Source organism: Solanum lycopersicum, chromosome 3 (genome assembly GCF_036512215.1).
Source record: "Solanum lycopersicum chromosome 3, SLM_r2.1".
In the NCBI taxonomy this organism is placed as follows: Eukaryota; Viridiplantae; Streptophyta; class Magnoliopsida; order Solanales; family Solanaceae; genus Solanum; species Solanum lycopersicum.
In genome coordinates, this window is record NC_090802.1 from 20934815 (window position 1) to 21006903 (window position 72089).

General features: G+C 35.4%; 1 protein-coding gene and 2 long non-coding RNA genes across 4 annotated transcripts; all 3 read right to left on the minus strand.

Annotated features, from left to right (window-relative positions):
- Positions 1 to 25539: 25539 nt before the first annotated feature.
- LOC138347198 (uncharacterized) lies at positions 25540 to 27761 on the minus strand. Its single transcript, XR_011219910.1, has 2 exons — positions 27271 to 27761; positions 25540 to 25891 (listed from the first exon to the last, which is right to left on the minus strand). It is a non-coding gene; the product is annotated as an uncharacterized lncRNA (long non-coding RNA).
- Positions 27762 to 29072: 1311 nt separating this feature from the next.
- On the minus strand, positions 29073 to 32674 carry LOC101266310 (uncharacterized). The gene is made up of 3 exons (XR_182534.5): positions 32498 to 32674; positions 30573 to 31598; positions 29073 to 29558 (listed from the first exon to the last, which is right to left on the minus strand). It is a non-coding gene; the product is annotated as an uncharacterized lncRNA (long non-coding RNA).
- An 8730-nt stretch (positions 32675 to 41404) lies between these two features.
- Positions 41405 to 44779, minus strand: LOC101266002 (rhodanese-like domain-containing protein 9, chloroplastic). 2 transcript variants are annotated; one of them, XM_004234713.5, is made up of 6 exons: positions 44620 to 44779; positions 44306 to 44547; positions 44080 to 44230; positions 42069 to 42154; positions 41883 to 41987; positions 41405 to 41644 (listed from the first exon to the last, which is right to left on the minus strand). In XM_004234713.5, the coding sequence occupies exons 1-6, from the start codon at positions 44655 to 44657 to the stop codon at positions 41571 to 41573; spliced, it is 696 nt and encodes a 231-aa protein (XP_004234761.1). In that variant the 5' UTR covers positions 44658 to 44779; the 3' UTR covers positions 41405 to 41570. The 2 variants fall into 2 exon arrangements, with proteins under 2 accessions (XP_004234761.1, XP_010317865.1); XM_010319563.4 differs by having other exon boundaries at positions 41405 to 41687.
- Positions 44780 to 72089: the final 27310 nt, after the last annotated feature.

Here is a 72089-nt window from a genome sequence, read left to right on the forward strand (position 1 = left end):
GGCACCCTGACGAGTGTAGTTAGCTTCTTGATAATCAACGATCGTTAATTGTCTCAGCCCAAGTAGTCCTCTTGGGTTACCCTTTCCACTTTAAATACAACTCACTCTTAGTTAAACTAAGATAGAGCAAAACCCAATCCCGAAAATAGAGCATTGGCCTAAGATGACCCGACACTCAAAGAGTGTTGGGCCCATTAGAAAGACCATCCAAAGAGCCCACGACTCGATATGATGATCATATTTGTGTGATAAATATGAAAAATGTATTGCGTGTTTAATTATTTGTTGTGTCGTGGGGAATGGAAATTAACTTGTTGTATGTTTTGTAGATGTCGAGTCAGTTCCTTCATTTCAACATGGTTACCAAGACGCCAGACATCCTCCGCGTATGGTGGGACAACCTCAAAGATTGTCAAGGTTCACCTGGGTCACTTACCTTCAATAGTGGAGTTCAAGGTATGACCCACGTTTATCGAGGTTATCACTTGGTTTAGGGACGATAAAAAGATGGTTTTTTGATTCAGAGATGTCGAAATAACGCCCACGCTAGATGAAATTAAGGATTTTCTAGACTCTATCGGGACATGTGGCAAAAGGAAAAAATGTCTCAATCATCACATCCTCCTTCCAGATAGGCCAAATAGTGAAGAATTGAAGAACATATTGTTACTTGTAAATGCAAACTGGTTGGAAACATACGATATACCACTAATGAGATTTTTCGAGAGATGGGGGCACGACATCTATTTTAGACTATTTCCGAATGAATTCCACAATTATATTTCGGGAGGCAGACCTAGACTATCGCTTTCTCTGCATGTGTTTTAGGAACTATGGTGTTCCCTCAAGATGAAGGAAAGGAAATCGACAGCCGGGTCGTGATGATAGTGGACTCCATGTTCAGAGGAATTGGTAGAAAACAAGAAGAAAAGAAGTACTGTAGTTTGTCCCCAGTCATTTTGGCTGACATTTATTGATCTTTAAGTCTGTGTAAAATGGGTTCTTGTTTTTCCAAGGTTGCAATGTTCTACTTCAATTGTGGTTGATTGAGTATCTTTGTAAAAGGGATGATGCCCAGCCACAGGAGTTGGCCACACCGAGCCAGACAAGTCCTCTTGATAACTATGAATTCTATCTAAGTGTCCACAGATTCCCAGTTCATACCACCAGGGATGCGTGGGAGAGGGTATTTTATGATCTGAGGGAAAGAGATATATAGTGGATATTACCGAATTTCAAGTCTGAGAGGATAGCAGCACAAGGGGACAAACTTCCATTTTTAGTCCTTCCTGGCATCAGAGGATTGCGGCCCTAGGGGACAAACTTCCATTTTTAGTCCTTCCTGGCATCAGAGGATTACGGCCCTACAACCCAGCAAGAGTGATGCGACAATTTGGTAGAACACAAATCATGCCCGTCCAAGAGGATGCTAGCTCTTTTGTTGTCGATTATGACAGGAACGACAAAATATCTTTCGGTAAGATCATCCTCTAGGAATGGGCCGAACCTGTCAATATGAAATGGGATATCACCGAGAACAGATATGAAGCTGGATATAATGATGAATACAAGACGTGGTTGCAGAATGATCTGCATGGTGTAGTGAATCTGATACCACGCACAGGTCGAGAAATTGAATATGTACAGACAAGGCTTCAGATCCATGCCTACCATTTTCAGCAAGAATGGGACCGAAGGGAGCAAGAATTTCAAAAGAGAGAGCAAGAATTTCAACAAAGGGTGCGAGAGTACCAATTCCGAGAGCTAGAAAGTCAGATGATTTTAGTTGTGACGTCACAAGAGCTAGCCGATACAAGGGCTTGTCTGATGTGTCTGGACACAACCCTGGACGAGCAGATAAAGACTTTACGAGTCGTACTAACATCTTTGAAAGTTGTGTTCATCGAGCCATACGTGTTCACCCATAAGTGCATCATCCGCAAAGAAGTAGAGAAGGCCAAAAGAGGAGCCGACCCATCAACCTTGTGACTCCCCTGCGTGGGATTGTTTTCTATCTGTATTTTGCATCACATCTCCCTCCCTAAATGTACCGTGTTTGATTAAAATAATTTAATGAACGCTATAAATTTTAGTGAAATTTATTTTGGGGATACAACAATTTGTTTAAAAGACGCAATACATCCTTCATATCGCTAGGCCTACCCTTGGCACAAAGGGTCACATGCATGATTAGGACGCGATATATGTGTGTTTAACTACTTATGTGTTATGTTTCTATGAATGAGGATATCGGAAATCCACTCCATTCCAGAAACTCCCAAATATACGAACAAGCCACTATTGCAAAATGTCCGACCAATATTTCTAAGTCTCAAGTTTCTCACTCAAAAGACCACCTCCTACACCACAAATCCTTAAACATTACTCTACCGTCTCAGGGAAGGAAAAATCACTGCTATGGACAAAGGTAAGAACATGCAGATGGAACTCACTAAAGAATAACTACAGAGAAAGATCAAACAAATCACTCGGGAAATTCAAGAAACCAAGGAGGAAGGGCTTAGAGTCGACGTGACCACCGAATTCTACTAAGTTGCAACTGTGACACTGGATGAGGATCTAGCATCACAGATGAAGAGAAAGAAAGATATTGAGATGGAGACAGAGGACTTGCGAGAGAAGTTGGACATGCTTCGGTTGAAAGTGCAAGAAAGAGAAGCGAGAGAGGTGAGGATAGAATCAGAGACAGCCACCCTGTTAGCTAAAAGCATGTCACTTGATAAGGAGCTGACAGTGGAAGTGGAAGAATTCGCCTCCATGAGAGAAAGGATGGTTGCACTGAGGAAGAAGAATAAATCTTCCATAGCAACATGATTGATAAACTTCACAAAATGGGCAAAAAATACCACGTCTACGAGCAAGGAGCCAATAGTAGTCCCGACAACGCTCACCTTGAAGTGAATGAGGAAGACGACAATGAGGAAATCGTCTACAAGCCTCCATTCCTAGGTCGTCTTAAAGGAGAAGGCTTATGCTGCAATAAGAAAGGAAATGACTAACGTATCGTCATCATCTCATCTTTTAAAAGTTATATTGTTTCCCTTCAATTCCCTTGTAATCATAATGAACAAATGAATGAAAATGTTTTATCTTGTACTCGAACTACGTTGAGCCTGAATTCTCCTTGTGAGATACGTATGCAGCCTTCCCAGGCCCGGCCCCTATCTTTAAAAAATTTCATTCCCCCTCCGTGTTACGAGAAGATACGAATACTGGATCAACAGACGTCAAAGAGCTGCTGCAAGAAGACCGTAGTTCAACATGATTTAGCCTTCCTGAGATAGCGTGAAAACTAAAACAAGCAAACTCCTGCTTGTTAAAAATTTGTTTCCGTCCTCACTCGTGGGTTGGAGATATCCTCAAACAAAGCAACTTGTGTGTTTATTTTCTCTCTTTGTGATATTATGCATTTTTTACTCTGAATCTGCACTAACAAATCTGCCTTTGAGTTGTTTTCCTTCTAAGGTACTTTGAAACTGATTTGTGTCGATCAAAAGCTGGCAGATCACCCTTATTTTACCAGATTAAAAGGTCCCACAGATTCCTTCACTAGACAAAGCTCAGATAGAGGAAAGGCAGTTATGGGGGATAATAATGAAGAAGTGAGTCTTACTCATGTTGTGGTGTCTCAACCCACCGTAGCACAACAGAATGAATTGTTTATGCAGCTGATGCAACAAATTGCAGGTGAGGGTGGAAATGCAATAGATACAGAATCTGCCTCCACCTAGATTTGCTTCTAACACTACTGATGGAATGCCTCCAATCTACTTCCCTTGCTCAAATATGGATCCAACTGAGAACCAGTCATCTACACCTGTTCAGAATCCGTCGGTTATATATCTGACTACCCAAAATCCCCAATATGCTTCTGCATCCTACCAAACTCCACCTCCTCTTCAAAACAACCATCCTCAAATGCCACCCCATCCTCAAAATACTCACCATCAGACCGCTCCACCGCCACAAAACCAAAACCAAAATCAAAACCAAAATGCTTTCAATCTCCAAACACCCCACCACCATTTAAATCAGAATACCAATCCTCAGAGCTACCCACAGAATTATCAAACCGCCCAAAATTCTCAAAGTCCCTATGTAGCTCCAACCCTACCAAAGAGATCCATTTTCCAAGTTCTTGTCCATATCGAGCACGATGTGCACGGTTCTGAGCTTCACAATTACGAGGAACAAGAAAAGGAATGGAGGGCAAAGGAAAATGTAAAGGTCGATAGAAGAGAAGAGATCAAAAGGTCCATGAAGGAGCTCCAATGCATCCCCGACGTCGCTAGGCTTAGTTATGAGGACTTGTGCATCCACCCAAATTTGGATCTTCCAAAAGGGTTCAAGATTCTGAAATTTGACACCTTTAGAAGACTAGGAAACCGTATGGCTCATTTGAGAGCCTACTATGACCAGCTCGTGGGAGTTGGAAGGGATGAAGCTTTATTGATGCGGATTTTCAGTCGAAGCCTGTGTGGAGAAGCTCTTGAATGGCTTACCTCGCATGAAACCATACAATGGCCCAGCTGGAATGCATTGGCCAAAGATTTTATCGATCAATTTGCTTACAACGTAGAAATCATTCCCGATCGATACTCTTAGGAGAAGATGAAGCAATAGTCAACCGAAAGCCATAGGGAGTTCATCTATAGGTGGAGAAAAGAAGCGGCAAGGCTGAGGCCACCCATGACTGAGAAATAAATCGTTAAATTGTTCGTGCGCGTGCAAGAGCCACAATATTATGATAGAATCATGTTGCTCGTTGGAGCAAAGTTTAACGAGATAGTCAAGATTGGTGAGTCTATAGAAGACGGTTTAAAATTAGGAAAGGTAGCCCGTGTAGCCGCATCACCTGGATTTTCGGGGTTGCTAAAAAAGAAAAGAGAAGAAGTCGTTGTTGTTTCATACGGGGAAGGAAAACTCCCAGAAGCTCATCATATTCCCAAGGTCGTTCCTGGCCTTCCCCAAAGTCCTACCAATCTTGCTACACGCAATCTAGTCATCCCAATAACCAGAATACTACCACCATTTATCCAAACGTCCAAGATCCACTTTACCAAAGTCCGCCCTTCAATTACCCAAGTACATCTCCTATTTACCCAAATTATCATCCACCTAACCAAATTCCTTCTCCTTATTACCAGGGTGTTGTTCCCAATTGTGCTAACGTACAGTCGAGCAACCGAGCACCCCCTCCTATTTACAAGTCCAAGCTCCACTATACCAAAATTTCCCTCCAAATTACCAAGCTCCATCACCAAACTACCAAACAAATCCATATCTTAGAAGCCAATCTCCCCATCCAAATACCAGGAATTATCAACAGGTGTCTCCTCCTCAACAAGGCAGTTATGACCCTCCCCGACCTAGATTTAAGAAGAGGCCTTCAAGGAACTTTACTGCGCTCGCTGAAAGCCAGACAAAACTGTATGAGAGACTGGTTGCGGTTGGATACTTCCACCCTGTGGGGCCCAAACCCGTGGATGTCAATTCAAAGTTCTACAAACCCAATCAGAGATGTGCTTATCATTCAAACAGTGTTGGGCATGATACTGAATATTGTATCAACCCCAAGCACAAAATTCAGAATCTGATTGATCAAGAGGTAGTCTCTCTCCAAACGGAGGCACCAAATGTCAACATCAACCCGTTGCCAAATCATGGAGGCAGCAATGTCAATATGATCAAGACAAATGAAGACTGGTGTGGAACGAAGATGATTACTTCCATCGTTCACGATGATTTGGAAAGGGATGTCGCTTCTTTAAGCGTCAAACAGAAGAGAGAGTTTGTTATTTTGACACCTACAAAGGATGTTGCCTTGGTGCTGTCAGAAACTCTCGTCAAGCCTAAGTTTGTTATTAAAACTGCTGCTGCTCAAGGCATGACCAGGTCTGGAAGGTGTTACACTCCTGACGAGCTTGCTCTCGGAGGACAGAAGAAGGATCAAGCTAAGAGGCCGATAAGCGAAGGAGAAGCGGAGGAATTCTGGAGGAGAATGCAACCAAAGAATTATTCCATCATCAAGCATCTGGAGAAGACCCCAGTTTAGATATCCCTATGGGCCCTGCTGATGAGCTCTCAATCCCACAGGCAAGCCTTAATGAAATCTCTCGATGATATGTACGTAGCCGCGGGCACAAGCAGTAATAACATGGCCACCATGATTCATCAAGTTATTCGAGGGCATCAAATCAGCTTTTGTGACGATGAGCTACCTGTTGAAGAGAGGTCACATAACAAGGAGTTGCACATCAATGTGATATGCGTGAAAAGGTTGTCAACCGTGTCTTAGTGGATGATGGATTTGTTCTGAATATCTGCCCGTTATCGACGTTGAGGCATCTAAGGTTTGACCTAGGGAAACTGGAGCAAAACCAGGTCAACATGAAAGCCTTTGATGGGGTTCAAAGAGACACTTTGGGAGCAGTGAATTTGACAATTCAAATGGGCCCAGTAGAATTCAGCGCGCAATTTCAAGTATTGGATATCGATACCAGTTACAACCTTCTTCTGGGAAGGTCGTTCATCCATATGGATGGACCCGTCCCCTCTACTCTCCATCAAATGATGAAGCTTGTGTGGAAGAACGAAGAGCTGGTTATTCATGGCGAGGGGAGTCACTCTGGAAGACAGGCGCCGATCATTGTTGAGATATTGCAAGGTACAGATTTCTACACGGTGGAGCTGGTGAATGCCACCAATGACGACTTAGCCCCGCAGACCCCCATGCGTGCCGTATACAAGATGATAGCCACTGTGATGCTGCAGAATGGTTTTGAGCCAGGATTCGGATCGGGAAGAGATTCCCAAGGAATTATTGATCCTGTTCTGGTCCTCGTTAAGGGATCCCGATATGGTTTGGGGTACATCCCCACAGATGATGACTTGAAGATGAAGAAGAAAAATGAAGAAACTTTGACTAGGCCGATCCCACATCTGTATCAATCCTTTACTAACCGACGCAATTTCATACATTTGTTTTACTTTGCTTAAACAACTGTATCTGTTTTTCCGCATTTGCTAGTCTCCCTTAGTGTGCTAATAGAAGTTTATTAAATTTCATTAAATAAAGTCATAAGTCCAAAATATGTGGTGCTCTTATTTATTAATTAGGCAACATGCATTTATTTGTTCTCTGAACATTTGGATTTTCTTATTAGCAAGTGATGTGCATCCGTGTATATAACATGTTCATAGGAATACATATGCATTTATATGCGTGTCATCAGCAAATATCCTTAGTTGCTCGTTAATTTTGTCACTAATTTGGTTCAGTTGGTCTTCCTCTAGAGTCAAACATTTTGGCTCAATTCAAATTCCATAATTGGCCTTTCTAGATTTAATTTCATTTTGATCAAATTATATATTGTCTATATTTTCGTATATTAATTTTTTTTACCATCATTTTGTTGCATGTGAAACCTACCCGAGCTCGTCATGAACTCCTCCTCCTTTGCATCATGAGAGAGTCATTAAGACTCAATTTATTTTCATCGAATTTCCACCCCAAAATTGGAGAACATATTCGAAGTTTCAAGAATTGAAGATAGTCGGAGAAGATCGATTAGAAGATCATTTTATTTTTGCATTTCGCATTATATTTTTTTTGGGCATAGCCCTTGTCGTTTTTTTACTTTATTTTAATTTGTGTAATTACTTGTTAAGTCTAGGACAGGTACGAAAGAAAAGAAAAACGGGTCAAAAAACCCTAAACATGTGGGTCCAAAAACCGGTCAAGGCGAACAGAACCCGGATTTGGACCCAAATCTCTTTCCCTTTTTCTTATTTCTTGATTCATTTGCTTGATTTATTTGGTTAGTTAGTTTTAAGTTAAGAGACCCCTCAAATCCCCGCAAACGCCATTTTATTTTAACAACTTAAAAGCAAATCAAGTTCAAATATGTTTTCAAAATAATTTCGTCAAGTTAGGTATCTCACTTAGGTGGAAGTTAGACATTATTTTTCGAAACAACTCTGCAAAATACTTTTTATCAAAATTTTAAGTATTAGACAAATAAAGTTAGTTGTCGGATAGCCGTAGGTTAGCAGAACGTCTTAGGTTCCTTCAAACCTTCCTAAAACGTTAATAAGAATCCCCAAACCCTCTTTAATATTTTCAAGTGATTTTTGTCTGTTTAAGTCTTTTGGAAACAATAGTTTTCTTGATTTTTCTTCAAAAATTAAGTGGCGATTCTAAAAAGTCAAAAACTCTTTAAATTAGTATTTTCCCAATTTCGAATAAAATAGTAAAAATAAAGCTTCATCTGTTGATTTAAAATATCATACCGCATACAAAAGTAATTGTATGCATCAAACCAATAAATTATGATTAGATTTTCTTTCAATCAATTGATGGTCAAGGACCAAATATTTTTCATCCGATTATTTTGGTACGTAGTATATAATCAATGAATATACAAGATGCACAAAGATAGATTCTACAAATGATTGAGATATATGTTAGTTTGTATAACACAAGGGGAAGACTGGAAGCAACAGAAGAGTTGTAAATACTCCTATTGAATGTCCCTTAAGGATAAAAAATATATGACATGCATGAAGCATGATAGACTAATCAATTCTAAATAAAATAATCCTTGAAAAAGGGGGAGGATCAAAGAATCAAAATGATCATAATAAGGATACAATGTGCTCTTGGAGATCTTACGACATAACAGTTTATAAAACCTCATGAGAGGGGTAGCTACCTAAAATTAATGAAGTGATGAGATCTCAATAAATTACGTCGTATTGTGAATCAATGCAAAATGATATGTCTTTGATGGTATTTTTGATACAATATCATGCAATATTGTAAAAGATTATTATGATATAAATTCTATGACTATTAAAGCATGTTGTTGTAGAAATAATTATCAAGTGAAAAGTAAAATGGTGCATCTTGATAAGCGTAAAACTTATTTGACTTGCAATCTAGGCACTAGAAGATGTCATACATCTAATATTGAATGTTGTCACTAAACAAAATTGAGATGAAAATATCAGATGAGTTCAAAATATAAAGCATATACAAGTTTTTGAAAAACTTATTTATCGTCCTCATAAGGATTAAATTTATTCAAATGCATAGAGCATATACAAGTATTACTATGCAAGTTGACCACTAGAATTAAAACTCTTGAAGAGTTTTCAAAAGGCAATAAATTATTTGCTTAAAGAAGTAGAAGTAAGGAACTTGCAGAAATCTTTGATCCTGAAGGAAAGATTCATAAAAGTAGATAGAAGAAAGCATATTTCATCAAGGTTTTTCTACACTCGTGAGCTCTCAAGAATGATGATATCAACATGCAACATGTTTGTTCAAGTAATACTAAAATTGATTTATCCACCAAGTCTCTACCAACTACATCTTTCAAGAAGTTGATGCTCAAGATTGGAAAACGAAGATCCAAGTCTCTTGACGTTTTCATGAGGGGGAGTTAATACGTGGTGTACTCTTTTTTCCTCACAAGGTTTTGTCCCATTGGGTTTTCCTTGTAAGGTTTTTAATGAGGCATCCATAATGCGTATTATTAGATATGTGTACTCTTTTTCCTTAACTAGATTTTTTTCCACTGTATTTTATCTAGTAAAGTTTTAACGAGGCACATAATCTAACGACATTCAAGGGGGAGTGTTATAAATAATTTGTATTATAGTGAATGTCTAATTATGTGAAATCCTTTTATGATATGATTAGGAATCCTACTTGGGGACTAAGTTAAGTTTTCCCTATAAATAAAGGGTTTTCCTTCATTGTAAAGAAGATCTATGAATCATGAATATACTTTAAGAGAAACAAAAAGTCTTTTCTCTTCTCCGTACTTTATTCTTCTGCTAAATTTATATAGTTTCATAACAAATACTACTTTTATCCCTTTATTAACGTGTATTGAATAATCACATATTTTTTCATAAAAATATTATTTTGTTCGTGTTTCTATCTCTTACTAGATAATTTTACCCGTGCACGGACGGGCTCAATACTTACTTTATTATTAAGTATTTCATTTGTAAAATAGTCCCCTATTTTATGTTAATCTAGCTTATTGTTAATATATATTTTCACACACTCCGTGACTAAATTATGCTAATTGGTATTGTAAATTTTTTTATATTAGAATGTTGAATTGATAAAAGTGTGTTGAATGATGGTGATGTGTGTGTGTGTATATATATATATATATATATATATATATATATATATATAAACGATCACTTCAATATTTGTAATATATATATATATATATATATATATATATATATATATATAAACGATCACTTCAATATTTGTAATTTTGGATAACGGATATCTTTTGGAGCTATAATTACAATTTCATTAACTTTTTTCACTTTATTTCGATAATTAAAGCTCACGGATAAAAACATATGAAAATGGGTTAATTTATATGCTAAAATTGTGCATATACTTCAAATTATTCACAAGAGGTCAAAAACAACTCCAATTTTTCAAATATTATTTTTCACTTTAAAATGAAAAATTAATTTCTTTAAATTTCACAATGAAAATAGTCAAATGCCTAGTAACATTCTAGACACTGTTGATTTTACCAACTCCTCTAACGTGAGGATCCTGAATTAACAACTAATAAGGACTTATAGCCTTCTATTCTTTATTTGGAAAATTCACTGTTTCCTTTTTGCCATATAAACTCCAGCAGATAATGTCATTCTAAAAACTTCAACATGTAAACTCTTGTATTTGTTGTTTGTACTAGTCCAATTCATCACCAAATTTCATTCTTGAGCTTGTTTATGAAACATGTGGCCTTTAGGAGCTTATTTTCGGCCTAAAACTTCTTCTTTTCAACAGATTTCAAAATCGATCACCACAATCAAGACTAATCCATTCATGCAAATCAATTAAACGAAAGATAAAATTAATCTCTTCAAATTAAAGAGGTATGGAGTGAATAAAAGAAAAATTACGCATGCAACTATAAGTAAATTAAAGACAACTATCCACCACTATTATATTAGCATCAGAAACAATAAAATTCACGAAAAAAACAAAATTAAATAATAGCTTGTAACAATCATACCCAAGCACTGACCTTCTCTATTGAAATTGGAACTCAAAAATTACAGCCAAAAGGAGGTCACAGAAGCTTTAGAATTGAATGCAAACAATGAATGTGTTGATGCTTTAGATTCAAGACACGTTTTACTATAATATGTTGAAAAGTAAAAAATGTCAAATTGAAATTTTAAAGACCATGGCTGCCAATCCACGTGGATCAAAATGAAGATAGGCAAGTAACTTGAATGATAGAATTACTCTCGGTTGTTCAATTTATTACTGTTAAACACACATGTTGATACTATTCTTCACTCACTCTTCTTAACTAGTAGAAATAATACAACACAAAATTGACATCACTTTGTTAATTTCATTGGAATGTAAAAGAAAATGGGTAGATAATAATATGAAACATAGTCATATGTATACACTGGTAATTTGAAATTGTACAATTCTAATATGTATACATCATTAAATTATATTTGTACAATTTTTATATGCATACATCATTAAATTATATTGGTATAACATTCTGATATGTATACATATTTAAGTTGTATATGATGTATACATATTTAAGCTTTATTTGATGTATACATATTTACATTGTATTTGATGTATACATATTTACATTGTATTTGATGTATATTTAAGTTGCATTTTGGTAGTTCTATTATATATGCATCATCACTTTGTATTTTATACAGTTATTAAATGTGTATATATATATATATATATATATATAATAATTCATTGATATGGGGTACATAGTTTCTTCGCCTTTCTTCTTCATGGTATAACTTTTTATTTGAAGTTTGAAATACATTGAGAAAGAGGAAAATAAGAAATAAAAGAGAAAATTTAAGAGTGAAGAAAAGGAAAATTTTCGCAAGAAAGAATTTTAGAAAGAAAAAAAAAGAGAACTTTGCTTTAAAATAGTTGACAAATAATAATAAGAAGAGAGAAAATAGGAACAATAAAATAATTAATGTTTTTTTGTTTTCAAAATATATATGATGAATTATGTATAGACAAAATAAATAAAAAATAATTTAGCATATCATTATACACAGGTAGAATGTAGATGGGAAGGAGAAAATTTTGGTAAAAAAGAGTATATGCATGTCTGAAAAAATCATTAAGAAATGAACAAAAAAGTAAAAAAGAAAAAAAAAAGTTGGAAGAGTTGTTATTACCAAAGAACTTGTTTAAAATAAGAACAGAGATGAATAAAAGATAAAAAAACAATTTTACTTTTTCAATAAATAAAGAAATGAAAAGAAAAAACGCTTCTTGAAAAAGGATTTTTAAAAAATAATTGAATAAAATAATTTTCAAAGAAAACAAAACAACGAGTAAAAGAGGATATGGCTAACAAAATGACAAATTGATTTAAGAAAATCCTTTTTTGCTGAGAAAACTACGCTACCACAAGCCATGATTCTCTTTAAATTTATTTCATTTCTAAAACTGGCCTTTTTTTCATGAAAAATTGTGATTTTTTAATGAAAAATTATGACTTATAAAAAGTTCTGACCTTTATGAAAAGTTGTGATTTTATTAATGGTTGCGCCTATTATGAAATGTTATGACCTTTTCGAAGGATTAACTTTTCTAAAGAGTTGTAACCTTTTCGATACAATACAATAATCATATTTTTACACTAACTTTTAATGTCTATAAGGACTACATTGTGCTTCAGTGGACTTGATTTTTTTCATTCTGTTTCATTCTATTGTTGCACATCCTAATATGTTTTATACAATAATTAGCTTATGCTTATATTATTATAATTACTTTTTCAAGTATATGCTTTCAACTTTGTAGTTTATGTGTATGCAAAGTAATTTTTATAAGTATTTATTATTACTAATTAAATAACAAAATTAAATATTCAAAAAAGTTTTCTCAACTCAAATTTTGAAAGTAAAAAGAAAAATCCTTACAAATCTGAAATTTCTTCAACAACAATGTTATTCCTTCAACAACAAGAATGTGATTTTGTGTTCTTCAGATAATCCTCTGAGAGTTAGTAACTTTGCATGCCCATATTTTTTTGTTTTTATGTTATCTATTTTTACTAAATTTTATTAGTGGATATTATGAGTATTTGAAGGATTGAAAGTTGATTGAAGTATTAGTCAATTTCTTGAGGTTTCTTATTAAAAACATAGGAAATTTTCTGGTTAGAATGATTTGTTATCATCATTGGACATCTCATAGTTTACTCCCTCTAATGTATTTTTTTCTCGCTCTTTTGTTGTCTCCTTACAATTGTATTGATTATTTTTTGTTTGGTATGTATATTATCTCATTATGACAATGATCTTCGTTCTTTTAATGCGTTTTTTTTTTCTCATCACGCTCTTCTAAAAAAAGTTGGCGTAAGTTATGACTATTTTAGTCGAGCTTTATTTGAAGAATACGAAACAAAATCTACTGTAGATAAAAGTAATATTTTATGCTACAAAAGATATGCCTATTAACATAGATTTGTTGTCCTTCATATCCCAAATTATTGTTGAGCGTTTGAATTATCTAGGCTAAACTCATTTTTAACTTGAGACATGAAGGACAACAGATCATTTAACTCATTTCTCTTTGAAAAAAAATTATTTTCATTAAATATATATAAATTTCTTGTCACGTCTAACGGATAATAACTTTTTTCTAATTTATAATGAATTTTAACATATTATAGTCATAAGCAACAGTTATGTTTCATTTTACCCTTCTTCAATAAAATTAGGATTTCTATACTTTTTTGGTAAATTTTAGTTTGAATCGTTCAGGTTAAACCTTTTTCATAAGTGTAATTTAAAGAAAAAGTAGCAAGAAAAAAAGATAAACAATTGAAAAATGAATTTAGATTTTAATTCATGGAGGCATGAATTCCATTAGTATAAATCTAAGTTAAGACATGAACCTGATAAGATTTTTATATTTGAAGAACTAAAACAGGTAAATGTATATAAGTTGAGAAATCAAACCTGATAAAATTTAAAATAATTTAAGAAGTAAATCCGACAAGTGTATATTTATGGAAATATTTTAGACCCCAATAAAGATGACACAAAGAATAGGAATGCATGAAAAAAACGCCACTATAGTATTAGATGACATATATAGTGGTGCTCATACTCCTCTCAGAGGTGTCAATGTAGTCCCTACATTAAATATTGAAGACCTATTAAATTGTGTGACTAATCACTAATGTATATGCCCAATATTTCAAATATGGGTCTACAAAAAACAATCAAATTGCAAATCAAGTCAAACCAAGAAAACAAATCGATTAGTGGTTAGTTTGACTTGGTTTTATATTGAAAAAAATTCGATTATATTTGGATTGATTTGGTTTTAACTAAAAAAAATGATCAAATCAATCCGAAATTGAACATATAATTTAAAATTTTTATCTTATATATAAATATATTTACTTTGATATAATATTTAAATATTTGTTATACTTTTTCATAGTTTTTTATCTTTTAATATAGAGATAATTCACAAGTACCCCCTCAACCTATGCCCGAAATCTCAGAGACACACTTATACTGTACTAAGGTCCTATTACCTCTCTGAACTTATTTTGTTAATAATTTTCTATCCCTTTTGGACCTACGTGACACTATCTTGTGGGCCCAACGCTGGTTAACTTTTTTTTCAAGCTAGTGCCACGTAGGTCGAACAGGGGTTGAAAATTACTTATAAAATAAATTCAGGGGGGTAATAGGACCTTAGTATAATATAAGTGTGTCTTTGTGATTTCGGACATAAGTTGAGGGAGTACTTGTGCATTTCCCTTTAATATATTATTTCAAGTTTGAAACTTAGAATTTTGAATGGTTCCATAAAAATTATAGTCCATAAATGTCGATAATTACAATAAAATATAAATCAAAATCAAATTAATAATAATGCAAAAATAAAATCAATTTACCACTAAGAATGACAATAACATTGAATATTTGTTCTTTAATTATTGATTTATAATTACAATAAAATATAAATCAAAATCAAATTAATACTAATGCAAAAAGAAAATCAATTTACCACTAAGAATGACAATAACATTGAATATTTGTTCTTTAATTTTACATTGGTATAGACAATTATAATATATAATCTAATTTTAATTTCCTCGAGTAACTAATACTTATTAAATTATTGTACCATGATTCTCCTCCTCCTCCCTCCCTCCTCCACCTCCTCCTTATATTATTATAAAACACCTTAGATAGTTGTATTTTGGTAGGACTGAAGAAATATTTGAAGTATATTTAATTTATATGTTTGTATGAATACTTTAGCGAAAAAATTCGAAAACCCCAAAAAATTCAAAAAAAAAACTAGGGTTGAAAAGCCCACGTTTTATTATTTTGGTTTATAGATTTAAAAATTTGATATAAATGATTTGGTTTGATATTTGAAAAAACCCGAATCAACCCGACCATGTACACCCTCCGTTTCAAACTGAATAATAAGATAGCTGGAAATGTTTTAAAGATTTAAAAGTCAACTTGGCTAAAATGGCAAACTAAGTCTTTAACATAAGAAGTATAATGCAGAGACCAGTGAACTACTAATTGTCAATGAATCTTCTAAAATGACTGAGATGAATGATGGGACAAACCCCACAACATCCTAATGAACTAACTAGAAATCAATAAAAGATGTCCTCCGAAATGCAAGGACGCTCACCAATTGACTCTGGATTGCTCAACTATATCAACGGTTCGCTGGATGCCGATCATCGTTACATGCGTCTCCATCATGATACAATGCAGAAAAACTGGCATCAGTACATTGAATGTATGAGTATGCGAGTTGGAATGCTGAAACAACTTAAGCTTGAAAAGTGTAAGAATAAACACTTACCTTAGCTCTGCTCAACTCATGAATAATATAACTCAATATAACTGACTAATTTCAATATAAAACAATTTAAAAGCAAGTGCAATATAAAGAATAGTTATTTGAATACATCCTGTAAACTCTGAACGTATACAAGGATACAATTAAATCTGAGATGTACATAAAAATACAAATAAATTGATGTGTATATATAAATACATTTAACTTCTGTTGGAGATTCTCTAACTTACAACCATTACTTAAGAGCTATAGTGATGTACAATGATCTACCACACGCTGCCAGCGCATCTATACTCTGTCAAATGTATAAGACCATAGATCCACATCCTATACTCTGCCAAATGTGTAAGACCTGAACTGCCTAATGGATCCACTAGTCTACTGTGAAAAGGATTCATGTAAAAAGTATGACCCTTGTCTACCCATGGTGACTACATGGTTTTATGGAGATGTGAGTTATTTGAACTCATGCGAGTCCCCAATTTGGTGCTCAATCCTACTCCCAAAATATACTGGCTCTTATGTTATTAAAACATACTGCTTCTGTGATTAGAGATTAGTGCTAAAAAGCTTAGCTCAAAGTCTATCTTGGAAATCTCAGTTTTTCTGCTTGCTTCATTTAGAAAGCTATTACTCTTTTCTGAAAACTAGTCCGAAGTCTCTTTGAAAATCTTGGTTTCCCTTCTTTTTAAATGTGAAAATATATGTTTTTACTTTTTAGGAATACTTAGTCCTCATATACTGCTTTGAAGAAAAAACTTCTCCTTACTCTGAACTGAATTCAAACTTAAGTTTTAAAACAACATTAAAGTGTTTTTGAAAGACTTATGCAACTTGAAATGAACATCTTCTTCTTATCTTTACTCCTTACTCAACCTCAACCTGATCTTTAAGTCTTAAAACAAACTTTAAAAAAAATATTTGTAAAAGACTTCTTGAAAGAACTCTAAAACTTTCTAGACTTGGCTCTAAACATCCCTTGAATTTGAAGTTATGAATTCAAGGTTGTAATTCATGTTTCTTGATGATTTCTATATGATTAGAATTCATTTAGAGTAGTTGGAATCATTAAGAAAAGTTAAAAGACTTTAGAAAGGCTTAACCGGACTGAATTATGAAATTGAGTGAAAAATATCGATTCGGGCGCGTCCTGGGCGCGCCTCGCTATCCCCATTAGTTTGAGGATCCATTTGGGCGCACTACAGGAGCGCCGCCCCAGGACCTCTAGCGCAGATGGGGCGTGCCGCGCCTGGCCCTGTCCAGGTGACGCCTCACGAAAAGTCATTTCTCCCATATCGGTAAAAGAAATGGAAATTGTTGTCTTTATAGAAGGAAACACTTCCATTACTTCTTAAAGAGCTAAGAAGAGGATGCCCCCTCGCGCCGTCGTCGCTAGCTCGGCTTTGGCTTTGGCTTTGGATTTGACAAATGATGTGATTGATTGATAAATTTTTGGACAAGATTTATTTAATCTGTTTTTGTTAAATCAAATAAATCGTGTTAATATTATCTCTTATAAATTTGCAGGTAACGGTAACATTTCGAAAAGTCGTTACTTTCCAAAAAGGTAGTTATTTTCCTAACAGACACATTTTTTCAAAAAGTTGTTATTTTTTCCAAAAGACACAACTTTCTGGAATAAACGGGTCTGAACAGATTTCTCTGAACAGACTCGTTTCTTGCTGAAAATGGCTATAAAAGGAAGTCAATTTTCAATTTTTCAAAGACTGAAAATTTTTCTTTCAATGCATTTATTTTTCTCTCAAATAAAATCAAAGTGTCGATCGACTGAGTCTGTGTGACTTGTTGCTGTTCTTTAGTTCGTTGAAATTAAAGAAGTTTGAGGTACCGCTATTTCCTTAACAGGTTTAATCCGTTTTATCTTGGGAGAAATTAATTCATAACCTTGGGTACAGTGAGGGGATTAAATTTCTTTAGGACACACAGTAGTTTCTGTGGACTCGGATTAGTTCTTGTATTTTATATTTTTTCTGCTTCATCTTATTTCTGTTTCTGTTTATTAACCTTATAAATACAGGTTATTGTAAGAACAACAAGAACTCCTAAACCTCAACTTATAATAAAAAAGCAAAGCAATTCAAGAACCACATTCAAGAACATTCAGATTCCAAATCTTTTTGGGATCAAAACACGCTAAATCAAACATGTTGGCACGTGTGTGAATGAACTCAACGTTAAGATACACCCACAGACCTTTTTAGGGATCATTCCCGACGAAATTCATAAGTTAATTCAACGATTTTGACGAATCTTGGACGTACTTCTTCTTTCTCCTCTTTCTTCTCTTTTTTTCTCTTCTCTTGAAACCCTGACTCTTTTGGTAGAAGTGTAAACTGATTTAATTCAACTTAGACCCCTAACTTAATTATCAAAAATGAAATAAATCAATAGGATAAGGAAAAGACCAAACTACCCCTTAACAATCCGAATTCTAGAAATTTCCTTATTCTGACAGACCAACTTCCAAAGGGTATAACTTATTTGTACGAAGTAATTGCACAAACTTGGCGGCCATTGAAAAGATCGTTTCAAAAGATTTTCAACCATATCTGAAACTACACCTAATTCGTCCGGAGCTAGGAGTAATGATCGTTTGAAGTTGACCAAAAACTCACTTTTCAACTTACTTAAATTTCCAGATTTTTCTAATACTTTCCAAAAATAAGTATTTCCAAATTTTAACTCCTTTCTAGTTTTTTCTAATTGTGAGGTGCTACAAAATTGCTTAAAATCACAATAATTAACAACTTAAAATATTTTTAAAATAGATATAACAAAATTGGTTTAACTTTCGAACATAGGAAGTGACATATGTAATTTAAAAAAATAATTAAAAAGTAATATAAACTATAATAATTATAACTTAAAGTATCTACAAGACAAAAAAGGCTAATTTTTGTACTGCATGTGTCACATAATTTATTTTCGTTATACAATATAAAATAGCTGAAAATTAAAATGATATAGTTTTTAAAAATAACAGACTAAACCATTGTATTGACAACCCTAATGTTACTTCTAGTCTATTTATTTTGACTTAAATTTAGAAAGGTATGTTTTATTTCTACCCTTAACCTCATCGCTACATTTATTTGCTATTTGAAATTGAAATTAAAAAGACAAATGACAAATAAGTTTCTATATTAGCTTGCTTATGATCAAATTATATTATAACAATATTTATTATTCTTTTAAAGTACATAATATATAACAATAATATAACTTAATCCATGTTGGGCCCGAGACTCCTTTACTAGTATCATTGTACTTGAAGGATGATCCAAAGATTATAATGTCAAAATAATGACAAATTGAAGCTACCATACTTTGCTTTCTCATTTTTCTGTTCAAAGATGACTTAACAATAATTGCATTCCAATTTAGTCTCATAAGATAAATTTGAGAAGAATAATATTGTAACGACCCGTTTAGTCGTTTTGAGCAACAGACTTTAATTCTGGAAAAACTGGCAGAAGCGACGGACCCCACGACGGAACGTCATGGGCACGACGGACCGTCGCAGGGTCTCGTTTCAAAACACTTAGAAAATCTGAAATTGGGTACTGAAAATCGACTCTCTGAACTTTGTGACGGAATGGCAGGACGGACCGTCACAGGTGTGACGGAATGGCAGGACGGACCGTCACAGGTGTGACGGACCGTCACAGACCCTTGGTGGAAATATTGGGTCTCTGAACCTTGCGACGACCTGCAGGACGGACCGTCGCAGGCACGACGGCCCGTCACAGGTTGCGCAAATCCCAGGCAGAATCAGATTTCCTTACACGTTTTAAGGGACATTTTGGGACTATTCTTTCCTTAATTATAGATTTCGTGGGTTTATATTAATAACTCAAATTCTTGGGGGTTAAAAGAGGTAACCCTAAGTTAATTAGTGGGGTATTATTGCCATCTTTTATTCTTAATTATATACTAATTAGGGTAAAAGAAAGAGGGTTTGAATAAGAAAAATAAAAAGAACGAAGAGAGACAGAAAAAGAAAGAGAACGAGTAGAGAGAGAGAGAGAAACGAAGAGGATAGCAAGGATTTTGAGAAGATAGCTTGTTGATCGCAATTCTTCGGTGGAGGTAGGTTATGGTTATTTCATGCTATTCGTAGTAAACTCTTAATAGCGAATGATATGGGTTAGTAGTATTGTAAACCTTCTATATGCTTAATTGTATGCTTGCATGAATGATGTGATTATGTAATTGTGAATAAATAAGCATGATGAAGCTATTGAATCCCAAATCTTGAAAAGAAACCCTAATCTACTTGTTAATGATGATGCCTTGGTATAAAAGAAGGATTGATGAACGAAAGTGGTAAGATTAGGGGATCGGGTGCCACGTTCCGGTACCAGGATAGAATATGGATCGGGTGTCACGTTCCGACACCAGGATAGAATATGGATCGGGTGCCACGTTCTGGTACCAGGATAGAATATGGATCGGGTGTCACGTTCCGACACCAGGATAGAATATGGATCGGGTGCCACATTCCGGTACCAGGATAGAATATGGATCGGGTGTCACGTTCCGACACCAGGATAGAATATGGATCGGGTGTCACGTTCCGACACCAGGATAGAATATGGATCGGGTGTCACGTTCCGGTATCAGGATAGTATATGAGGATCGGAGTGTCACGTTCCGACACCAGGATAGAATATGGATCGGGTGCCACGTTCCGGTACCAGGATAGAATATGGATCGGAGTGTCACGTTCCGACACCAGGATAGTATATTGAGGAGCGGAGTGTCACGTACCGACACGAGGGGAATAAAGATAATGAATCTTGAAATATGATAATATATCCAATCTAATGAACTAAATTCCCAAATGAGTATGATGAGGAGGTGTGAGTCCTCATTGATGTGCTTGGTGTTGTAACCAAGGGTTATGGTAACTATAAATGCTGCATGCTAAGGATATTAGTTGATTTTATGATATTGCCTAATACATACTGTTTTCTATTTTGAGTTGGCCGATGATATCTACTCAGTACCCGTGTTTTGTACTGACCCCTACTTTTATGTTTTCTTCTTGTTATTTGTGGAGTGCAGCAAACGTGCCGTCACCTTCGACTCAACAGTAACTCAAGCCAGTCTTCGTCACACCGGATCTTCAGGGTGAGCTAACGCTTCTAGCTTGGACTGGATCTTCTCCTTCATGTCTTGATGCCTTGAACCTCCGGCATGGACTAGCTTCTTATGTATTTTTAGCTTTTAGAAACTCTTAGAATTAGTAGTTTAAAGTAGATGTTCTTGTGATGATGACTTCCAGGTTTTGGGAATAATAGATGTTGAATATTGATAGTTATTGAATTGGTTTTTATTAATGAGTTTAAGTCTTCCGCATTATTTTCTGTTGTTATTACATTGAAATGTTAAGGTTTAGATTGGTTGGTTCACTCACATAGGAGGGTAAGTGTGGGTGCCAGTCGCGGTCCGGATTTGGGTCGTGACAAATATGTAGGCAAATTTACTCTATATCTTATGAAGGTAGAGAAATTATTCATACTAAATTTCAATTCAAATAAAATATTTTCAAATAATTATGAAAGAAATATAGTATATAAAAAATCATAATGTCAGCAAATGGTGCAATTGAATAACTGAATATAATTATGCTAGATCTGATATTTAAAATTTTTAAAAAAATCATATTTATTAGTAACTAACTTAAATTTTGAGTCATCCTAACATCAAGGACTTATTCAAACAAGGGAGATTGACATATTAAATTCAATCTTTCTAGCATGTGATGCTATTAAATTGAGAATCGATTCAGACTAATGTCGAATAATCGATTACAAAAGTATTATATTTTGTCTACAGTTAAATAGAGAAATATTAGTAGAGAAAGAGGGATGTTCATATGATATTCATCTTAGTAGAGAAACAAGGACATTCATATGATAATCATCGACTTTGAAAAGGCTTACATCAAAGTCTCAACATTAGCTCTCTGAGATGCATGGAGGCTAGAGGTGTAGATATCACTTACATTACGGAGATAAATGATATGCATGATGGAGTCAAACCTCGATTAGAATTATGAGAGGAAACTCAAACCACTTAATAGTTGAGATAAGGTTGCACAATTGGAATCAATTCTTAGCCCATTTTTGTTTGTCATGGTGATGGATGATTGACGTTGCATATATAAGATAAGACGATTTAATGTATGTTGTTTGCGGATAACATAATACTAATTGATGAGACTTACAAATGAATCAGTGGTAGGCTGGAGGTACTTAGAAAAAATTTGGCGTCTTAAAAAGTTAGGTTGAGTAGGATCAAATCACTTAGAAGTGAAAATTTAGTAATGGAGTGAATGAAAAACGCATGGATGTGACACTTAGACACAACTTATTCCTAAGAAATGTATTTCATGTAATTAATGTATGTAATTCAGGAAAGTGGAGACATCGATGATGATATCGCTATGATGTCCATATGAAGAACAGTAAGCAAATATCACCTCAACAATCGTTGATATTTGAAGAAGTTAACTACTTTGAAGATTGTGATGTATCCAATGGTTGACACCGAATGATCTCTCTCTAGTAGCTTTGTTGGTTAAGCACTTGGATGTTCTTCAGTTTTATAAACACATTGACACCTATAAACACATTGACAGCTAAGCTTACAAGCCTCAATATTCATAGGGTGTCGACTTGCTTGTTGTGTTAAGAAAGGGGTACAAACACATAGGAATTTTCGCTGAAAAGTAGAAAATAGTTAGAATGATCTATTCAAGGGAAATCAAATATCACAAGGTCAATCCAGATCTCGAGAACACATCATGATTATGAAGTCCATTTATTTGATTTTTTTTGGACGTACATATTAATTTTATGAAGGTTGCAAAGCATTTTACATGAATAATATAGGGCTGAGGTAGTTATCTAAGATAACATTCTTGTGTTGCACTGGTCAGCACTTCAATAAACCTAAGGACGTAAACATGTAATGATCTTCATTTCATCCCTCTTGATGGACATCAGTGACTATCAAGGATGAAAGGTCATTATTACTTATAGTTGTGACTCGTGCATTTCGAGGAAAATAAAACCAAAGTATAATTTTATTTTTTTCTACGAGTAGTGGATAAGATAAATCCAAGTATAATGTCTTCATGTGTAAATTAAATTCAAATTCTCGTCCAAAGATTTGTCAAACAAATGCAGGGTGACATTAGTTTGATACGATTTGGATCTCTTATTATTGACTTATAGCTATAGAATTCTTTTCACAAGTAAATAAGAGTTTAATTTAAGTGAAAATATGATGCTAAGCAAGTGCCGGCAGAATAAGACTTGAACGATGTAACTATGAGAAGTGTTAGAGATATTTGTGTCCCCGTCATTGTAATAATTTGCATGCACAAGCAACTGCCAATCAACAAAGGCAACAATTTTCTAGCATTCCAACAACATTCCACCCAAAAGTACAGTAAAAAAAGGCCTTTTTTGTATCCAAAAGAGGCCAAGCTTATTGTCATTGACAAACAATACGAGAACTTCAAAAAAAATTAAGGATAGAAGAGAATCTTCACCATTGAGGAACGACTCTCTCGTGTTAGAATGAGAGGCTAAAGAGTGCAAAATAGAACCTGAATAACGGAGGCATTTATACTATGGAAACAACATATATTTTTAAATAATACTTGTCATGCTACAAGAAAGAGATAGAACTTAAACTACTTCGCAACAAACACATTCCAGTTTGTTGCATTCACCATCTATCTTTCTTGATACATTTAGCATAACCCAAATATATCCAATTTTCTATACCTATTTTGACTAATTCATTACTTTAAGATCACCAACAAGAATGAATAATAGAAGCACTATGAAAAAGTCCACAACGAAACGAAGTTAATATACTTGTAGAAGGGAAAATGCATTACAAACTCTATTGGATAGTACAGAAGTCAGGCTTGGTGACGGCAAAACAGGGTGTATAACTATCTCCCCCAAACGTGAAAATTAACGATGGCAAACTTATAGAAAAAACCAGGAACTTCCACACTATAAGATTAAGAAATAAGAAAAAAATGGTTGAACAGAAAACGTGTACAATAGAAGTTCAATAAATACGAATGAAATAGTTGAGAGAATATAAGTCCAGAATCTCAACTCTCATCATGGTAGAAAAAGTTACTTTAATGAACCAATATTGGTTCTGAAAAAGCATACAACTACAAACATATACAATAAAGTAGCTTATGCTTACCATCTAAGTTGGGCTAAGACACAAAAACAGTTTAATTGAGATTAGATTTAAATTACAGAAAAAATTCTCCTCCTAGAGGTGACATTTTCCTTTTTTGGGTTGATGTTTCATCGAAGTGGGGTTTTGGCTCCATCTACATCAAAACAAATATGCAAAAGCGAATCGGAATTCTATTTTGAGATTTTCCTATATTTTTGTTTCCAAGAATTACCCCAAGTCATTTTATTCCAAACAATGATAAAGTAATCCAACATAAACAATGAAATTTCCCCCTCTTATGAAGGAGGTCCAAACATTGAATAGTAATTTTTTTAAAAAAATAAACGATGATTTATAAAGATTCTATTTTTAATAATATTATGATATAATTTGGGTAAATGGGTCTCTAAACCTTATTCTAAAAGGAAAAAAAACTAAAATTAAAGAAAATCTAATTCCACAAAGCAAAAAGGTATTAAAATATAAGTAAATACTATTTCACAAGGAAAAGGTTATAAAATTTATAGGATTTTTTTAAACCTAAAACCTATTCCAAAAGGAAAATGTATTAAAATATAAGGAAATCTTCTTCCACAAGGAAAATGTATTAAAATTTAAAAAAATAATTCAATTTTAATTGAAACAAAATTTTTTATTGGAGGTGAGATTCAAACTTGGGTCACTCAAGACAAAATGACAGTAGCTACTAAACATTTATTTTAAACTTACGCATGTTTATTTACTTACAAACTTCAAGAAGGCAAAATAGTAAGAGAAAAATGGAAATGCTCATGCGAAAAATCGAACTAGGGCAGCAAGTGGGCTTGTGACAGCTCTAGTCATCTCCATTGCGAGTTACTTTGTTATTTGAAGGTGTCCAAAATACCATATATATCAATATAAGTCAAAATGTTATGTGTATATATCGTATAATTTTTCGACACCGTAGGGACAAGGTGGCTCCGCCCCTGCTCTTTAATCATCCTAAGAGTCTACAAGAGGTGAAGGAGTGAAAGCTAGGACTTCTACGAGATATTTTCAATTTCAAGCATTTGGAATTTTCAATAACCCCAATCGAGAAATCATGAAGATGTTTTCTTGATAGCTTTTCGATAAAAGGTCATTTAAATGTTCCATTTTATTCTTGAACTTTTAATGGTGTACAGTAGATAACCAGTGTGGTAGTACTTTAGTTTCATGTGCATATGAGAGATGAGATAAATTCTAGAATTGCAATGAAACACTACTCAAAATATATGTGAAAGTGCAGCGATAGTACCAAATGAGTGTCATAACAAGGGGGTCAAATCGGGGAACAATTCATTCTTTCTGAAAAAGGAAAACAAAGGTAATAAACATATTTAGGTAAATCTTAATTTTATTTAGCAGAACAACAAAATAATACTCAATCCAAAATGTCAAAGTTAGAAAAATAAGTCTGAAAAGCTTTAGAAGAGCGTTTTCACGAATATTAGGGTCATAGAGAACAAACACAAATTGTTCAACATATCACATTTTGCGATCCTTATTCAGGGGTGCTCCGGCACTGCAAGACTGACGACATACCACCTTCTCCTCCGAAGCTGCCAACACCGACGGAGAAAGATCGAGGTAAGTTTATCATTCTAAAGCCTCAATTGAATGTTATTATCTTTTTTGTCCTTTCACTTACTCAACTTTAGTTTCTCTCCTTTTTTTTCCCTGAACGGAAAAAGACAAAATTCATCACTGAATTATTTTGATAAATGTAATTCACCATTTTATTCAAAATTGTGGCACCACCAATAAACAAAACATGTGTTAATGCCAACTAGGAACATTTCATAGTTATTCTCAAGATTGATTTGGACTTTAGATTTTTCGAAATAAAACCTAATTAAAATAAATAACAGTTTTCATATTATTTTTCTATTAATTGTGATTTGATTTGATCTTTGATCTATTATAAAGAAACTACACTTTTTAATAATGGAATTTGTTAATAATCAACGAAGAGGATCATTAATGAAAATTTTAAGTTATTTTCTAATGTAATTGAAGACAAAAAGGGAAGATTTGCGAGATTGTGTTGAATCATGAATGATATATTCTTTTTTTTTAATTTCTTTGGCATAAAATCTAATTAAAATGATAGTTTTCCTATTGTTTTCTATCAACCAGATTAGATTTGACATAATCAATGAGGGCAATCATAATAAAATTTACTAGTCATTTTCTAATGTAATTTGTACATATCATCATATCAACAGTAGCCCTACCCATGCTTAGACTCATGCACTTAAAACAAATATGCTCGAAAATGCTCTAGCGTATCTAACATGTTTCTTAATGTTCTTTTCAATATAAAAGTCGAAAACATTATTCTTGCTTTAGACCAATGCACTTATGAACACGAAATGTTGATACATAAAGTCTCTTCAAATTAATACTCGATTATTAATAAACTATGTAAGATAATATTTTTCTCCGGTCCCGACTTCGGTCAGTGAAAAATATCAGCAATTCCAATAAGCTAATATATTTTTAGAAGATTCACGTATAAATATATGGTCCACTAATATTATAAATTACTAATTCTTTAAATATCTAAGACAATTTAGTGAAATATATTCTAGTGTTTATTTTGTTTTTTTTTTTAAATTTAAATCCAGTGAAGCTCATCTCTAACTATTCTTACAACATCCAAAAGTTCTAGTGTTTTCTTCTCAAACTGCACCAAAAATTGTGAAAAGTTCTAGACATAATGAGTGTGTCCTTATGTGTAACTGGTTCCAAAAGGTATTGTGCTTCCTTACATGCACCTGGTTTTATTTCGAGAAAAACTAAAGAACAAATCAATCTTGAAAAATACTATGAAATGCTCCTATATAGCATTAACACGTGATTGGCATGCTTTAGTCATTGATGGTGCCGCGGTTTTAAATAAAACGGTAAATTTTATTTATCAAAATAATCCAAGGTGGATTTTTGTCTTTGTACAGTTAGGTAACAAAAGAAAAATGAGAGAAAATCAAGTAGGATAAGCGAAAGGACAAACAAGATAAAAACATTCAATTGAGGCTTTAGAATGAAAGACTTACCTCAATCTTTCTCCATCGGTGTCAGCAGCTTCAAAAGAGGAGGTGGTATGTCATCATTTTCTTTCAGCGCCGGAGCACCACCCAATAAGGATCACAAAATTCAATATCCTGAACAACTTGAGTTTGTTCTCTGCAATCCTAATCATCGTGAAAACGCTCTTCTATAGATTTTCAAGGTTTTTATTCTTCTCACTTATGATGTTTACTTAAACATTTTGGATTGAGTATCATCTTGTTATTCTGTTAAATAGAATAAGATTTACCTAGAATATACTTACGACCTTTGTTTTCCCCTTCTCTAGAAGAAGGAACTTCACCCGAATTTGACCGCCTTGTTGTGGCACTCATTTGGTACTATCGTTGAACTCCTACAGGTACTTTGAGTAGTGTTCCATTATAATCTAGAGTTTACCTCATCTCTCAGATGCACGTGAAGCTAAAGGACCACTCCACACATTTCTCCAGTAATAATGAATGACCTATGCTTCACACTGCACCATTAAAAGATTGGAATAAAAGAAAGAATTTGAGTGACCTTTTACAACAAAGTTTCAATTGGTGTTACGGAGGAACTCAGTTGGCTAAAATTCAAAAATATTTTCATAAGTCCTAGTTTTTTTTCATATTTTTTAGAGTCTTAGGATGATAAAAGAGGTTTGTGAAACTTTAGGCTGGGAAGGGTGTGGGAGCTATTCCTACACTGTCCCATAGGTTGAAGGCCACGTCCCTCGTTGTAAATTTATACTCAGCTCATTGCAAAGTTTTTTAATCAATAATTGAAACTAATCAATTTATGTCGTTTCATTGTATATGTTTGGTTGCTTTATCTAAGATGGAAAAAAGGAAATAAAATGATTTGGATAAAAGTTGGAATCAAATATACAAGGAATCTCCAAAATAGAACCTCGATGTGCTATTTTGTAGTTGGTGTATGTAAATGAAGCAGATGGAGCCTACTTTTCGAGGAGATATTAACCCCGATAGAAAATTATTGCCACTAAGAGGAGAAATATTACGTCATTTAAATGTAACCTCAACTTAGTTGTTTTTGTGACTTAACCCAACATAAAAATTACTATTAATAGGTGCTTGTATGTTTTATCAGAACCAATATGATTGTTTAAGTTAAAATAGCTCTCTACGATGATGCGATTCTGGACTTCTATCATTCTTCCCTTCCCAATTTTATTTTTAATGAGACGACCCAAATATGAGATTATTCTTCATGTAAAACAAATTCAAATTTCAAACAGTGACCTCTCACTCACACACGTGCATTACTTTTTTCTACAAGGTAAAATATTATATGTGGAAGCACTAATCTGAAGTGTCAAACTTAAAATTGTGCAAATTTCTAACCATGTCCAACATGGACTCTATTACATAGATAAGATTGTGCCAGAAAAGCTAGCAAAAAATTACATGTGCTTAAAAGTGACATTCTTAGGACAAGCACAAAATTTAATTTCAAGAGAAGTTTCAATAAATTACCAAAAAAATCACAGTGAAAATTTTGTTTTAGGAATACCTTTTAATCATTTCATTCAACAATTAGAGAATATCATGTTAAAAACATTACCAGAGGAAAAAAGTTTTGCCTCTACAAATGAACAAGCATACATAATTACTACTCAGACATCACTTAGATTGCAGCGAAAGTCACCAACCAGTAAACAGGGGTATGACTTGAGTCAATTTGATGCAAAGTTTACAAGCATAACTAGCTTTAAATGAAAAAAGGTTTGATAAATAACAGTTAAAACCCCTTGTACACTAAGGTTGAGGCTGTAAATTAGAAGCACTTACTCAAAGCCAATAGGCCTGCGAGATTCAACTCTTTGATTCCACATAATCACATTTTCAAGTTATAATAGAAATCCAGAGGAATAGATATAGAGAATCGTATAGCCAACCTAACTAATTGGGACTAAGGCATAGTTGATTGACACATTGGTACTCTAAATCCAGAAAGGATAAGGAAAATAGCGTTTTCATAAGATCATTTGCCAGAACAAACTTAAATAGTAAAAAAGAAACTGACCACCCAGACATCATTCACATCAAAGCCACAATCCAAATATGCAACCCCCATTATAGACTCCATAACGTCTGCAAGAACCTTTGGTTCTTTTGTCGTTCCTCCGTAGAACTCAATCTTCTCCTCCTGTTGCAGTGTGTCACGAACTCCTTCACTTACGTCAAATTCAAAGTCTCTTCCATTACAATGCCACGTAGGAACTATTGTAATCAGTTTGCCAATCTAGTGCCAATGAAATGTGCAATTACGCCTATTACCAAAGGAAAATTAAGTGTCATATGCAATGGCTAACTGGAATCTTCATTATTTGAAACAAGTACCTTAGATGTTCTAGGACTCCCAAAAAAAGAAACAAAATGGATATACATATCGGATAAGATGCAACTGCCGAACTAGACTAGCCATACCAAAGAAACTTTTTCGATTAATACATTTCGTAATTTTTGGGAACTTGCTTATATGAGCAATCAATACAGTAATTGCAAGGAGCTCTCCGAAGTTCATATTTTATGCTTTGCTTACTTCTGTATAGCTAGTTACTTCGTAAAGTGGACGAGTCTATTGAAATTTAGTGGTCAAAGTATACTTTGAGCATTCATGTAATTATATATACATTTTTTAAGACCTTAAAGAGTAAAAGGGATTACCCTCTATTTCAAAAGGTTAAATTGTCATTTCCCTTCCTTCACGTAATAATATTTGAAGAAATACACAAAATTACCATCCCAAACGTATCCAGAAAAACTTATTACATGCTTTAACTTTATGGGCATTCCTTTACACCCTATTCTCGAGGGGTCATTTATCCCTTTTATCCATTTTTTGAACATTAACATACGAGGCAGAGGTCAATATCTGACCGGTGCCATCACTAGGTGGATTTGTCTTAATTTTTATTGAAATATTTACTTGTATACACTCTATATTATATGCTTATATAGATACTTTGATAGTTACTCCCAACACCCCGAAATACTCGTCACTATCCACTTCTCGATTGTGAAATATATGAACTTTGACCAACAATTGAAAAATATGTCTTCACCACATTGATATAAGTTGAATTGCAACTTATAGTATTGTATGTATATCTTATGAATATCTAAATTTCAATTTCAAAAAATTAAATTATTCCAATCCAATTTAGCTCCAAATATAAGTCAAATTGACTGTCGAAACCCCAAAAGCCACAACTACTTTGGGACGGAAGGAGAAAATACAACAATATGAAGTAGATGCATATAAGTTAAATACTAGTCTGTACCTTTTCATCGAGTATTGCCGCATCATGGATGAGGCACTTGTAGAGGCCGTGCTGGGGACAACAACTCTTAATAAGTTTTTCTGTACTTACATCTGCAGCAGAGAGGTATGTTAGCTTGCGATAGTCAATGTCAGGGTAAGTCACGAAGAAATAACTAGAAATAGCTAAGTTGAGAGCTGGTAATTAGAAGCTGAATCAGGACAAGAAGAGTGAGTAAGAGCTTTTCTAAGAGCTTCCAGCTGTTAAATCAGTACTTCAATAACTCTCCCATTGCCCTTAGTGGTATCGCCATGTTTGTAATTTCTTCCTTCGGCGACAGCAACACAACTTATTTCCGTCGGTCACCACCGCACAATTCTCTGAAGGAGCTCGTGCACACGGAGCAACAACAAATTCACAAACAACTGCACATTCTACACCATAAACATAGAGCTGTCATTTGCACAAAAAAGGGAGAAACTTCATTGAGGCGGTTGATTATAAGACGGTATGGGCAATCAAATCCAGCTATACATGTCAAACCATGTGATTGAATTTTGGCCGCACCCAACTTTGGTTTTTCTATGTGGTATTGCAAGAGAACAAACAAATTATGGAACCAGTAGTTTAAAAATGTATAATGTGTGTTACTGTTTCTTCCTATGAGTGGGTGGTTCGAATTTTTGCTTGTTATTTCCTAGCTGAGGAGCATAGATGTTGAGGGCTTCTTTTCAAGCCAGGATGAGACAATCAGAGTGCCAAGCTTTTGGGAAAATTGGCATTTGTAGCTAAAGTCTGCAAAGCTTATGAGCAAACTGGCAGTTGATATAGGCAACTAGCATCGATTGACGAGAATCATATGTAATGTAAGGAGAAAGTACGGAGAGAAGCTTGTTTAGTTGTAGTGCTTATATATGTGTGCACGTTGAAAATGACAATTCGATATACTTTTTCAGCTGTCATGGATAGTAGTTTTTCAGCCAACATTTCCGAGACCGTGGCTGTTAGCGTACCACTGTTATGTGTGAGTCAAGCTCAAAATGGCACCTGTGAGCAAAATAACAACAAAAACAAGTCATGGTACATTGTAATAACTGGCCATGAAACGAGAAAAATGGTTCTTGATGTTTCATTGTATAGATCCGCGTAAAATAACCAATGTTTCTGATATTGAGGTCAAACGAAATGAAGTAGACAGAGGAGAAGTCATGGGAAAGTGGTTATATTTGGGTGAGTAATAAAATCAGATTCATGAAGAAAAACAAATTAAACAAGTAACTGATTGACCTCTGTATTACGTAGATATTGAAGTTGATTAAAATGGCAAAAGTAAGGGTGATTTGCAGATACTATCAATTTTAAAGTAGAATCCTGCCATTCTTTTAACTCACTGTAGATGACAGTGAAGGAATAGCCGAGATATATATTGTTTCATCTTCAATAGATGCTAGATTGAGGTAGATGAGCTTCTTAAATTTCGCTCATTTGGTCAGAGTGGTCAAATTGGATCTCCTGCCTGTGTATACCATACCCGGTGCCGTTGATCAGGCATCAATTCCTTTATTTCAATGTATAAGCCAGAATTTTTCGTTATCCTTTAACCAGAAAAATGGTACGAAAAATGTCACAAACATATTTTTTCTATATATTAGTTGTAGCTGAAGCATGATGCATCACAAATGTGGAAAAGTTAGCTCGCACTAATTCATTAACACAGTTGCTTGCACATATAGAGGGTTAATTAAAATTGTTCAAGTGCATCTTGTTGTCAATAAACAGTTCATTGACAAGTAATCCCGGAGAAGAAAAAAGGGGAAAAGCTGTAATCATACCACAGCAATACTCAATTGACACAGTCCAACTCAAATGGAAGACTAAAGACACAAATAAAACAGCAAATCGATTGAAAAGGGGCAAAATAAGAAGATTTTTCAAGCGTAACTCACACAGACAAACAGATCTGACACTGAATGCCGATGCAGCAGCAAAATTGAAACACACAGAAGAAATCTAAACCAAACCAGCAAAAGGACTCACGAGTAAACAAATTTAACAATAGAATGCTGTTTTGTTTGTAGGAGTGTATTCAGCGCCCAATTTGGGACAGATGTGTACATGTGAAGAAGTTGCAAAGCTCCACCTATGAGCTAATCAACAACACAAGGCATGAAAAGACGAATATACCCTTCTATTTGATCTTCTTTATTGGGATATATTCGTCTTTTCGTAATTCGTGGTTGTTCATACAAGCACTTTTTTAGGGTGATGTTTCGTGATTTTTTTAGATTTACATCTTTTATAAGTTGAAAATTGACATTTTCTAAGTGATCGATTTACTAAGATAAAATTATTCATCCTCAAATAATTTAAGTGAAAAATGGTAAACATGATGACAAATTTGTTTTTCTCAAAGCTAGTTAAAAGACCATAAAAAATAATATTCATCGTGTAATTATTTACCTTACCCAACTAATTCAAGGGAATAATTGAAAATTTTAAAAAAAGTTTTAATCCAAACAGAAGATGAGTTGGGAAATAATGAAGAAACTTTGGATAAAAATAAATCATGTTGCACTATTAAATCTTGCGTTATTAATTTCATAATTACTAATCCCTCCATTATTAATTTTTATACCAAATGGTTCCATAATTCCTAATCCCTCCATTATTAATCTTTATACACTCTGGAGAGTTTTGTTTTGGAGATTTGAACTCGTGTATATAGAGATGAATTTGGTAGAAGGCGTAGGGCAAGGTTGCTCACCGTTTAGGAGTTTTGGGAGTTGTGTCGTGTATGAGACAAAAAATGATGTGTATAACCATCTTGTAGAGATTGGACATGCTTAGGTTGTTTCGACTACTACTAATATAAAAATTATGGACTCACCTTTGAGAAATAAAATCAACAGAATATCTGAACCTTGATTTAGCATATGGGAAAAGAAATTCCAGTCATAAAAGCAAAACTAGAATGTAAAAGTTGCTTAAGTCTATTTGAATTTGGAATGAGATCACCTACGAAAACTCAAAGTGTTATTAGTCAAGAAAGTTTTGTAGATTATAAAAAAATACATCTGCCTGTAAGGTAATTTTTTCTTTATTTTGTAACATATATACTTGTAGTTAAGAACTAATCAGTAGGAATGGAACATGAAATGTTCCTCAATATTGGTGTGTTGAAAATATGGTAACCACTATATTGACGTAAGTATAAAATTGTATGCTTGTGCTCATATAGGACAACTTTACTTTCTTTGAAACTGATTTTTTAAACTAAGATGTATTTGCTGCGTTATTTTGGTCCTTTCTTGGAAATAAAGCTATTAAGACAAACGGGTGACGCTAATCCTCTGTTATGTATATGTTATCATGTCTTTGCTCAAATAGCTCCGTATATAGACAACGTATCTGTTGAATTCATCTCATATTTTGGTCAACTTTTGCTATTCAATTGTTACAAGTAATTGTTAAAAAATGATAGTAATTAGAGTTGAAAATAAAAGATTTGGTAGTTGGCAAATTGATAAAATTTGCAACCCTTTTTTGAGTTTGTTATATTTAGCTATGTCGTTAGTGACAAACATGGTTTTCTCCTTCTATAAATAGAGCATTCTTGTTCAGTTGTAGAATACGCCAAGTAAGATAGAAAATTCATTTTGAGAGCACAATAAGGTATTTCATAGATTATACGAGAAAAATAGTCTGAAGAAAAAAATAGAGTGTGAGTGATATTTTAATGAGGTGGAAACCATAGAGTGTTGTTCATTTTGAGTGTGTAGTAGTCATTTTGAATATTATTCGTGACTACACAGTGTAAAATTCCTTACTATAGTGATATCAGTTGCTCCTTTTGGTCCGTGGTTTTTCTCTTATTTAGAAGGGTTTCCACGTAAAAATTTTGGTATCCTTAATTTTTCATTTTATTTCCATTGCTTTTACCATATATATTTTTGTGTTTGTCCGTGTTTTACCAACTAACTGGTATCATAACTAAGGTTTTATCTGAGTATGCTCCGTGGTTGCAGCACAGTCTGAACTTTCACATCAGAAAAGATTTGCTTTGATTTGCGATAACAATTTTTTTGGAGATAACGATGGAAGCCAACACAAGTGGAATTGTTACTTTGAATGGTGTTAATTATGCCATGTGAAAGGGAAAAATGAAAGATTTGTTTTATGTTAAAAAAATTTATAAACCAGTATTTACCACTGTAACGGGTTTATGAATTTATTAGGCAATGAGTCGACAATAATGTGTTGAACCATATTTCTAGGAACACACATGCTCGAACCCTATGGGAGCATCTTGAAAGTTTGTATGCTCGGAAGACTTGACAACAACAAAATGTTCTTAATAAAGTAGATGTTGAGTTTAAAGTATCATGATGGTTCTCTGATGAGAGACCATCTGAATAATTTTCAGAGTATCATGAACCAATTATCTGCTATGGGGATCAAATTTGATGAATAAATTCAAGGCTTGCTTCTACTTGATTCCTTACCAGACGCTTGGGTAACATTTCTTCATTGTCAAATTCTGCTCCTGATGAAGTTATCTCTATGGATTCCACCAAGAGTAGTGTCTTGTACGAAGAGATGAGAAGAAAAACTCAAGGCTCTTCTTCGTCGGATATCCTGATAATTGGCCCTAGAAGAAGAAACAAAACTCGTGATTCTCAATATAGAGAACAAAATAAGAGCAAATACAGAGGCATACTTAAGGATATTGAGTGATATCATTGTGTCATGAAATGACACACAAAGAAGTTCTACAAGAAGTTGAATAGGGGAACAAAAATAAAGAGTAAACTAAAGAAAATGGCAATGAAAATTGTGTAGCCATCGTCACCACCGAAGATCTTGTTACCTTCCTTGATGTGGACATGATAAATATTATTTGTGATGAGTCAAGCTAGGTTGTGGACACTAGAGTCGCATCTCATGTGACATCAAGGAAAGATTTTTTCTCTTCATATACTTCTAGTGATTTTGGAACATTGAGTATGAGTAATGAGATTGTTTTCCGGGTGGTTGGTATTGGTACAATTTGTTTGGAGACTAGTGTTGGAACTAAACTAGTTTTGAACAATATGAAACATGCTCTTGATGTTCGTGTGCATTTGAATTATATTGGTGTTTTGGATGATGAAGGATATGTTAGTACCAATGGTGATGGAAAATGGAAGCTCATTAAGGGTTCCTTGGTTGTGGCTCGTGGTGACAAACATTGTGGTCTATACTAGACTATGACTTCTACTTGTGTTGATATGGTGAATGTGGTTGAGAGGGATAGCTCTTCAACATTAGGGCATAAGAGGCTTAACCACATCAGCGAGAAAGGACTTAATATTCTAGCAAAGAAGAAATTATTGTCAAATTTTTAAATTAGAAAAGTGTGAGCACTGCTTGACTGGTAACCGAAATAGAGTTTCCTTTAAGTCCTACCCCTCTTCGAGAAAGACAGAGTTGCTTGAGTTGGTGCACTCTGATTTATGTGGTTCAATGAAGACAAAGACATTGGGTGGTGCACTCTACTTTGTCATTTTCATTGATGATTGCTCGAGAAAATTTTGGGTCTATGTCTTGAGAACTAAAGACCAAGTGTTAGGTTTCTTCAAGCAGTTTCAGGTTTCAGTTGAAAGAGAAACTGAAATGTATTTGTACTGATAATGATGGTGAAATATTGTGGACCATTTGGTGAATACTGCAAGCATCAAGGTATTAGCACCAGAAGACTCCTCCTAAGACTCCTCATCTTAAGGTTTGACTGAGAGGATAAACAGGACCTTGATAGAAAGAGCTAGATGTTTGCTTTCTGAAGCAAAGTTGTCAAACTCATTTTGGAGTGAGGCTTTATTGACCGTTGCACATTATATTAATCTATCTCCTGTTATTGTTTGGCAAAGTGATGTACCAAATAGTGTTTGGTACGGAAATGATGTTCGCTACGACCATTTGAGAGCATGTGGTTGAAAAGCTTTTGTACATGTGCCGAAAAATGAGAGGTTAAAGCTATATTCTGAGACAAGGCAGTGCATCTTCATTGGATATGGCCTTGATGAATTTGGTTATAGGCTATATGATCCAATTGAAAAGAAACTTATAAAAATTTGTGATATTATTTTCATGGAGAATCAAACAATTGAAGATACTGACAAAGTGGAGAAGGTAGATTTTTCATGTTTTGATGATATAGTTCATCATGATAAAGTTCCTCACACAAAATGTGCATGATGTTATTGGGCTTGATAATCATGATGACGCCCAAAATCATGTATCTAATCAATATGTTGATGTTGATAATAACAATAATATTATTATTGATGATCTTGTTGTTCATGAAGTTGTGGATAAATCAAATATTTCGCTTACGAGGTCCACAAGACAGCGGGTTCCTTCCTCCCTTTATTCACCCAATGAGTATGGGTTACTCAGTGACAGGGGATAATCTAGATGTTATGAGGAGGCCATGGAAGATTAGCACAAAGATCAATGGATTGAAACCACGCAAGATGAGATGAAGTTTCTCCATGAGAACCACACTTATGAGTTGGTAAAATTATCTAAAGACATGAGAGTTTTGAAGATTAAATGAGTGTTTAAAGTTAAAGCTGAAGAGCACAACTTGAAGCCCAGGTACAAAGCAAGTTTGGTTGTTGAGGGATTTAGTAAAAGAAAGGGTGTTGACTTTGATGAAATATTTTCTCTTGTTATGGAAATGTCTTCGATTCACACAGTTCTAGGTTTGGCTACTACTCTTAATTTAGAGATTGAGTAGATGGATGTGAAGACAATTTTCCTTCATGGGGACCTAGAAGAAGAGATTTATATGGAACAACCTGAGGGCTTCAAAGTAGAAGGTAAATAAATTTTTGAATGCAAACTCAAAAAGAGTCTATATGGCCTAAAGTCAGCTCCTAGACAGATGTATAAGAAATTTGAATTTTTTATGAAGGAAGAATGTTATAAGAAGACTTCTTCATATCATTGGGTATTTGTACAAAAAATTTCTGACAATGATTTTATCATCCTCTTATTTTATGAGGATGATATGTTGATTGTGGGAAAGAATACTTTCAAGATTGACGAGTTGAAGAAAGAGTTGTGCAAGTCTTTGCAATGAAAGACTTGGATAATGTCAAACAAATTTTAGGCATGAGAATTACTCGTCTCAGAGATGAAAGAAAGATTTATTTGTTCTAGAAGAAGTACATTGAACGTGTACTAGAACTCTTCAATATGAAGAATGCTAAGCTTGTTAGCACACCTCTTGCTGGTCATATGAAGTTGAGAAAGAAGATGTGTCCTACAACTAGGGAGGAAAAAAAGAGCATGACCAAAGTTTCATATTCGTCCGTCGTTTGAAGTCTAATGTATGCAATGGTATGCACTAGACATGATATTGCTTACGCAGTTGGTATTGTCAACCGATTTCTCAAAAATTCAAGAAAAAAGCATTGGGAAGCTGCGAAGTGTATACTCATGTATCTTAGAGGAAGCTCAGATGAATGTTTGTGTTTTGGATCATCAAATCCAATCTTGAAAGACTATATTCTGATATGGCAGGTGACCTTGATAACAGAAAATCCACTACTGAATATTTGTTTGCTTTTTCATGGGGAGCTATATCATGGAGTCGAAGTTGCAGAAGTGTGTTGTAATATCTACAACCTGAAGCTGAGTATATTGAGGCTATTGAAGCCATCAAGGAAATGATATGGCTAATACAATTTCTTCAAGAGCTTGGTTTGCATCGGATGGAGTATATTGTCTATTGTGTCAGCTAGAGTGCAATAGACTTGAGCAAGAACTCTATGTACCATGAAAGAATAAAACACATCAACGTCAGATATCATTGGATTCGTGAGGAAGTGGAGAGTGAATCATTTCAGATAAAAAAGATCAACACAAGTGAAAATCCAGCAAATATGTTGACCATGACGATACGAAAAGACATGTTCGAGCTATGCAAAGAACTTGTGGATATGAACTCTCTCTAAAGAAAATGAAGATACCTTCTTCAAGTGAATGGGAATGGAGGGAGAGATTTGTTGAGTCCATTTCATATTTTGGTCAACTTTTTCTATTTAATTGTAGTTGTTAAAAAAGAATAGTAATTAGAGTTAAAAATAAAAGATTTGGTGGTTGACAAATTAATAAGATTTGCAATCCTTTTTTGACTTTGTTATATTTACCTATGTCATTAGTGACATAGGCATGATTTTTCCTTCTATAAATAGAAAGTTCTTGCTCATTTGTAGAATACATTAAGTTAGAGAGAAAATCCATTTTGAGAGCAAAGTGAGGTATTCTATAGACTATACGAGAAAAATAGTCTATGAAGAAAAATAGAGTGTGAACGATATTTTAGTATGGTGGAAACTAAAAGAGTGTTGTTCTTTTTGAGTGTATAGTAATCACTTTGAGTATTGTATTCGTGATTACACAGTTAAAATTTGTTACTATCGTGATATCAATTGCTCCTCTTGGCCCGTGGTTTTTCCCTTATTTAGAAGGGTTTCCACATAAAATTCTTGGTGTCATTATTTTCCATTTTATTTTCAGTGCTTTTACCATATATATTTTTGTGTTTGTCTGTGTTTCCCAACCGTATCTCCATGGTACAAAACCTAAATTAATTTTTAACTATAATCTACTTAATAAGACAACATTGTTCTCTTTTTCCTTACAAATTGCAGTACTTTTAATATAATAATCTAGAAGAATCAGGTCTCTTGTGTTCCAACTTAGAATAGGATTGCTCAGTTAAGTCTTCTTCAGTCTTCTTTCTGTTCTCTTCAAACTTACCAATTTCATACTTAGACTCATAGATTTTCAATTTTCCCAGTTGAACGATCTAAAATGTTAGGTATTAATCTAGCCTAAATTTAGTTATCAGGTGCAAGATCATAGGTAGTTATGTTTTGCCGTGTTATTACTGTTGTGATTATATTTATTTAATAGAATTAGGGAGTTGCTTCTAATATAGTATTGGAAGTTGTTCGTGGTTTCACATCAAAGCTACTTCTTTTTTTGTATGCACGCACATATCCATTAGTTCCACGAGATACTTATCACCTCCTTCGAAACACAAGTTCTAGGTACCATAATGATTCAATCGTCAACTTCCTTCTTCATCAACACTTGCTATAGACACGTCAATCAGCTGTGTTGGACATGTTCCAATCGTCAGTTTCCTTCTTCTTCAATAGGGACAACTTTAGGTGTCGCTTTATGTCTTTTTGAACTCTTCACAATTTTACATAAAAATATAATGTACTACTTTATTCCATTATTTTACTTATAACACATAATTATCCCTTAGACTATGAATCTCAGACACATATTTAACTAAATTAAAGTCTTAACCAATTCTTTTTGTTGTAACTTTTTGATCCCTATATTCTATATAATATAATTTATATATGTATATATATAAAGATAAATGACTGAAAATATTAAATATTAAATAGATATTGCATAAAATAATGAGATAAGATACAAGTATCTCTTGAACCATATATGACCAAAATATCAGTTACACATGACTTTAACTAATCTAAGGTCTTATTACCATCCCGAACCCAAGTTTTAAGATTTTTGTAAACCTTTATGGGTTACGTGTCATCCAAACATCTCCTACACACCTCAACTACGTGGAGTCACAAAGTGTGCCACGTAAGTAAAAAATGTGTATAAAATTACAAAAAAAAAAAAGTTCAGAGGGGTAATAGGACCTTAGTTTAGTTAAGGTATGTCTATAAAATTTTGATGATAGTCTAGGAAGGTACTTGTGTCTTAAGTATGTCATTATATTTGGACGAACCGATTGGAATCAGATTATTTGAGAAATTGAATCGTTATTGTGGATACTATGTTGGCTAAGTTGAGTATTTATCTATTTCATGTGATACATATTATATCTATTTTGGTGATATATATGTCTAGTGTTTTTTTATGTTGACACGTTCGGAATATGGCCATATATTTGTTGTTGCTAATTGGTGGGCGATTGAAAGGCGTGTGTGTAATTGCGATGATGTTAGTTATTAGTAACGATATTGGTAACCCTTGAACGAAAAAAGGAATGTTAAAAACATGACTAGAGATTGAACTAAGATGATAGAAAGATAAATCTAATCCCCTGTGAATTTTTAGGTTATAGAGCGAAACATGATTGATAGTGAAATTATTGCATTTCATGTTTGTTGATTTGTTAACTTTTTAATATGTTACATAAACAAGTCTTAGTCAGTCGATGATGCCCGTGTACATATATATACTATCCTTGCTACACTCATTTGGGGTGTATGTGTGTTTCATGTTGTTGAAATTTATGCATGTTCCGACTAATGAGCATGGTAAAGTTGTTAAAGAACTTGTATGGTATCCCAAAGAAATAATGAGTTCAGATTTCAGAACATAACATCCTATGCAGCTGTCTCTAATATGTATATGCAGACTGGGTCGGTGATCCAAATGACAGAATCTCTACATCCTTTTGTACGGACGTCATCCAGTCAATGATCATCAAGAAAGTAACTCGGTCATCCACGGAGACAGAGTATATATAAATGATCAATTGCCAATACACTTGGGAGCAAAACTTACTTCATGCGTTGCATGTATTGTGACAATGTTTATTTAGTGTTTCATGTTCGTATAAAACATGTTGTAGTAGATTCTGCATATGTACATGACTAGGTTCAAGTTCATGCTACGCCTACTCATGCTACTTGTTGATACCTTCACTAATTAAGCCACTATCTAAACCAACTTTCACCAAATGCATTAGACTATATATAAACTCTAATCTTTAATATTCTCCGCCATATATAGAAGTTGATATAAAATTTATAGGAAGAAACACAAAGAAATAACATTTAGTATTTAATTAATCTGTGTGTTTTACCAATCAGATAATAGTGAAATGTGACATCTGTAAAAGCTGAATGATGCTAATATCAAACAGTTCTCTCTCTACACAGATACTGGTGAAGCCAAGCAAAAGTGTAAGTGTTAATTACTTGAAGGAACCATTTGAAGAATCTGTTCTGCTTGATCAGGGAAGAAAGTTACAAATAGAAGTGCACCTGAAAGATCAGTCAGTCCTTTATCAGATCATCAATTCATTATCTACATACAACAACATATAATTCTATTAACATATGCAAACAGTAGAGAGGTTCTTTCAAAGACTTTACAAGCTACAAAAATTTATTGCTAGAAAAGTTGCCTCCTACAATAATGTTGATTAATTTGAGTAAACACTTATGAGCTAGGAAGCATTGTATTGAAGATGTACTAACTACTCTTATATAGATAACTTACAGATAAGCACAGTTCCAAGAACTGCTGAAATCTTGCCCTGTATGGTAACCAGACCAGCTTTACCAGCATCTTGTAGTTCCTTTGAACCGACGGAATCAAATGTTCCTGAAAAACAACACAATCATATTCAGTTTTCAGCTAGTCCACGTATCTTAAATTGAAGTGTTAACGTCAGGTTAATTTTACCAGGTTTTACGGTCTGAAGACCTGATGTTATGCACGCTATGTTGTCATAACCTGCTCTCTCTAATCTCTCCGCAGCAGCTGCGGACCTTAAACGAAAAACGATGATCACCACAAGTTAAAGAGATGAGGAAAAGGTAAGTTATCATCCATCCATAGATATAGGCGAAATGGTCTAATGACAACAAACCTCTGTAGTTGTGTGAGTTTATATTATCAATCTTTCTACTTAATCCTTTACCAATTAAATGTCTTCTATTGTGTGTATAGCTCACTTACCCTTAAACAGATGACGTGTTAATTTCATGTAACATAGGTTAGCAACACATCATAATATCTTCATCATCTATTTTTAAAATTATTCATCAAAATATTGAATAAACGGTACAATTCCTATTTCTCTCACCTTCCTTCTAGCTTCCGTCAACCTCCCTCGACCCACAACCACCGTCATCACCATCACCTCCACCATCTTAATCTTTGTTTCTTCCATTTAAATTTTTCTTCATACAAAAGAAGAGGACATCGGGAATGAAAAATTTAAAAATATAAGATCTAAATTGTCATCTTCCTTTGTTTCCTTTCCTTTTGCTTCCCTTGAAAGTCTTTTGTATTTGAAAATTTTACTCTTAAATGGTGGTATTTGATGAGACTAAAATGAAAATAAAAAAAATGAAAAAGGGGATGGAACGATTACTATTGTAAATGTATAGGTGAAGATGATGTTTGAAGAAAAATACTACTTTTAATTTGATGATGAATAGAAAAGGTATTCAATATATGTTTTCTTAAGTACTAGAGGTGAATTTAAGGCCAAAATATGAAGCACGTGAATTTTTAGTTTCTCTAAAAGATTAGGTATTTTATGTATAAGATTTTTAGGATTAATATAAATTATCGTGCTATATGAAGGCTAAATAATCTACTTGATTGAATGTTGAGTTATTCCTATGATTCCGACCTAAAACCCTTAGATAAGTTGAGTTGGGATAAGAATGGTTCATTATGACTTATAATAGAATTTAACAGGAAATATTAAGAGATGTTCTCTCTTTGGGTATGCTATGTAATTAATTACTTTCTTTTCATATATACTAGTGATGTTACATTTTGTTTAGTAATTACAATATAATTTATTGATAAATATATAAATATGCTCTTTAACTTGGCTTCAAATTATATTTATGTCCTTCAACTTTGAGTATGCACAAGTAGACACTTAAACTTGTATGAAGTTGAACAAATAGACACACATGTCCTACATGTCATCCTACATATCATTTTTTGTCCTATGGCGTCTTACGTGTATTGTGTCATGTAGGACTCACGTGTTTATTTATTTAAAAGTTGAATAGTTAAAGTGCATGTTTGAACATTATGAAAATTGAAGGTCAAAGTTAAAATTTGAAGTCAAGTTTAGAGTCCAATATATGTATTAATTATTATGCATAATTTATTTGTTGCCTGAAAACTGTATTCTATTATAAATTTTCTTCTTTGAAATCACTTGGGATGGCTTGTGATGACAAATCGACAGTTTCTATCCATACTTGAGAGGGATAGTTAGAATTAAAGTAGTGTTCGTTGAAACAGTTTTTCTATATTGCTATGTCATTTATCTCTAGATTAGTTAGGGGAAGACTAAAACAATTTTAAATTGAATAGATTATAATAAATGACATTAAATTATTCACATTTAAAATATGAATTATGTTCTTCATGTTTTTGTAAATTTTGTTAAAGGAGATTTACATACATTTATCAATTTTTCAAGCAAAGATTCATATCATTGTTGACTATATTATCTTAAGTAGCTTCACATACATTTTATGGAAATGTGAATTTTATTGATGAATAAAATCATTATTGTGAATTTCAACATTACCTATTTAAATATATGGAATTTGTATATAATAATGATAAGGGGTAAACATGCAACATGTTCCCAAAGACTAGTAATAAAATTGTATACAATTTCATTAATTTATCATAATTGGGTTGAAGATAAACTTACCTTAGACCCTCTTGACAGACGAGTAAGAGCTTGCTTTGAGGAGAAAATTGAGATTTAACAGATTGCACAAACTCAGGATTGGGTTTAGTAAATGGCAATCCAAAAAATAAACCAGCAAAATTATTGTGGAGCTGTCTCTTTACAATGGTCCCTGTACAACAAAATCAAATTATCAATCAATCTTTCTTTCTGAAACTTCATGCCGAATCAAACAAGTAAACCTTACCTATGTCATTATCTGTGTTTTCGATAAAGAGTGGTACATGATAACACTTTTTGATATGTGCTCTCTCGAATTGAGTTTTGTCACGTACATCTACTACTGCATATCCCTCAACACCTACAAGTTTCTTGGCTTCCTCAGCATTTACAAATTCAACTTGTGCTTTTATTTGAAAACCTCTTCCTCTTTGTTTTCCTTTCACAACTAACAAAGATTTACATGATTCTGATCCCAATCCCAACAAGCTGAAACCAACAAAATACATCAATTTATAGAGAAACTTATATATATACAAATCAATCACTTTTTTTTCTTACCTATGAGAAGAGAGACCATAGCAAGTAATCCCTGCCATCGTTTCCCACTTCTTGTTTTTTTTTTCTTTTTCTTTTTCTTAAGGTACCAAATCCCATTCCCATGTTTAGATAGTTTCTTCCATATCCCTGCCCCACAAGAAATTTAAGATTGTCAATAGAATTCTGCCATGTGGAACTCAATAGATATACTTTTTCTTTATCCTCCATATATATATATATATATACACATAATAATACCTCATATGGTTACTCTACATCTTTCTCAGAAAGTCACTCAACTTTGAATTTTAACTCAAAACACTCAACTATCCACTCTTTCCTCAAAAAGTCACAAAATCTATTAAATTATTTTTTTAATTAAAATTCCTTGATATTAATTATTTATATAACAAATCAAAAAATTTTAAAAAATAAAAATACCATTTTAACCATTTAGCGATCCACCCACCTAACTCGACCTATTAAAAAATATGATATGACCCATTTTATTTTGTCTTTAATCCTAATTCAAGGTTTATAGAGAGGGATTAATTTAGGATTAAAGACAAAATAAAATGGGTCATCATATTTTTTAATGGTTTGGGTTAGGTGGGTGGATCACTAAATGGTTTAATTTATTTTTAAAAATTTTTGATTTGTTAAATAAATAATTTATATCAACAATTTTTAATTAAAAAATAATTTAATAGAATTGAGTGACTTTTTGAGGAAAGAGTGGATAGTTGAGTGACTTTTGAGTTAAAATTTAAAGTTGAGTGACTTTCTGAGAAAGAAGTGGATAGTTGAGTGACTTTTGAGTGAAAATTGAAAGTTGAGTGACTTTCTGAGAGAAGAGTGCATAGTTGAGTGACCATCTGACGTATTAACTCCATAAACATTATGCTTTTTCACAAAAAATAATATTGAGACGATTTTAAAACATATTAATGAAATGACATTAATTTATTTTAGCTTTAAAATGTTATAGATTTTTAAGATACCCTCAATGCATCAATAAAATATTACTTACTAAGCAACAAGATGAAATCTAAATTTCATCCCATATTCTGATCTATTTGTAAATTTGACATCTAGTCTTGATTTTCTCACTCAAAATAGGATACGGAGTTTTGACAATTTGGTTGGAATGAAGTTGAATGGTTGGCTAATGAGACACTTAGTTAAAAATTTGGATAGAATTGAATGTAAGTTTCACCTTCAAAAACAGATTTAGTTTGTAAAACCATAGAATTCATTGTTAATGAGTTGACCAGTGCATCTAATATATCCATATATGGATATATAATATAAGAGATGCGCAACACCAAACATTAAATGTCATAGCAATTAGCAACCTTAATCAAGTATAATCATAAGCCATGAAAACAAAGATTGAACATAAACACAAACACATTCTAGATCTCGACCACTCGGTACAAAATATTGACTTCTCTTCAGAACAGAGTAAGTCGGGAGAAATGGAGAACCTAATGTAATTTTATTTTTAATTTATGCATTTTGTTTGAAAGAATACAACATAGAAGCCATTCTAACTAAAAATCTTCACTTGTTCATGCAATGGCATTAAACTCCCAGTTGTCTCCAAAGGAAATAGCAAAAGAGGAACTTCCATGGCTGAAACTGAAATCTACAGGAAAACATTCTGCATTACCATCTATTTACAACTCTTATCATTTTGAAGAAAGTAAAATTGTTGTATATTTCCTGAAGCTGGCAAATCATATCATGAACTTTAGTGTAGATATACGAACAATGATGCCATAGTAAACACACATTATAAATTATTACTATAAAAAATAGGAGTTGGCTTTTTTTATCAATACATTTGTCTGATTTGATGCCAGAAAAGCATCAGGTAAAGGGAATGAATTGTCTTTTGTTGACCAGAAAATAGTCATCAGAGCAACAGATTTCAGCACTCTTTTTTCCCTCGAGAGAATAGGGAGGTCAGTTTTGGCAAACTAACAACGGGGATACATAAATGGAAATGGAAGCAATTATGGGAATTGGAAAATGAAAATAAAAAAATGAACTTGTCTCTGGTTTGTCCACACATACCAAAAAGTTAATGAATTGATCAGGGTCTAAACAGTTGGTCTGCACATCAGAGACACCTGCAGGACGTGATAGTGAATCATGGGAACAACAATGCCAAGAGCCATGGGTTCATCCCATTTGTTGATGACTGGGTCAGAACCAACTCCATTTAGGTGCTACTCCAGTTTAGGGTAAAAAATATTGTATAAGGCCACCTGATGAAAACCATTAAGCATGTAGGGGTACTCAAAATCTAAAAAGATTCCACGGAACATCAACTCACAATCAATAGTATGGAATTTTAGCAACTAACGATGCATATAATGAGGAAAAAACAGAACACTCCACTGTCAACTCTTACATCTTATTATAAAACTAGAAGAAATGTAGTAATAGAGCCCCAGTAAGCTTAGGAGAATATTTCCTTCAAGTCCTACAACATCAAGGTTATCTCCATGGATTCTTAGTTATTTCTTCACCTAATGCACAATTCTAACACGATTACCTCTGCAATCTTTTTTAAAGAAAAAATGGTCAAATGTCCTCCTAACCTATATTCAAATTTTCAACTACACACTTCAATTTAACCACGTCCTATCAACCCTCTTACCTTTTTAAAATTGAATTTTCTATCTCCTTAAATGCTTACTTGGCAAAGTGAATGTATTTCACTCGAGAGTAAAGGCCAAAAATAAATATTAAAATATTATTTCCAATATATTTCTCATTATTTTATGCGTTCTTATTGATTATTTCTTTTTTTTTCCTAATTGTTTTTATCTCTTTTACTTAGTTTTCTCCTTCATAGCAACTTGATACAATATATATGGTAAGCATCAAATTTCATCACCATTTTGAAATCATCGCCAACACTACATCAATAATACATCACAAATCGTATTAGCAATTTCACCCACCAGTTTTCACAATCAAGAATTATGTACCAAAAACATTTCAAATCAAAGCAAAGTTAAGCTTTAATAAGGATACCCAATTGTTTTTCTTCCATAAACTTTGAATACTAAGAAAATTTTTCATTCTATATTCAATAATCAACAGACCATAGAAATTTCCCTCGGCTGATTTTAGTATCTAGTCATTTTTCTACAAATCTAAAAAAATATAACACCCGTTCTTCATCTTCTTCGGTCCATTGACCTGAAGTTTGATGTAAAATCACCTAAACTTTTCTCAAAATCACCCATAAATTCTAAATGTAATCTTTTCTCGACATTTCGATTCCTTTGATATATTACTCACTCAAAATCGAGCTCGTTTGTGGCGAAACGAATTTCGAACTCAAGCTTTTGAACTATCTTTGATTGTTTCAAGTTGGTGCTTCACATTTTAAACTATGAGCTTCAGATTTCAGCTATACAAAAAGAAGCTCCCAGATCAAGAATATAGATCCAACAATTTCATATGGAAGTTCATCAATTTCCATAGTGTTTCAGCTTTCTTCAAATCTATAAATCTTAGCCATAAACTCAGTCAAACTCATCATGTTTAGCTTCAAATAATTACCAACCATCTATGTTATCAACAAGTTTCAAATTTGAAGATCAAAAATATATCCATAAATGTTGGCATTGTGACCTTTAACTAGACAATAAATCAGAAAGGAAAAAAGAATAAAAAGATATTTTTAAAGGGGTGTAATAATAATAAATTTAAATAGTCCAAAGGGGTGATTAGGATATTTGTAAAGTTAAAATATGTAGTTAAAAATTCAAATATAGGTTAGGGGGACATTTGACAATTTTCTCTTTTTTAAAAGATGAGGCATCAAAAAGAGATTGAAAACGTCTCGTTATAATTTTATTAATCACAAGAGGGCTTTAAATAGTCAACTTAAAAGACAAATCTACATAATTTAAAATTCAAAACAAACTAAAATATCTTAACAATCTAATATATCTAATAAAAATTTAAAATTCAAATTATACTAAAATTAAGCAACTTATTACTAAAAATTATTACAATAATTAAAAGCAAAATTCAACATTCTTCCCCTGCATTAGTTACTGCAATTGAAAAAAATATTCTTCCTCAATTCTACTTTGGTAATTGATATGAATTCTTTTCATTGTAAGAATTGTTTTACCATTACAATATTCCATAATCATAAGTTTCGAAATAAGATTTCATTCTCACCGACCAAAATTGATAGTTTTCATTGGTGAAAATTTGTGGGGCATTGAAAAAGTGATTGTTGTTTGCCACCTTTTTTTAGGTTAAAAGTAGTCAATGCATTGAAACAAACACGAGCTAAAAGTAGCACTTACATGTCAAAATGAGTTAAAAATAGCCCTTACGGGTTCAAAATGCTTCTTTAGAGGAACTTGTAGTCAATAAAATTCGAGTCAAAATAAAAATAACCAAGACTAGAAAATACCGCAACAATCGTAGTTATTGATTTCAATATATAAGCATTACAATTTCTATGATTCATCTTTTCAAATATAAATTCAAGGGATCTTGAGTTCATTCTTGGATTCAAGGGCTTTGAACTTGTTCTTGACTTATACTTGAATTTAAGAGTTTAGAACTTGTTCATGAATGTTTGAACTTGTAGAGAAATCTGTGGCGCTTGTACCATGAGCTCTCTCTAGCTTCTTTTTAGGATTTCTGAGACCCCTATTTATAGTTGTAGAATAGAGGAGTTATGATGAAAACAGGTTCCTCTTCCGCCAATCAAATTTAAAGGACATGACGATATTTGATTGATCAATACACACCACTTGTATAGGTGGCACATTTTAAGAGGGATAGGAATGTCAAAATGATGTCATGACCCTTATTGGCTTCTTTATGTGATTTGGCATGTCATGTTATCTGACACGTGGCTTCAAACTAGGCCTTAAGATGAGATGAAATTGGGATTAGCAAAAATGAGTTCATCTATTGTAACCTAATTAATGAATTTGGACTTTAATTAAATTCATATTTATTGGACTTAAATAATTAGCTCAATTCTATAAATACATTGGACTAATATATTCATGAATATAATACAATTCGAAATCATTTTATAAAATTATATTTAATAAACTTTAAATTGTTACAAATGTCTCTTGCTTCAAATCTTGTTGAAATATTTTATCTTTTGAAAACGAGGATTGAAGTACTAATTTAATGTTATAATTGCAATGCTATTTAAAAGAAACAAAACCTTGGATCAAGACATGTCATACAAATGAAAACATTTTGAAATATAAATTTTATAAAATGATTTGATTATATTAAATTCATGAATATATTAGTCCAAATAAATATTATGGATAATATAATTAGTTTAATTATTGAAGTCCAACAAATATAAATTTAATTTAAGTCCAAATTCATTGATTTAGACTAAAATAATGAATGGAAAAATTAGCAAACAGTCAAAAAAACAAACAGATTTAGTGAAAACCTCCCTATTTTAAAAATATTAGTAAAAATGTCAAAAATGTCATTATTTTAAAAAACTAATGTATCCCAAATCACTTTCTAGTTTCTCTCACAAAGCACACGTTTCCACTAAAAAAAGAGAGAAAAAAAATTACATGTCTCTCAATTATCCTTACCAAATTTAAAAAAGAATAATTTATTTTCTCTCTCTAAAATTTATCTCTTCCATTCTCCTCTATTTTTTAAAATTCTTCATATCACGTTTCCCCCATTTTTAAGATTCCTCATATCAGTCTTTCCTTTGTTTTTTTTGGTTTCAGAAATTGAATTCTCAACAATCTCATTGATTAAGGTATTCATATTTATTCTATTGTTCAATGTTTTTGTTTGAAACTTTTTAGATTTTTGTGTGTTTTCAATCTTCCTATTTTCGGTTAAGACTTTAAATAAAGGGAAAAACACAAAAATTGCGATCCAATTTCTGATTCAAAGAGGACTATAAAAAGTATCACATATAATCATCAACTTTTGGGAATTTGGCCTCTTTGATTTATGCATTACTCCAGGATTATTCGAAACTGTAATAATGGTTCAAGATGGAAGATCTAAGTTTCTTCATGATTCTACCTGCATTCAAGTTCAGGATAGTAATATTAAAAGGGTAAATACACTATAAGTAAAAAAAAAAATTGGGTGTAGAAGATTTTAAAAAACTTGTTGAAGACCAAGTTGAGGAAGAACAATTTTCTATTAGTTTGTTTTGTATATAGTTTTTTTTAGTATTTGGTATTCCTTCTCAATTTGCATTCAATACACTGATTTGTGTTTATTAAAAATCTTGTGTTGCATAGTATATGAATCTTGTATTTGTCTCGAATTTGTATTCATCCCAAAAGTATGTCAACTAGTTATGTATTTTATTTATAAGAACAACAACTTTCTATTAGTTTATTTGTTTTTATAGTTTTTCTTCAAATTTTTGTATCTGGACTCAATTCGTAATGCTATTAACATTTGTAGTTTATTTAAGAATGATCCCAATAAATATTCTTGTACTCTTTTTCAATTTTATACTTCATTCTCACTTTTCATCATATTATTTTTATATTTTATACATTATTATACTAAATAAAATATAAAAACTAGAACGAATACAAATACAAATAATATATATATTGGAATGAATACGACTTAGGAAAGAAAACAATATTTTGAAGAGAAAAATAAACACACAATTTAAAAAATAACGAATACAAATATGTATTTTTAAATAGATACATATTTATTTGGCATACCTATTGGAATGAATACAAACTAATAAAGATATACAAGTTTCATTATACAAAATACAACATGAAAACTAGAATGAATACAAATATAAATGGTATACATAATGAATGAATACAATTTAAGCAATGATACAAAATTCTGAAAAATAAAACGTGAGAAAATATGTCAAATAACAAATAAAACTATAGGTGTTCAAATTTCTAAATTAAAATTATTTAAATTTAAAACATAAAACTATAACGTATTATCATAAAGTTTCATTACAATAATTAGTGAAAATTGAATATTGAATTTTTAATTATGTGATATTCATAACAATAATTAGTGAAAATTGAATATTGAAAATTTAATAGATGTGGTACTTCTTTAATTTCGTGATTTTCGTAAGAATAATTAATCAAATTTGAATATTTATTTTGGTAAATTAAAGTTTTTAGAAAAAAAGAGATTAAGAAAATTGGACATTAAATTTTTTTAAAACAATGGTGAGAGGTGTATTTTTTAAAACACGGTGAAAGAAAAAAGAAAGAGATGGAAGTTGGTGTGTTTTGATAAATTGTAACTTATGACACTTTTTAAGCATTTGTTCCTTTTTAAAATAATTCTCTTCCTTAAATTTCTCCAATCTGTTATATAAAAATTATATTCATCAAATAAAAATAATTAACAAAAACATAAAGATACATAATAAAAATAAATTTTTGACATTTTTACTAAATATTGAATGTGTTGCTAATGAGCCCTCTTAAATGTTAAAATATTGACATTTTAAAAAATTTCCCTGGATGAATCACTTTGCTAGGCCCGATGTCATTTCATCCTAGAGGCCCAATTTTGTGCCACATGTCAAATTACATGGCATGCCAAGTCACACAAAAATCCTATAGGAACATGTCATGTGTCCAAATGACATGACATTTCTATCCTAGTCAAAGGTCAATAAAAATGTGTCACATATACAAGTTATGTGTTCAGACCAATCAAATATCGTCATGCCACTTAAATCTGATTCATTGAAGGAAGATTTATTTTCATGATGACTCATTTATTTCTATAACTAAAAATAAAGGTTCTCATGATTCAGAAATCACGCTAGCATTCTAAAAAACAAAGGGAGCTCGTTAATCAAAAGTCGAAGATTTCTCTACAAGCTACAAGTTCAAAAATTCAATATCAAAATCACCAGATTCAAGAACAAGCTCAAAAGCCTTGAATTTAAGTACAATTCAAGATCATGATCAAGACTACAAGATTAAAAATCAAACTCAAAAGATCTTGAATTCAAGTACATGTCATGATCAAGATCATAAAATTCAAGAACAAGCTCAAATACCCTTGAATCCAAAGTACAAGTTAAGTTCAAGTTCATCAAGTTTCAAGAACAAGCCCAAAGACCCTTAAATCCAAAGTACAAGTCAAGATCAAGATCAAGACCACAAGATTCAAGAGAAAGTCCAATAGCCCTTGAATCCAAAGTACAAGTCAAGATCTAAGTAACCTATTTCACAAAAAAAACAACAATTCAAGATCAAAACCACAAGATTGAAGAACAAGCACAAAGATCTTGAATCCAAAGTACAAGTAAATTTAAAGGTCATGAAGATTCAAGAACAGGTCCAAAAGCCCTTGAATCCAAAATTCAAGAACAAGCCCAAAAGAAAGCTACAAGTCAAGATCAAGTTCAAAATTAAAAATCAAGCTCTTCTCTTGAATTTAGATCAGAGGATTCATAGAGATTGTAACGCCCATATTTTGAAATCAAAGCCATAGATATAGAACAAGCCATAGTAGAGGCAACTAAGTCTTTGATGGATTTACAACACGATAGGTATGACAATAATTAAGGCAAGGCGTCTAAGGGTAGCAATGTAAAAGTTAGGGGAGATCATGGAAAAATTAAAGAGACCAACCAACACCTTAAAACTGAAGATGTCAATAAGTCTAATTATAGGAAGGTGAGTGACCACTTGAGCTACGCTAAGAAGAAAGCATAGATCGACAAAAGAAATGCTACATATGCGGAGGTCCGCATGGTTTCAATAATTCTCTCAACTTAAAGTCTCATGCCATAGTGCGTGAGAAAAAGGGGCAAAATCAAGGACAGAGTTTAGGTGCAACAGAACTAGATATGATAGGATAATGTAGACGGTCAAGAAGCAACTATCCAACCCAATGATGATGCAATCATTACGTGGATCTCACCATCAACAACAAGCCCACTCTTGCACTTGTGGACACTGGAGGAACTCATAACAGTGACCAAGGCCACAACAAAAAGACTATAGATGAATCTTACTCCAACTAACTCTTATGTTAAGACTTAATGTCAAGGCTCAAAATGCACTAACTCTTATGTTAAGACTTAATGTCAAGGCTCAAAATGCTCATGATGTAGCTAATGGTTTGGTGTCAAACTGGGAAATCGGAAAGGTATGACAATGTTTACCACCACTACAATGGATACTTGGAAGGCAGATGTGGTATGGAAACTGATGTACCGTGGTTTCACGGTACTTTCAACGTCTTTTACTTAAGTATAGTGTGTGTTTAAAGCCTTTTTATTGGTTTTTGATGTAGTTTTCTATTTAATTCCAAGAAATTTATCCAAAGGAGAACGCTGAGATTTTGAGATGAAATTGCAGAAGTGACCACCTATGGACCCCACGACGGTCTATCGTGATTGTGACGGTCCGTAGGGGTCAATCATTGTGAGAAGATAATGGTTGATGAAGGATGTTAGGGAATTATGACCAAGTGTGGGACCACGAAAGCTCACGATGCACCGTCATAGCCACGACGGCCCATCCTGCACATTCATCAATGCTAACGGAGAGTAGTCCCAGTACCCAACTTCAAAAGATTCTAAGTGTCGTGGAACGGAACCCCTCGATGGACCGTCGTGCTCTCAACAGTCCGTCATACCTGTCCATCGAGGGTAACAGAGAGTTGATGAAGAAAGCAACAGATATTTGTGCTAAGTATGGAACGACGGAAGCCACGGTGGTCCTTCGTAGTCACGACAGTCCGTCACAAGGGTCGTCGACTCGGACTCATTTTGGGCAGACTTTTCCTTAAATATATTTCTCTATTTTATTAGGTTTTGTTTCTTATAAATAGTCCGAATAACCTCATTTTTGGGGTTAGATCTTTGGATATTTTTCAGTTTTATTGTCTAAGTATTGAACTTTCGATTTAGGGATTTGATATTGCTTTTTCGGAATCGATAATTGGTGTTTTGTGATTTATTCAAGTAAATTTTTGGATTTTTTTTATTCTTATCAATGTAAGTGCATGAATTCTTATATTATCAATATGAATTGTGTGATTATTAGCATGGGTAACTAAACTCCATAACTAGGATTGTGGTTACCATGGGTAAATAACAAGGTAAAACCTAGCTAAAATAACAATTCTACAAAAGAGTCTTGCATGTATTGATAATCCTTTCGCTTTGAAGTCTTTTTAACGGATGGATAATGTTAGAACTCGCCTTATTGCTACTTGCCGGAACAATGAGGTAGATAATAGGAAAACAATTATCAACATAGATTTAGTGTATACTATCTAATAGGCTAGTTTCAGTTGGTACAAGGTAAAAACATAGTCAAATATCGAATATGATGCTTAATATGAGGTAAATACAAGGTTTAGTAAAGCAACACATGTAGCAGGGTCAAGGTGCAGAGTGAAATTCTCCAGATGTCGGACCAAGGATTTAGAGATACCTAACTTATCACTTTGCATGCAAGATACTAGGAAAAGATTGTTATAGCTAGAATTATCGAGTTAGGAGAATGTGGGGAACACTTATGCCCTAGTTACTTTCATTACTTGATTGAACTCCAATACTTGAACATGACACTTTTTTACTTTAATTTAGCTAATTGCTTTCATTAAACAAAACCTGTTTAGTTATTTGTTTTTGGGAAATAAATGACTAAATAGAAGTAATAATAGAATAAAGTTAAGTTTGAACCATTTTCCTCGTGGGAACGATCCCAACCTCACGGTTCTTTACTTGATGAGACCGCTTTTACTTCATTTCGAGAAGTAAATTTGAGCGTATCAAATTTTGTTGTCGCTTCCGGGGAAAGTGGCTTTTAAATTAACTTTAAGCTTATTACCAAACTTTAGTGAACATTTTACTAATTTTACTTTTTCTTTTTATTTTTGTCCTTGCAGGTCTAACTTCCTTACATGCCAAACACACGGATTAGAGGAATACCCGTAATTAAACCTGATCCCAAACTAGAGCGTACTTTAAGAAGAATGGATCAGAATTTGGGCATCCAAGGTGATGAGGTCGACCCATAAATGCCACCATTGGTCGACGCTCATGACCCTGTATTACATGATATTCATGGGGAAGGTGAAATACGGAGACAACCTCCCGCTCCACGCCCTCAAGAGTACTATAGGGGCTATGAAAATATCGCAGACTCTGATGGGACACTCATCTTGCCCCCTCTACCACACAGCCACACTTTCGTGGTAACTAGTAGTCTGATGCAAATGCTTATTGCCAAAGGTTTGTTTTTAGGGCTACCTTCTGAAGATCCACATGTCAACATCTCTAAGGTAAGACAAGTGTGAAAAAGTTGTGTAGGGAGGCCCAATTTAAATATGGATGTAATCGGGCTAAGAGTTTTTCCTCTCTCACTGAAGGGAGAGGCTGCTATGTGGTTTTTACTAAGCTCCCATATAACTCAATCTTCACTTGGAATCAACTGAGGGATGCTTTCTTAGAACGCTACTACCCGATGTCTAAGAAACTAAACCACAAAGACAGAGTGAACAACTTCGTCGCACTACCGGGAGAGTCAGTTAGCAGTTCTTGGGATAGGTTCACTTCATTCTTGCAAAGTGTGCCAAATCACCGCATAGATGATGAGTCTCTAAAAAAATATTTCTATAGGAGACCAGATGATAATAACAAAGCGGTGTTGGATACATTTGCGGGTGGTTCTTATGGGGAGTGTCCTTATGCGAAGATGTTAAAAAGTTAGAGAAAATCTCCCGAAATAATAAAATTTGGAGTACTATGAAGTCAGATACTAGGAGAAATACCTTCGCAGTCAAATCCGCACACAACTCAGTCGCACATAATCTTCGTGAGGAGATGTCTCAGATGAGAACTGAGCTTGGGTTGGTGTTGAAACATGTTGCTGGGGGTGTGGAAAAGGTAAATACGGTGAATTACTTGTCTAAACCACCACCGCCAAATGATGAATATTACAATGAGGAGGACTCCTATATGGTGAATGATCAAACAGGGGGTTTTTGACCAAACTCCCAAGGCTCCAATCAAAATAATTGGCGCCAAGGTCAAGGAAACCAAGGTCGGAACTATGATAATTATAACCGCAAGGGTCATTGTGTCCGAGATGGGAATTACAACCGCGACAACAACTTCAATTGGGGTAATTATAATAACAGAAATGATAGGAGTGGCCCCTATGTTCCACCTCAAAATCGTGAAGTTGATCCTAGGGATGGTGGGGGTAGTATGGCGCGAGTTGAGGATATGATGCATAAAAAGATGAGGAGGTTCGATGCTAGTGATCAGCACACTAAAAAGTTAAGGAATGACTTAGCAGGTATAGGGCAGAAAGTTGATGCACATGCAATCTCGATTAAGCATCTTGAGTTGCAAATGACCCATTGTCTGCAACTGTAAACACATGGAAACCAGGCACTCTTCCTTGCAACAATGTCCAAAATACGAAAAAGGATGGGCATTGTATGGCGATCACTACTCGGGGTGGTAAGCAAACCATTGATCCACCTATGCCGTCTGGTTTAGAAAAGGTGATAAGAGATAATGATACAGTGGTGGAGGTTAGTGGTGAGTTAGAAGATAAAACGGTAAAAGATTTTGAGGTGCCCCAAAAGGTGACCCCATGCCTAGACCACCACCTCCTTTCCCACAAAGGTTAGTAAAAAAGACTGAGGATGGTAAATACAGGCATTTTATAACGATGTTGAAACAACTTTCTATCAATGTCCCTTTGGTAGAAGCTCTTGAACAAATACCGGTTATGCCAAGTTCATGAAAGATTTGGTTACAAAGAAAAGATCACTTTTGAGGATGATGATAGAATGCAACACTGTAGTGCCATTTCTAGAAGATCTCTAGTGCAAAAGAAAAAAGATCCGGGTGCTTTCACTATTCCTTGTAAAATCGGGTTATTACATTTTGCGAAAGCATTATGTGATCTTGGGGCAAGTATAAATCTCATGCCCCTCTCGATTTACAAGAAGTTGGGTTTGGGTGACCCAAAGCCCACTGCGATGCGGCTACTGATGGCCGATCGAATTGTAAAAAGGCCCATTGGTATACTCTACGATGTGCTAGTAAAAGTGAAGTCGTTCATATTTCCGGCCAATTTTGTGATTCTTGATTGTGAGGCGGATTTTGAGGTGCCTATTATTCTTGGGAGGCCATTCCTTGCTATGGGTAGAGCCTTGGTTGATATGGAAAAGGGGCAGATGAAAATCTGATTGAACAATGAAGAAGCGACCTTCAACATTTGTAGGCCATGAGGCAGAAAGGTGAGTTCCAATCGGTATCTGCTATATCCTACAGAGTTGAAGAGTCATTTAAGGTAGAAATTGAAGAGCGTCTGAGTGTAGAAGCATTGGCGGAAGTGATCATGAATTTTGATAGTGATGGCATTGAAGAGTATGGTTCATTGGTCGCGACACTTGATCGAGGTAATGTTCATTTTAAGCCAAAGAAATTTGAATTGGATATGCAGCATCGCGAATCTCCACTGATATACCATGGTTTCATGGTATTTGTAATGCTTTTTCCTTAAGTTTAGTGTGTCAAAAAGCCTTTTTGTATTAATATTTATGTAAGTTTCTCTTTATTTGCAGGAAATCTGTCTAAAAGATGAATGTGGAGGTTTTTGAGCTGCATAAAAGTACCACCTACGGAGCTTGTGACGGTCCGTCGTGACTGTGACGGTCCGTAGGTGGTATCGTAGTGAAGTTGCTGAAGGAAGATGGGGAATTCTGACCAAGTGTGGGGTTACGGAGTGTGTGACGGTCCGTTTTAGCCATGACGGTCCGTCATGCTGGTTCATCACGAAGATCAGAGAAGTAGTCCCAGTACCCAAATTCCAAGAGTTCATGTGTTATGGAACGGAGACCCTCGACGGACCGTTGTGCCTTTGACGATCCGTCATACCTGCCGTCGAGGATAATGAAGAGAGCACCAGAAGAATTTCCATAAGTATGGGACGACGGAGTCCATAAAGGCCCATCGTGACCCATGGCGAGGTCCGTCGACCCAGCCTCGTTTTGACAGATTTCCAGCAAATAAAGTCCTTATTTAATTAGGTTTTTGTTTTTTTATAAATAGTTCAAAAAACCTCATTTTTGAGGTTAGACTCTTGGTTATTTGAGCTTCTTTTGTGGATTCAACTTGGTGATTATTATTACACTTTTGGAGAATCTTTAGTCTTCAATTAATTTCAATAATTAATTGTTGGTGATTTTGTTGATTAATCTAATAAATTTCTGGATTTTATTCTTTCTCATTGAAGTAAGTGCATGAATTCTTATATTACATATTTGAATATTGTGATTATGACTATGGATAACTAAACTCCTTAACTAGGGTTGTGGGAACCATAGGCGAATAATAAGGTAAAATCTAACTAAAATAACAATTCTAGAATAGTGTCTTGCATGTATTGATAATTCTTTAGTTTAGAAGTCTTTTTAACGGAGGAACAATGTTAGAACTCGCCTTAATGCTACTTGCCGGACAAAGGAGGTAGATAATAGGAAAAGAATTATTAACATAGATTTAGTGTATACTATCTAATAGATTAGTATTGATTGGTACGAGGTAATAACTTAGTCAAATATCGAATACGATGCTTAATATGAGGTAAAGGTAAGGGTTAGTATAGCAACACACATAGACGGAACAAGGTGCGGAGTGAAATTTTCTAGATGCCGGACCAAGGATTTAGAAATACATAACTTATCACTTTGCATGCAAGATACTTGGAAAAATTGTTATTGTTAGAATTATCATGTTAGCAACCTATGGGGAACACGTAAACTCTAGTTACTTTTATTAATTGATTAAACTCCAACATTTGAAGCTGTTAGTTGTCTCCTTTAATTTAGCTAGTTATTTTCATTCATTTAAAAGTAAAACCCCCCCATTTATTGTTGTTGTTTTCCAAGGAAATGATTGACTAAATAGTAGTAATAATAGATTGAAGTTAAGTGTATTTTCCTCGTGGGAACGATCCTAACCTCATTAGTTGGGTTCTTTACATAATACGATCGCTTTTCTTCTTATTCGAGAAGTAAGTTTGAGCGTATCAAATTTTGGTGCCGCTGCCGGGGACTCGTCGTGCCATTAATGAAGCGTACCCGACCCGACCCGGCCTGGCTGGGGTTTTAAATTTTTTTTAACATTTAAAACCCCCACCCCTTCATTTCACCCATTTCCTTCCCCCTTCCTCTCATTTCCCTCCCTTTTCAACTTCCAATTTCCTACCTCTCTTTCAACCGATCATTTTCCCAAATTCCCCAATTCCTAAACATATGTTGTCTACTAGTCGGAGTCTGCTACTGTGGTTCTCTACTTGATCACCAAGTACCTTCCTTGCTTACCTCAAATTCTCAGGTATGTGTCTCTGATTTCTACCCATTTACATTGCATTTTTGTTTATCAATTAGTATTAGCCTATTTCTAATTGGTGGGTTCATTCTTTAATACATAATCTGTCTGACCTAGGGTGAGAATCCTCAAAATTTCCTTATTAAAATTCTAGAAATAGGTGATTTAACGTTGCTAGTTTACTAGGTATTTGGGTTAGACACATGTAGGTTAAAACACTAAAAATTCCATTTGGGTTATAGGGGATGCTTGTGGCATCCCCAGTTCTTTCACTAAATGACAGAACGAGACCCCGATGACAGACCGTCTTACCCACGACGGATCGTCATAGGTCTGCCCAACATCCCCAAGGGTCTCTCACTTTTTCTAAGGGTCCGCCAACGGACACATGCGACGGATTGTCGTTCCCACGACGGTCTGTCCTGCACAACCGTTGTGGTTGTCAAAGACCATGTTCATAAGGGGCTCCAACTTTTTCCAAGTGTCCTCCTACGGACATCTATGACGGAACATCATACCCTCGACGGTCCGTCCTGCATAACCGTCATGACGGTCAGAGACCCTGTTCCTAAGGGTCTCCAACTTTTTTCCAAGTGTCCTCTCATGAACATATACGACGGACCGTCATACCCTCGACGGTCCGTCCTGCACAACCGTCATGACGGTCAGAGACCCCTCTCCTAAGGGTCTCCATATTTTCTTCTAAGTGTCCCACAACGGATATCGACGATGAACCGTCATAATCACAACGGTCCGTCCTGCTTATCCATCATACTTGTCAGAGACTTTCCTTCAGGGGTCTCCACATAAACATAGTTTAAAGTAATACATGACGGACTCCATGATGGTCCGTCGTACTCATGATGAGTCGTCACCTGGTCCGTCGTGTTTCACTGTTACTATAAGAATGTCATTGCATCTTGACTCTTTTATTTATTTTGTGTCGTTTTGCTTGTCTTGTTTGCTCCGTCTAGTACTAATAGTGAATCTTTACAGTTACTATCTATTATGGCACCAAAACAAGATGGAGTATACGCACGTGGGCGATCGAAGTCTGTCGCCCCGTCTTTCCGCTGGTCATTGGCTCTGATGATGAGCGTGACCCCGAGTACGTGCCCCCAGACACTTCCACCCCATCTCGAGTTGCACGTGCTGCCAAAGCTACACCCAGAAAGGTGGCGTCCGGCGTAGTCACTGCCACCCAGTCTGATGAGGAGCGCACACTGACCGGCACACCTTCTAGGTGAGTTACTCATGAAGAAGGAGCGTCTGGCTCCTTAGGAGTTTTGTGGTAGGAGGAAGCCTCCGGATCTGCTGAGGTCCCTGCACCCGCCACACCTGCACAGTCTACCTCGTATGATGAGGCTGACAGTTCTGAATTCACACCCGGCTCACCGACTCGTGCTCACACCCCGGTTGCCGACCAGCCCAACCGGTGGTGTGTCAACGGGCAGTTTCAAGTTTATTCAGACGCAAAGTTTTTGAATGACAAAGGGGTCATGACACGGACCCTTATGTTGGAGCGGCAGGTCTTTACGGGAAGTCTCCCAACTATGCCAGAGATCCACAATCTCTTCACCAGACATCAACTGGAATGGACAGCGCGTTCGTTGGGACGTTATAGTGAAGAGTTGGTCCGAGAGTTCTACGCCTCCTACGTGGCTACTCTGAGATCACAGATTGATAGGCGGGCTGCCCCAGCCAAACAGGCCCCACCGGAGCATGTCCGAGTACATGGCATTCAGGTTAATATCTCCCTGCCTGCCATCCACCGGTATTTATACGGTGAGGATGTTGATGCCAACCGAATCCCTCTCACCGCCGAGTTTGACTACCGGTGGCAATTGTCAAAGATGTCCAATTCTTGTGTGAGCCAACCCTAAGAGAGACCACCAAGAGGTGTATGACCCTGCACTTGTCTGTTGATGGAGAGGGTGCTGGCTGGGTAACCGAGCCGAAGGGAGCCATCAAGAAGGCTAACCTGACCTTCACGATGAAGTTTTTATAGTTGATTGTCCGCCACTGACTTTTCCCCACAGCCGCTGATAATATAGTCACATGGGATCGTGCAGTACTGATGGCGGCGATAATAGCCGGGTTTGAGGTGGACTCTGCTTGGATTCTACAGGCGGTCATGCATGAGAGGAATTTTATGGTCACAACTACTTACCCTTTTCCCTGCATGATATTTTCTTTATACAGGTTTACAGGTGTGCCTATCTGGCACATTGATCAGCTCAAGACCCCACTGGGCACTATTGATATCAGCCTCATTAAGGATGAGGCCAATGAGTTGGCTCCACGTAGAGGGCCCAGTCCAGAGTTGCCTCCACTTGGTGATAATCTTGCTGATACGGTAGCACATGATCGCACGGCTACGCAGGCGGCTTCCACTGACACTACCCCGGTCGAGTCTATCCCGGGTAGTGGCACTGCCCGAGCTCCTCTCGCTCAACCCCTTTTCCCGTTCTGGTCCCGCTTGCTAGGGTTCAAAAACTAGAGGCATAGATGGCTACACTTCTGCATCACATCGAGCCTTGGATGCAGAGGTCTATTGCTTAGGCAGAAGAGCGCTTAGAGCGAAGAATGGTCCAGCATACATAGCGGAAGATCGCCGAGGTTCATCAGCGCATGGACGCTTTTGAGTTCCGAGTGCTAGCCCGACCAGCCCCTCAGGTGGATGTGTCAACCCTTCAGGCTGCGGTCGAGAGTTTTCGTGCAGACATCGATATGATCATAGAGGCTAGGGTGTTTGAGTCTAAGGCCCCTTCTGTAGAGTCCATTGAGAACACAGTGATAGCGGCCTTATTCGCCACTTATGAGATTCCTCCCCCTCCCCCTCGAGAGCATGCCAAGAGGCGTAGAGGTCGAGAGAAGGATGAGTCTAGAGCACGGAAGAAGGAGCGGCGTGAGATGGAGGCTGCGAGGAGAGCCTCACTTGCTGATGAGGAGGAGCGTCAGATGAGGGCTGTAGATTAACTGCTGGGGCATCTAGCTCCAGAAATGTGGAGACAGCGGGAGGCACTGCTGATAGTGCTGTTGCTGCTGAGGACACTACTGAGGGTGTTCAGATTACAAAAGTAGTGGGTTCCAGGGAACCAGACCCACCAGCTTGCTGATCGTCGGCGCTTTGTGCCTCAGGTTTGCTTCACCTTCCACTTTTGTATTTTAATTTTTTGAATGCATTAGGGACAATTACATGTATTTTTTTCGGGGGTGGGGTAAATGGAAAGTGAGTGCTAGGGTGAAGTCTGAGTAGCCTAATTCACTATCCTCTTTTGGGGTTTTCTTGCCTATTTGTTCCCCCATGAGATTGATTATTTTTACTGTTGAACAGGCATGTCTATATCTTGTGTACGTAGTTTAATTATGAAGCATGATGGCTAAAATGATATCCTGATGAAATGAAAATGATGCATAACTAGGCATAGTAATTGATAAATGTGTGGCTCTAAGTATGACATAGAGGTACACCACTGCATGACCCTAAGTCTAAAATTCGAATTAGTTGTCCGATAATTAGGTAGAGTAATGAGATGTCAAGTGAGTGTGACGAAGATTTGAATAGTCCACTATTTGTACTGAGATAAAACTTGCCTGGTTAGTCCTGCTAAAAGTAAGTTGTAATAGACAATTAGGAAAGGATCATAGACCCTTGTTCAATATATCCCATTTTTAACCTAAATAAAAGAAAATCAAATGAAATTAATCCTTCTTTGTCCAAATGATTTGAGATTAAACTAGACCTTTCTTTTTCACCCCAACTGATCTTTTCTAAGAATAATGTGTTGGCCCTGGTCCCTCCTTGGACATGTGCACCTCAACTTCTGCCAAAAGCATAAGTTGTGGGTGGCTAATGCATTAAACAACCCTTTTTATGGCCCTGGCCCCACTTTGGGTATTGTGTACTTATTCATGGCAAAGCCACGAGTTGAGGGTGTCTATTATGATGAATACTCTGAAAAGTGGGGTTGAAAGAACAAAAAGAGAGAAAGAACAAAAGTAAAGTGACTCAAGAATGAATTGAAAGAAAAGTGAAATAACAAAAAATAATAGAAAAAACAAGAAATATAAGCAAGAAAAGAAGAGAGTCACTTACACAAATGAAGAAAGAAGGGAAAATAGCAAGGTGAAAGAATATGAGAAACTGGGCGAAATAAAACGATAAAAAGTGGTATGTTTAGCCGATATGTTAAGAAGGGAAAAACATCACTAATGTATACCTAAATATACCCTACTTGACCCTGAGCCTATGATACAAGCTAAAAAAGTTCTATCGTGATCCTAAAAGTTGTATAGCAAACTTAAAGTAGTGAAAAACAGGGCAAGCTTATGGCAATATGTATGAATGAGTTGTGAATCTGTTCTGAGAGTGAGTGTTGAAAAGTAATCCTTATACTCAAATTGAAATCATTGTGTGAAAAATGAGGATATTGCTTTGAAGTGACGACACTAGTTGCCATACCAGAAATATTAGTACCTCGGTGAGAAATTGAAGAGGATAGGTCTTAGTGCATGGTGAGTCTGTGTCATGGTCTGATTCCACATAATTCAAGCCTAATAGTGATATCATGCATAAATATGATGAGACTGATCGGGATTGATATACAAATAATGAGGAAAGATAAAACATGAATATTATTGTACAAAGATTTTGTATTGAGTCATTGTGCATCGCTTGAGAACAAACAATGAATTAAAGTTGAGGGTGTTGATATACCGTGGTTTCACTATATTTTTAATGCTTTTTGCATAAGTTTAGTGTGTCCAAAAGCCTTTTTGTATTAATTTTTATGTAAGTTTCTCTTTATTTGCAGGAAATCTGTCTAAAAGATAAATTCGGAGGTTTTTTGAGAAGGAAATGCAGAAAAGTACCACCTACGGAGCTTGTGAGGGTCCGTAGGTTGCATCGTAGTGAAGCTGCTGAAGAAAGATGGGGAAGTCTGACCAAGTGTCGGGTTACGGAGTGTGTGACGGATCATCGTAGCCATGACGGTTTGTCCTGCTGGTCCGTCGTGAAGATTAGAGAAGTAGTCCCAGTACCGAAATTCCAAGAGTTCAAGTGTTATGGAGCGGAGACCCTCGACGGACCATTGTGCCTGTGACGATCCTTCATACCTGCCGTCGAGGATAATGAAGAGAGAAGAAGAAGAATTTGCATACGTATGGGACAACAGAGTCCATGACAGCCCGTCGTGACCATGGCGACCCATCGCGAGGTTCGTCGATCCGGCCGCGTTTTGACAGATTTCCAGCAAATAGAGTCCTTCTTTAATTAGGTTTTTGATTTTTATAAATACTTTGAAAATCCTTGTTTTTGGGGTTAGACTCTTGGTTATTTGAGCTTCTTTTGTGAATTCAACTTGGTGATTATTGTTACACTTTTGGAGAATCTTTAGTCTTCAATTAATTTCAGTAATTGATTGTTGGTGATTTTGTTGATTAATCAAGTGAACTTCTGGATTTTATTCTTTCTCATTGAAGTAAGTGCATGAATTCTTATATTACATATTTGAATATTGTGATTATGACTATGGGTAACTAACTCCATAACTAGGGTTGTAGGAACCATAGGCAATTAATGAGGTAAAATCTAACTAAAATAATAATTCTAGAATAGTGTCTTGTATGTATTGATAATTCTTCGTTTAGAAGTCTTTTTAACGGATGACCAACGTTAGAACTCGCATTAATGCTACTTGCCGGACCAAGGAGGTAGATAATAGGAAAACAATTATCAACATAGATTTAGTGTATACTATCTAATAGGCTAGTATTGATTGGTACGAGGTAATAACTTAGTCAAATATAGAACACGATGCTTAATATGAGGTAAAGGTAAGGGTTAGTATAGCAACACACGTAGCCGGACCAAGTTGCGGAGTGAAATTTTCTAGATGCCAGACCAAGGATTTAGAAATACATAACTTATCACTTTGCATGCAAGATACTAGGAAAGAATTTTTATAGTTAGAATTATCAAGTTAGGAACCTGTGGGGAACACGTAAACCCTAGTTACTTTTATTAATTGATTAAACTCCAACATTTGAAGCTGTTAGTTGTCTCCTTTAATAAAGATAGTTATTTTCATTCATTTAGAAGTAAAAAAACCCCCCTTTCTTTGTCTTTGCTTTCTAAGGAAATGATTGACTAAATAGTACTAATAATAGATTGTAGTTAATTCTGAACTATTTTCCTCGTGGGAACGATCCTAACCTCATTAGTTGGGTTCTTTACTTGATACGACCGCTTTGCTTCTTATTTGAGAAGTAAGTTTGAGCGTGTCATCAACCCGCGAATCCTTCTATTGAGGAGACTCTAAAATTAGAACTTAAGCCTCTTCCAACTCATCTGAGGTATGTATTTTTGGGAAAAGATGACATTTTGCCAGTTATTATTGCATCATATTTGAATGTGCATCAAGTTGAGAGTTTGGTGAAAGTTTTAAAAAGGTTCAAAAGATCTATTGGGTGGACTATTGCGGATATGATTGGGATCCCTCCCGGTATTTGTTCTCATAAAATCCAACTCATGCCCGGTCATAAGCCAAGTATTGAGCACCAGAGACGTCTAAATCCACCTATGAAAGAGGTAGTGAAGAAACAAATTATGAAGTGGTTGGATGCCGAAGTGATATATCCAATCGCTGATAATAGGTTGGTATGCCCTATTCAGTGTGTACCTAAGAAAAGGGGAATGACTGTGGTCCCCAATGAGAAAAATGAGCTTGTTCCAATGATATCGGTGACTGCTTCGAGGGTGTGTACGGAATACAAAAAATTAAATGCATGGACCGAAAAAGACTATTTTCCTATGCCCTTCATGGATCAGATATTGGATAGACTTGCCGGAAAGGGGTGGTACTATTTTCTTGATGGTTATTTGGGGTATAACTAAATATCTATTACATCGGAAGATCAAGAGAAAACCACCTTTACTTGTCTATATGGGACCTTTGCGTTCAAGAGAATGTTGTTTGGGTTGTGCAATGCACCTGCCATATTTCATAGATGTATTATGTTGATATTCTCCGATATTGTGGAGGGCACTATTGAGGTGTGTATGGATGATTTTTCTGTGGATTGGTGACTCCTTTGAGCGGTGTTTGAGTCATTTGTCTGAGGTTCATAAGAGTTGTGAAGACTACAATCTAGTACTAAATTGAGAAAAATGTCACTTCATGGTGAAAGAGGGTATTGTATTGGGTCATCGCATTTCAGAGAAGGGTAAATAGAGGTTGATCGAGCTAAAGTCGAAGAAATTGAGAGACTTCCCCCACCTATATCTGTCAAAGGTGTGAGAAGCTTTCTTGGGCATGCAGGTTTTTACCGGAGGTTGATCAAGGATTTTTCCAAAATTGCGCATCCTTTGTGCAAGTTGCTTGACAAAGAGTGTAAATTTTGTTTTGATGAATCCTGTCTTAAGGCATTTGGTGAGTTGAAAGAAAAATTGGTGTCTGCACCTATCATTATTTTGTCGGATTGAAGCAATCCATTTGAGGTAATATTGATGCTAGTGGGGTTGCTCTTGGTGTGGCATTGGCTCAAAGAAGGGAAAAAATCCTTCATCCCATTTACTATGCTAGTACAGCCCTAAATGAAGCCCAAAAGAACTACACCATGACTGAGCAAAAGATCCTTGTATTAGTCTTTGCCTTTGAGAAATTTCACTCCTGTTTGCTTGGAACTAGGGTTATAGTGCATACTGATAATTCTGCTTTGAGATATTTGACGGCAAAGAAGGATGCGATACCGAGGTTGATTCGTTGGGTATTACTATTGCAAGAATTTGACTTTGAGGTGATTGATAGAAAAGGGACCGAAAATCAAGTTGCTGATAACTTGTCCCGTTTAGAAGATGAAGCAATGAGAGAGTTGGGGGATAATATTGAAATTGATGATGCTTTCCCCAATGAGCATGTATTGGCTGCCTCTCAAGACTTGATTCCATGGTTCGCACATTTTGCGAATTATCTGGCTAGCGATATCATCCCACCGGACTTGTCCTTTCATCAAAGGAGAAAGTTCATATATGATGTGAAAAAGTTCTTTTGGGATGAGTCATACTTGAATAGGAGTTGTGCCGATGTACTTATTCGGTGTTGTGTGCCACAAGTTGAGATGTTGAGTGTTTGGAGGCATATCGTTCTTCATCCATAGGTGGACATCATAGTGGTATCCAGACCGCTCACAAGATCTTGCAATGTGGCTACTATTGGCCAACTATCCACCAAGATGCTCATAAGTTCGCTAAGGCATGTGATAGATGCCAAAGAGATGGTGACATATCAAGAAAGCAAGTGCTCCCTTTAAATCCCATTCTTGTTATTGAGCTATTTGATGTGTGGGTATTGACTTTATGGGCCCTTTTGTGAGTTCTCATGGGATGAAGTACACTCTAGTAACGGTCGATCATGTTTCTAAATGGGTGGAAGCTATCGCACTCGCAAATAATGAAGGGAAGAGTGTCATTGCGTTCTTGAAAAAGAATATATTTTCTCGATTTGGCATCCAAGGGCTATTATTAGTGATGGGGGATCCCACTTTTGCAACAAATTGTTTAAGGGATTATTGAAGAAATATGAGGTTCGCCATAATGTGGCCACTCCTTACCATCCTCAAACTAGTGGGAAAGTTGAGGTGTCAAATAGGGAGATTAAGCAGATTTTGTCAAAAGCGGTGAATGCTACTAGAACGGATTGGCCAAGGAGGCTTGATGATGCTTTTTGGGCCTACCAGACAGCATAAAAGAATCCCATAGGTATGTACCTATACCATGGGAAGGCTTCTCACTTACCTGTTGAATTAGAGCATAAAATCTTGTGTGCAATGAAAAATTTGAAAATGGATTGGAATGAAGCTGCTGAACAGAGGTTAATGGGTTGAATGAGCTTGATGAATTTCGCCTAAAAGCTTATGAAGTTTCCTCCCTCTACAAAGAAAAGATGAAGAAGTACCATGACCAAAAGATTGAGAAACACGATTTTATGGTTGGGGATTTTGTGCTTTTATTAAATTCTAGGCTGTGTTTGTTTTCGGACAAACTCAAGTCCAAATGGACTGGTCCTTACTTGATCACCCAACTATTTCCTCACGGAGTGGTTGAGTTGGAGAACAAGGAGGGTGTGCAGTTTAAGGTGAACGGACAGCGAATCAAAATCTATGTGGGGCACGCTAAAACGACGAATGAAGTGATTGAGGCATACCATGTTGATGAAGACTGAGTAATCAAATGTCCTAGGTCCTGCCGCGACATTAAATCAAGTGTTGGTTGGGAGGCAACCCAATATGTATCCTCTAGCAAATTATAGGTTTTTCATAACTTTCTAGTTATAGTTGAATGTTTCTTTGCTTTTATTTCCTTAAACATCCCGTCGAAATATTTGTTTTGTTTTCGCTAGAAGTGTTGGCTAGAGCATATTTAAGGGTCCGTGTAAAAAAATGTCCAGAAAATACAAATAGAATAGCGTAATGGGTGTTAAATTTGCAGGTATGACATCACCAATAAATCTGCAGAAAATTGGTCTACAGCACCCTTTGACGGACCCATCGACGGACCGTTATGCTTGCAATGGACCTTCGCAAGCATCCATCGTTCCTAGGTACTAACACTCATGAAACAAAAAAAAGATTGAGTATACTCATGTGGGCGTTCCATGTTTGTCTCCCCATTTTCCCGATTGTTCAATGGCTCTGACGATGAGCGTGACCCCGAATACGTTCCCCTAGGCACTGACACTCCTGCACGGGCTGCATGTACCACCAGAGCCACCCCCACGAGGGTGGCGCCCTGTGTAGTCACTTCCTCCTAGTCTGAAGAGGAGAGCATACTGACGGGCCTGCCTTTTGGGTCTGCTACACACTCCAGGGATGCTTCCAGTTCTGAGGAAGTATCGGGTTCAGAAGAAGTCTCCGGGTTTGAGGAGCCTTCTGCTCTAGCCACTGCATCCCAGTCTGCCTCGTCTGATGAGGCCGATAGTGCTGATTCTACTCTAGCACCACTTACTAGAGTCCCCAGCCCGGTTGTCGACTAGCCTAACTTGTGGTGTGTTGAGGGGAAGTTTCAGATGTACACAGACGCCAAGCTGCCGAATGATAAGGGGGTTATGACCTGGACCCTTACACTGGATATACGGGTCCTTACAGGGAGTCTCCCCACCATGTGGGCAATCCATGCCCTCTTCACCAGGCACCAACTAGAACAAACAGCTCGTGATGTGGGCCGATATACTGAAGAGTTGGTCAGAGAGTCCTACTCCTCGTATGTGGCGACTCTCTGATCCCTGATAGACAGGCGTGCTTCACCCGCCAAACATGCCCCGCTAGATCACGTCCGAGTCGTGGCTAGAGGGTAGACATCTCCTTTCCAGGCATCTATCGGTATCTATACGTCGATAATATAGATGCCACTGGGACTCCTCTCACCACTAAGTTCGACTACCGGTGGAAACTAGTTAAACATGGACAGTTCCTGCGTGAGTCAGAGTTGAGAGAGGCCACCAAGAGGTGGATTGCCTGGTACTTATTCGTTGATGGAGAGGATGTTGACTAGGTACTTGAGCCGAATGGAGCCAACAAGAAGGATAACATGACCTTCACGGCCAAGTTTTTGTGGCTGATAGTCCGCCACTACCTTTCCCTTACTACTGCAGACAATATTATCACATGGGATCGCGCAGTTCTGATGGCGGCGATGATAGCAGCGTTCGAGGTGGACTTCGCTTGGCTTCTTTAGGCGGTCATGCATGAGAGGGACTTTAAGGTTACTACTACTTACCCATTTCTGTGCATGGTGTTTTCTTTGTGCAGGTCCGTAGGTGTGCGCATTTGGCACATAGATCAGATCAAGACCTCGCCAGGCACTGTTGATAGAGGCCTCATCAGGGACGAGGCCAATGAGTTGTCTCCACACAGAAGGCCCCGCCCGGAGGTACCTCCGCTTGGTGAGAACCCTGCGGATACAATAGAGCAAGACCAAGCGGCTACACAGGCTACATCTGAGCCTACTGATACCACCCCAATTGAGTCTATCCTGGGTGGTAGCACCACTCCGAGCTTCTCTTGCTCGACTCCCTCCGCCACTCTAGTCCCACTTGCTAGGGTCCAGAAACTTGAGGCCCAAATGGACACTCTTCTTTGTCACATCCAACCTTGGATGCCGAGGTCTATTGCTGAGGCGAAGGAGCGCATGGAGCGGAAGATGGCCTAGCACAAGGAGAAGAAGATCACGGAGGTTCATCAGCACCTTGACGCTTTTGAGTTGCGTGTGCTAGCCCGACCAACCCCTCCAGTGGACCCTTCAGGCAGCTGTATAAAGTTTAAGAGCGGTCTAGGACATGATTTTAGAGGCCAGGGTGCCCGAGTCTAAGGCCCATTATACAGAGCCCGCTGAGGATACTGTTTTGGCGGCCATATTCTCCACTGCTATAGTGCCACAACCTCCACCACGAGAGCATGAAAAGAGGTGTAGAGGTCGAAATGAGGATGAGTTTAGATCATAGAAGAGCGAGCGCCAAGAGTTGGAGGCTGCGTGGAGAGCCTCGATTGCTGATGAGGAGGCCCGTTAGTTGAAGGCTATTGAGTTGGCTGCTGGAGCGTCTAGCTCCAGAGTTGTTGAGGCGGAGAAGAGCACTGCTGATGGTGTTGTGATTGTTGAGAGAGAGGCACTAATGACGGTGTTTTTGATGTTGAGGACACTACTGAGGGTGTCCAAACTACAGAGGGAGTGGGTTCTGGGACACCGGACCCACCAGCTTGTTGATCGTCAGCGCTTTGGACCTCAGGTTTGCTTCACCTACCACTCTATTATTTTGGATTCTTTTATGCATTACGACAATTGCATATCTTTTTGTTGCGGGTGAGATAAATAGAAAGTGGGTGCTAGGGTGAAGTCTGAGTATCCCAACTCACGATCCTCTTTTGGGGTTTTCTTGCCTGTGTTCTTTTTCTCCAAGAGACTGACTATCTTTATTGTTGAACCGATATGTCTATATCTTGTGTACATAATATAACTCTGAAGCATGATGGCTAAAACATAAATGATTTCCCGATGTAATGAAATTGATGCATGACTAGGCGTAGTAACTGATAAATGTATGGTTCT

Excerpts from the sequence above, each read along its gene's own strand:
- LOC101266002 (XM_004234713.5), bottom strand. The coding sequence starts at position 44,657 with ATGGCAGGGATTACTTGCTATGGTCTCTCTTCTCATAG. Across the intron at positions 41,988-42,068 it reads TCTTCAGACCGTAAAACCTG|GAACATTTGATTCCGTCGGT; the intron begins GTAAAATTAACC and ends GTTGTTTTTCAG. Across the intron at positions 41,645-41,882 it reads TCTTGGAACTGTGCTTATCT|GTGCACTTCTATTTGTAACT; the intron begins GTAAGTTATCTA and ends CTGATCTTTCAG.